At 46.6% G+C, this 71,767-nt stretch overlaps 3 protein-coding genes and 1 pseudogene across 3 annotated transcripts in view; all 4 read right to left on the bottom strand.

Annotated features, from left to right (window-relative positions):
• Positions 1–16,367: 16,367 nt before the first annotated feature.
• Ndufa10 (NADH:ubiquinone oxidoreductase subunit A10) lies at positions 16,368–54,209 on the bottom strand. The gene is made up of 10 exons (XM_075951466.1): positions 54,069–54,209; positions 51,571–51,739; positions 50,615–50,830; positions 47,863–47,949; positions 46,684–46,805; positions 45,103–45,182; positions 44,354–44,408; positions 42,187–42,272; positions 30,303–30,411; positions 16,368–16,788 (listed from the first exon to the last, which is right to left on the bottom strand). The coding sequence occupies exons 1-10, from the start codon at positions 54,141–54,143 to the stop codon at positions 16,720–16,722; spliced, it is 1,068 nt and encodes a 355-aa protein (XP_075807581.1). The 5' UTR covers positions 54,144–54,209; the 3' UTR covers positions 16,368–16,719.
• LOC142837126 (signal peptidase complex subunit 3 pseudogene) lies at positions 48,348–49,046 on the bottom strand (annotated as a pseudogene).
• A 7,507-nt stretch (positions 54,210–61,716) lies between the features above and the next one.
• Or6b2 (olfactory receptor family 6 subfamily B member 2) lies at positions 61,717–62,655 on the bottom strand. Its single transcript, XM_075951606.1, has one exon. The coding sequence runs from the start codon at positions 62,653–62,655 to the stop codon at positions 61,717–61,719; it is 939 nt and encodes a 312-aa protein (XP_075807721.1).
• Positions 62,656–71,276: 8,621 nt separating this feature from the next.
• The window catches only part of LOC142836909 (olfactory receptor 6B2-like), a 936-nt gene continuing 445 nt past the window's right edge, over positions 71,277–71,767 (bottom strand). The window contains exon 1 of the mRNA XM_075951608.1: positions 71,277–71,767. This exon is cut by the window's right edge and continues 445 nt beyond it. Within this exon, the coding sequence (XP_075807723.1) occupies positions 71,277–71,767 (491 nt within the window).

Genomic DNA, 71,767 nt, shown 5'->3' with positions numbered 1-71,767 from the left:
TGGGTCTAGTCCATGTGGCTCTGAAGTTCCTGTCTCCTCCCTGGTCCATGTCCGTATCTTTATCCGTCTGGTTGAGAATTTCATACATGTTCTGATCAAGCTCACCATTCCCTTCCCTCCAGTTCCTTATGTATTCCCATCTCCACTTTCCCTTCCCAACTTCCCATGCTTTTGTTATAAAAAAAAAATCTGCTGAACCCAGTTTGTATTGCTTATCTGTGCAGAGTGTAGGACTGTTCACTGGAGCATGGGCAGCCTCCTGGGGTTTGTAAGGCTTTGTGGGAGCCTAGGCAGTTTGGACTCTCACCTTACTAGACCTGGATGGAGGTGGGTGGTCCTTGGACTTCCCACAGGGCAAGGAACCCTGATTGCTCTTTGGACTGACGAGGGAGGGGGACTTGGTTAGGGGAGGGGGAGGGAATGGGAGGCGGTGGCGGGGAAGAGACAGAAATCTTTAATAAATAAATAAATAAATAAATTAAAAAAAAGCTGACTCTCCCTCACACATTGCATGCTAGCATTCTAACCCACAAAAGGGGGAAGACTGTGGTGCCCCTCCTGGCAACTGGGTCCGAATCAGTGTTAAACATGAGGCACAGGGTCATTGTGTTCACTGGTAGCACTAGGGAACCTGGAATGTGAGACCACAGGGCTATTTTTCCAAAGGAAGGGACGCATTACCTGTTACACACCCAGAAGGCTGGAAGCAGATGTGGTTAATAGCCTGGAGACCTTTACGCTACCCGTGTGGCCAGGATCCTCCCCAGACCCTCATTGTAGGCCTGCTTTTCTTATTCAATCTAAAGAAATCCTCTTTATGGAAGGTGTCACACTCACTGGACAAAGAGTTTTGATGTAGTCAAGTCCAGTCTTTATTTAGCTCACTTTGCTCCTCAAGGAGATTTATGTGTGCTTCATTGTGCACACAGGATTGAGTTCATTATCACCAGAAAAGTTTTAACCAAAGTGTCCTGTGCTTAAATAAACCAAAAATAAGCTGCTTGTGTCGGACTCACACAGTTTGAACCAATATCAGGTACATAGTCATGTTGAATCAAACTGCCTTCTTGCCTTCCAGGATAATTCCTGCTATTGGCCATGGCGGTCTCAGAGACCTCATGCAGAACACCTTGTGAGCAGTGGCCTTCTCAGCTGGTATTGGGAATGTCATACTTGGAAGTCACTGACTTCTCCTTCAGCTCCAGCTTCCCAGGAGCCTCTGGTTCTTACTGCATGTCTTGTCTCAGTCATTCCAGGAGCTTGTACTCTGGGGTTGAGTATGTCTTTGTACTCAACCAATGACTAAATCACCCGAGTCCTAGGGAAAATCATGCCACCCTCATGCTCAGCAAATCTCAGAACCTGGCAGTGGGTCAAGAAAGAGGCCCCTATGCTGACTCTCTTCTCTTTCAAGATGACAAATGAGACTACCAGGCAGGGCCTTGGGCTTCCCTGTGTAGGCCCACTGTGAACTGAATTCAGGTACTGGAGACATCTGGAAAATGTCAGGTATCTTCTTGGTTCCCACGGCATTATTGACAGGGTACCTGGGCTCACAATAAAATCAGAGTGCTGTACTTCATACCTAATGCTATTTATCATATCTCCGCAGAGTCCTAAGAATAAGTTTCAGGCCATTGTCATTGGTGACTTGTGTGGGGCCAGACATCCCACCACCACCATCAGTGACAAAAACCCTCAGCAAGGGTATGGATGGAGCAAGTAGGAAATGTGGATTCTGTCCACACCTGAAGTAATGGGGCAATTAGTCTCTCGAAGAAGTGGGCGACCTGAGGCACGGTATGTGTCCATCCCTAAAGCAGGTGACCTCCAGAGTCTCAAAAGAACAGCACACATCCCCAAGGAAGCATCAGGAATGAAATAAACATAAAGTAAAAACTCCAGAGAAATAAGAAAAAAAAAAGGAAAAAGACCAACTCTGCTGATAACAAATCCCCTAATGCCCAAGTGAGGACAGAGGGCCTGTGGTGCTTTGGTGGATTTGCTCCAGAAGCAGCTGGCACAGAACTAATGGTGAGCACACTGTGCTGGCTCAGTGAGAAGGGCCAGGGGTCCCCACCCTGGGTCAGGGGTCTCCACCTGGGGCCAGGGAGCAGGTGGACTCGAGCATGTGGGTCTTGGATGTCAGCAGCAAAGCCCGCCATGTTTGCTGTCTCGGTAAGATGCTGACTCGTGAGTATCAACGTGATCAGACCGAGACAGTCAGAAGAGCAGGGATGCACACGGCTGGGGTTCCCAGAGAGACTTAGAGAGACCTGCCTGAGTCTGAATGGTGCCGCCCTGCAGGCTGGAGGCCTGGATGGCTTGATGGGAGAGAGGAAGGATTCCCGTGGTGCAGGCCTCTCCCTTCTCTGCAGCCTGGGCGCACAGCGAAAAGGGCTCACTCCGCCATGCCCTCTCAACCACTGTGGCCCGAAGCCTCTGAAGCCTCCTTGAGCGTCACTTCTCTGTGCCCTAATGGTGGGAGACTGACCAGCGGTCAACTTTTCCAATAACGAATGCCAAAGAGTGTGTCCGGGCCTGGGAGAAGGTTCCAGCTAAACCAGAAGATAAGTGTCAGGGCAGCTTCCCCCAAACCCTCCCCGGGCTTCATCACAGAAGATTCTGGGTTACCAGAGGCAGGAAGGCCAGAGTCTCCAGTTGGAAAAGAACAAGATGAACAGGATTTACATTTCCAGGGGCTGCTGCACCACAGGCTAAGCCCGAAGGTCACGGTGCCACTTTTTATTCCTGTGACTTTGCTGCTATCCCAAGATTTCAGTTCCATCCGGGCTCCTCAATCCCCCAACCCCTTCCCTGCTGAGGGAGCTGCCTGGTGCCTGACACTGGTGTGAGAGACTCTGGGTGAAGTGTGCCATTCTGGCCGTGATGTTCTGAGTCAGACTGGACCTGGGGTAAAGTATGATGGAGCAGAGATGTCCAGCTGCCTCAGGATTGGTTACTGTGTAAAATAGGATTTTAGGCACCTACTATGGGTTCTGTGTCCCTGAGGTGAGGTCAGCTTGGCTCATGCCGAGACAAAGAGGCCCTGAGATACCTGCAGTTATTAGGAGCGGAGTTTAATTGGAAACTTCCCTGGCACTAGTTGCCTTCTGGGAAAATCAGCTTCAGAAATGCAAAACCAGGCGGCTGAGGAGGGCCTAGAAAGATCCACCTCGGGGCATAATGTGAGCACTTTCTGCAAGGGAACTGAAGGAGTCAATTCTCGGCATTTAAAACAAATTGTGCTGATGGCTGATATTTCCTGAAAGATCCAGGCTGTTGAGACGCCCAGGATGAATCTAGCAGCTGGCACAGGCTCCCTCGGGGCTCATCTGAGGGACAAGGAACAGCCCCAGGCGCACTGCCAGGACTCTGAGGGAAAATTCCTGTCCTCAGGGGAACCAGGGAGGGGAGCGGAGTGAACGCTCTGAAAAGCAGAGAGAGCATCAGATGCTGATGGAGAGGGGACCTCCCCCGCCCTGGAATCCCAGGGAGGGCAGAGGTGGAGGGGGCTGGTGGTAAGCTTCTGATTCTACAGGGCAAATTCATCCAGCACCTGCAGGGCTCAGAGAATACGGGTTGGTACAAGGTCAGGCAAGTGGGATACCCCCATGTGCCCTCGGGAGAGGAGAGATTCTGCCACTGCAAATGGGAACCAGACCCTTAATGCTCGCAGGAGGAGCCCCAAACTGCAAAGGCTTCATTACATTTAGAAAAGGGAAATGCCACACGTCACTTCTCCAGCCTACATCAAGAAGAAAAGATGCCTACCTAACCACTGATGCAGAGCCTGTGCCCCGCAGAGGCTAAGGATGGCCCCTCAGATCACAGGACAGTGTAGCCCACAGGCCACAAGTGAAGGGATAAGCACCCGTGGGACATGGGCCAAGGTCTCTTCAGTCCTGGTTGTGATAGAGAGCGGCTCCTGATAGCAGGTTGCGGGGGAACACACAGCTTTGGAAAGAGATGATTAGGTCTAGGGGAGATGCCCACTGGGGAGGATTTCGAGTACCCTGCTGTGCCTTATATCCTCATGCAGCATTTGGGACTCTGCTAGAGAACCATCAGGACAGACAGACATCAAACAGCAGGGGCGCACAGGTAGACAGAATAGATGGGCCGCCCCTCCTAGGTTAACACCCAGAGCCCAGAGCCTCAATTGGTCCCCAAATCAAATGTAGTGACTGTACCACAGTTGGTGCCATAAACTCTGCCTTCCTGATGCCCATGGTTCCTGCAATCTTAGAATCCATGACTCGGGTCACCTTAGCCCAACCTCCACATAGAAGACACCACTGGCCATTTCTCCTCATCTCCATATCAGACGTGAGAGGGTCCCATGATGCTGTGGGCAGATTCCAAGTAGAAGATTCTGTCTGTCCTTCTAGTCCTTCTAGGGAGGCAGACACGGCTTATGTGCCTCCCCATTTACGGTGTCCTTAGCTTTAAATCTCCTCTGTGGGGGAACAGAGACATTGCCCCCACCTCGTGTTGTCCACACAGCCTGACCCCAGATGAGGGTCATCTCCAAGTAACGCTCATACAGTGAGCCCCCTCTGAATTCTAGACCTATGGCAAGACACCTCTCCGTCTGCTGAAATGATTTTGATGACTACTTTAGCTTTATTGCTATTAAGTGATTATTCTCTGACTCAAGCAGAAACAGCTTGCTGTAACGCCAGGATAATGCATTATGAGCAGTGTGTTTAATTTAAATAGCTGGTGTGTTTGCCACCTGAGTTTTCCTCCACTTACAGGCAATGTAGCTACAGTATCCTTTTTTTTTATTGCTAATAAATTCACCCAAACCTCCAGAATCACAGCCAGGATTTTGCCTTCTAAAACAAATCTGAGTTTTTTATTTCATTTTTATTGCAGTCGCACACGTGATACACAGTGTCTAGAACGGAGACAGAGAAGCCAGCAGGCAGGACAGGGCTCTATGGACACACATCTTAGGCATGCGGATCGGTTACTAAGGTGGCATGTCTTATTTGATTTCCAGATGTTCTGAGTGTTGTTACTCTGGAGGGTCCCCGCTGGCCTAGGAGTCCCATCTCTGGTCCTCCTGTGAACCAATAATGGGGTACCTCTCTCCCTGCCCCATGGCTGTTGCAGGGACCTAGGATGATCGCACCCATGCAATTTGACGCCAGTTGGAACCGAAACTCCGAGGACAGTGTTCTTAGTGATCCCAACTGCAGCTCCTCTGGAAGGGGGTCCTGAGTGAACCGTGTCTTCTCCTGCCCTCCATAGTGAGGATAGCAAGGCACCTTGTAATGTCCTCTTCTGGTTGTTTGTGCCTCGGCTGGGTAACAAGTTCGGCAGTTCCAACAGTGCTCTTTTGGACAGGATGCTTATCTGGCCACTGGATGTCCTCTCTGTAGGATGGACAAAGGCTGTTGCAAAGGCCAAACGAAGTGAACGTGTGTGCCTTGTCCCGTGGTGAGCCAGGGAGGCTGGCATCTGCACCACCTGCCGTGTTAGTGGCTCCGATTCTAAGTGCTCCTCCCCAAGCCCACTCAGATCTGTCTCTGAAACCCTGCTTGCCGGCATTACCTAGGCGTGACTCTCTGACTGCTTCCCAATATTGAAAGTACGTTATTTGGTGACAAAAGCAACTTAAAAGAGGAGTTTGGTTTGGCCCACAGCAGGAGGCTGCAGCCCAAGGCGGCGGGAAGGCACGTGGCTGGTCACGCGGCATCCACAATCGGGAGCTCAGAGCCCTTTCCCCTGTTCAGTGGAGAATCTCATCCCAAGGGTGGGCGGGACTTAACTCCTTACTTAACCCAACCAGAAAAGTCCTTCACAGGCACCCCCAAAGCCTCACTCCTTAGGGGACTTTGGAGTTTGTCAAGTGTGGATGCTCTGGGGAAGACCCTGTGTCCAGTGTCAGGTCATGACCTTGTTCATCTCCTTGCGTCTGTGGGATGGAGGGACACTGTTTCTCACTAGCCATAAGCTGGGGTTGCTCTTCTCCTGAAGTTTCTGACATATGCCCCTAAAGTAAATGTTAGCAGTTCACAGCATGGCTTAGATTAGGTCAGCAGGAGAGAAACATGCGGCTCTGATATATTATATATTATCTCAAAAGTGCCGTTTCAAACACATACACACAAGCGGAGACAGAGAGACAGAGGCAGAGCTTAAGAAACAGACTTTTAAAATTCAAGCACCAGGGGCTCAGCAGGTTAGAATGCTGCAGCTCTTGCAGAGGATTGAACCTATGTAGGCAGCTGTGAGCAGCCTGTAACTCCAGCTCCAGGGATCGGATGCCTCTGGCCTCCAAAGACACCTGCACTCGTGAGCACACTCTCATACACATATACACATTTAAAAATAAAGACGGACTTATTTTGTGTTTGTATGTGTGTATCTGAGTGGATGTATGTGTGCGCAGGTGCTGGAGGAGGCCAGAAGATCCCCTGGAACTGGAGTTACAGGCTATGGTAAGCCACCCAATGTGAGTGCTGGGTACTGAACCCAGAGCCTCTGTAAGAGCAGCATGTGTTCCTGACCACTGACCTACCTCTCCACAAATAAAATGGATGAACAAATGTCAGGCTTAACAGGGAGACGGCAAAAATAGTCATCATGGATTATAAATATGTCTAAATAACAAAAGGAAACCTTGATTCAATTAGAAATACAGGTTTGAAGATGGTGTCTCATCAAGAAGATTTTTTTTTAAGTTAAGCTGGAGGACTAATTTTAATCACTCAGTTGGGCAAGCGCTCGGCTTGCAGGCGTGAGGAACTGAGTCGGATCCTCAGAAGCCACACGTAAGAATGGACACAGTGGCTAGCATTTCTAACCCCAAGGGTGGCAAGGCAGGAGGATCCCTGAAGTTCACAGGCCCGCTAGCCTGCCTACTTGGTGACTTTCCAGGCTAGCGAGGGGGCCTGTCTCTAAGATCAGTTGACAGTGCCTGAGGAACATCTGACATTGTCCTTTGACTGCCACACACATGTACACAGGTGCGCCCACCCCATCATCCACACGTACCCACCCACCAGGATAGCCTCTGACCTCCACAAACATACATGTCTGTCTACCCATCCACACACAAATACACACACGCGTACACACAATACACTCACAGGAATTCGAGCAATAGGAAGTAAAAGGGCTAAAATCAAAACTTCAATGGGAGCTCAGCTGTCAGTGGGGAAAAAGAATGAACCAGGAGAATGGAAGACTTAGGCCTCTAAACACTGTGGAACTCAAAGAACAAAGTGACAATGAGAAGGTGACAAGGTAAAGGAGCTGGGGGACCATGATGTGCGGGGCGTTCGGATAATGCTGCCTGCGCATGTTTGGAGAACAGGGGGCAGGGCAACAGAAAAATGTTTGAAGAAACAATAATTGGAAGCTTCCCAACTCTATCAGAGATCACCTATCTTCATCCCAGCAGTCACGGGGTACAAACAGGCTGCCGTTGACTGCCTGGGGCTGCCCCGGACAATGACTGTAGCCATAGCGATGTTTCCAGAAGACATTCCTGTAGTAGAGCAAGGAGAGTAGAAGTCACTTGAAGGGGACGTCATCTCAGGCAGCAGCCCAGCCCAGGGGTGCTGAGTGTCAGCCAGAACTCGCCCATGAGATCCTGAATATTCAGAGCAGAGATCACAACTTGCTCACCACAGGACCAAGCTCGTTCCAGCTCTGTAGACCCTGTTTGTAAAGGTAGAGCCAGACCTTTCTCCTGCCATGGAGACCAAGGGGCCAAGTCCTCTCATGGGCCTACACATGTCCTGGGGCTCACAAACAGCGGGACAAAGCTTGACATCTCTCCTGTCTTTTTTTTTTTAACCTGTCAGCTTAGATGCTGGGTCAGGGTCCCGCTCAACTCTGCACACAGATACATTAAACAAGGAGGGAGTGTTCACTACAAGGCAGCAACCCTTCAACTCAAAGCTGAAGACACCAGGCAGTCCTGCTGCACCCTCAGCCTTCGGCCCGCCCACACCACCCAGCACCAGCGGCCCTCAGCTGTCTGCTGCTGTCTCAGACACTTCGCCTGAGGTCTTTCTGGGCTCCAGCACATCACACAGGGGACGTTCGGGATCTGCAGCTGGCCTCACCAGTATGGTTGCCTGTGAGTGAGGCAAGGATGGAGGGAAGTGTGGCTCCTCTCTCCTGTGTCCACTCTGCTGGCCTCCAAAAACCTGGGATGAAAGTCCCAAGATGCAAAGAGAAAAACGGTAAACAAACTAATCCGTGTGAAACTTTGGGGGACCTGCAGCTGCACACCTGTGCCACCACGCTCCTGGGGAGCACAGAGGAGAGTGTTTGTGTTCTAGAAGGGCTTGAGAGTCTGTCGTGGAGCACTTGAGTGGGTGGGACAGCTGCAGAGGAAATCAGGAAGTGGTTGGGTGATGCTGTGAGGGTCCCGGAGGCCTGACACCTGCCGCCCTTCCATAGTCAAGCTTTTCCCTATGAACATCCTCCAGAGCAGCCCGCTGTTCTCACACTGGCTTGCGAAGGGTCTGAGCTGCCCGACTCCGCTCTTCCTTTTGTGAATCCCTGCACCACAGCCTGTGACACTGGCCTCCTGGCTTCTGTGGGCACCAGGCCTGTTACCGCAAGCCCAGCCCCGTCCTCCCGCTCAGAAACAGAGTGCTCATCCAGCTCTGACTGCTGAGTGCTGAGCTCACGGCTGGCCGCCTGTGTCAGGGGCCATCACATCCACATGCCACCACGTTGACTTCCTCTCCCTCTCCATCTAAGCCCTGCCACTGGCTGGCTGGAGAGCCTGGGACACAAGCTGTAGTAGCCCCAATTTTAGTTAGGGGAGCCATTGCCTGTGAACCTTCATCTAGGTGCTGTGTCCTCCAGGAGTTCTGTGACCTTCTTATTCCCCACCACTCCAGGCTTAACCATCTCACATCCATCCTTGCCAAAATTCTCTGCAAAACCAGTTCTTGTCTCTGAAAAAAAAAAACTCAGAAAAAATATGGCTTCTATTACGTTTGCCTACTCAACCATCCATCTTCTATGTATTTATGAGTTATCTATCTAACTGTCATGTATTTATTTATTCTGGAGGCTGGGTCTTGCTATGCATCCCAGGCTGGCCTCAAGGTCTCCATAGTTCTGCTTCAAGTCTCTTGAATGCTTCACTTACAGGCATATGTCAACAGCCACCATAGCCTGCTTGCCTTAGCCTTTTTCATAAACTCGGCAACCATGAGAATGATAGCCTCTTGCTGCACACATCAGGGGCCGGGAGTGGAGGAGATTGGGCCATCTCACCCAAGTCGGGATGTTGGTGCCTTGTGTCGGGGGAGGGGGATCCGTGGCATGTGGATGTAATGGCTCCCGATACAAATATCCATCTGTGGCCACACCACTCAGTAGCTAGAGCTGGATGTGACCTTGCGTTTTGTGTGACGAGGGAAGTTGTTCTGAGGCAGAGAGCAGCGGGTTCCAGGCAATGTGGGGAAAGGCCTCACCACTGAAGGACACAGGCTCATGTGCCCACGGCCAAGGGACAAGCTGTTTGTGTTAGTGTGTTTTAGAACACAGGGATTGTCCACCTCATTCAAGTGGGGCGTACTGCAGACTATATCCTGGGCTCCCCCACAGGCTGGGCTTGAAACAAGAAGGAAAAACAGCCTTTCCTCTTTTTAACAGTGGGGCTAGATCCCAGGGCCTCAAGCGCGCTTGGAAAGAACTCTACCAATGAGCTTCAAAGAACTTGAATCTGGGTGAAAGATTAATCATTTTATTCAATTTTTTCTAGATATTTAAAAAAAGGTTCTATGTTGGAAAGAGGGAAAACAAAATGCGTATTACTTATTTTTACACATATAAATGTATTTATGAGCAGAATTCTGTCGGATCTCTGACAATGTAAAAGAAAATATTTGCTTATAGAATATTCTTTAATTGTGTCTCCGTTTCTTGCCTAACATCAAGTGAGGACTATTCTTTAAACACTTTGTTTTTCTTTTAAATTATAAGGAATTTTTGCTTTCAATACTGACTTATCTTTTGCAACAAATTACAGGGTAATTAACAAAACCTTTGAGTTCTGTGATCCACGAAGAAGACCTGGGCATGAAAACCATTTTTTCTTAGTCATATGCCTCTTCTTTTTCTTGCTCAGAGCAACAGGGAGGTATTTCCAGAATATATGACAGTCTTTAATAATAAGGCCATTGCCTGATAATGTAAACACCACACACATACACACACACACACACACACACACACACACATTTACATGGCTAATTATATGAGTTTCTACCAGTGACAAATTCAAGAGAAATTCAATTTTTATTAAAAATTCTGACAGTAACATTTCTGGGGTTAAGTTGATTTCATGGCTCTATAAAGAAAAAACGAAGTGTTTATGTTATATCTTTTTTTTTCTTAAAATGAAAGGAAAAGCAGAGAGGCCCAGACAATACACGAGTGAGAGACACGTTTCAATGAGAGTGGATTGGATTCAGCCAACTGTGGCTTCGCAGTCACAAAGCTAAGGGATGAAGAGGACGGTGGCTCGTGTTCAGCGCCCACGATGGGATTCTGGAAACCATCCATATTTGATGCAGACATCCAACAGCTTATCCGGCGACCTTTGAAGCTGCTTCACAGTGCTGAGTTAGGGGCATTGAGGCTGAACATCTAAGCCAGGCAGGGACGCGGAGAGGCCATTCCACAGTGGGGAGAGAGTATGTCTTGGCATCACCTGGCTGGCTTGGGTTCCAGAGGGCAGCTCAGCAGATAGACAGGGAGGATGGGGGCTCAGATGACAGCTCACAGTAGCCATGAAGGCAGAGTCCAGGAAAGACAGGCTGGGGCTGGGAGAGGCCAGTGGGCTCTGGGTTCAGTGTGCCAAAATGCTGCTGCTCTACTGTAGGGTGCTGTGCTAGGGGCCAGTTGTTGAAACACTGACCCTGGCTGTAGGGTGTTGTATCAGGGGTCAGTTGTAGCCCTGGCCCCGGCTGTAGGGTGTTGTGCCAGGGGTCAGTTGTTGTAGCCCTGGCTCTGGATATGAGGACACGTGAGAAACACCTTTAGAGAACCCGAATGGCCATTGGATACTTCCATAAGTCCAGCTCATGAGGCTGAGGGGTGGTGGCCCATCAGAGACCAGAACTGGATTACAAGACAGCATTGCAGTGGCTTCCTGGCTGCACCCTCAGTCAAATGCATGTAAGCTATGGCCTAGAGCCCTGTGATGTCACCTTTGCAGGGCACCCTAGACTCTAAAGTCCTGCTCTAGGCCACAGAGGAGACCTGTCACCTGTCCTCCCAGGTTCTGTATAGGACAGAAGGGCAAGAAGGCATGCATCTCACATAAATGACTCTAGCAAGGTCAAGTAGGAACCTGTAATGAGATCTTGCACCTGTGGGGCAAACCCAAGGCCATAGACAGGCTAGGAGTCTGGACCTCAGCCCTGGACCTGAAGACATCTGCTGCCTGGCTTGCTCACACTCTGTCTTGGTACTAGGAGTAAGTGACACACACAAGTGACTTCGGAGGAGGGAAGAGGGTGGGGATCAAGGCTTCTGAGGTTCTAGGCCTCTCGTCTTCTGTGCACAGCCCATCATCCAGCCTCAAGTGAGCACCCCTTGCTGTTGGGAGGGCCTAAGACTTGAAACCTCCTCTTCAAGTTAACTCCAATACCAACACTGCGCAAGTCAGAGCTGTGGTGGGAGGGAGGAGGCCCTAAGGCCTCCAGTCAGGCCCAAACACAGGGTCAGACCCGAGGCAGATTAGTGCACAGGGTCCCTTCCGTGTCCCACCTTTCAGGATAAATGCTGGACGTGCTGTGTTCGTTGCCTTTCTTGTTTTTGTAATAAAACACTCAGCTAAAGTAAGTTTAAAAAGAGGGTTTATTCTGTCTGGGTGGTGGTGGCGCATGCCTTTAATTCCAGCACTCGGGAGGCAGAGCCGGAGTCAGAGGAGACACTTAGGATTCTGGCTCCCTCTCACTCAGACATAGGTACCTAGACACTCAGACTTTTCAGAGGCCTTGGACCTGGAACACCTGGAGGTACATGATCAAGGTGATTACATGGTGCCCTGGGGACAAGTGCCAGGTCTTGCCTGGTGGTGGCAGCTCTGCCGGGCCAGCACACACCAGGGGCATCGGTAGCTGCAGCAGCCCACAGGCTCTATCCTCTTGGCTTCCCACTGGCCCTGTCAATGCTTCTGGGAGCCTATAAGGCCGGAGAGGAGGCCTGAGCACTGCTGACGAGAAGGATGGGATGCTGGCCAGTTTAAAAAGGGAAAAAATGATCTGGAAGTGTTTGGAAGGAAGAGACATAATTATACCTGTTATATGTATATTCAAAAAGCTTGGCAGCTTGGAAAATAGGGCCCGGATCTGCCATTTCTTCCCATTTCCTGCAATTTCCCCTACTATTGTCCAGGGCTCCCTGAGCCAGCTCACCCTTCTCCCAGATGGTTCCCCCTCAACAGCTGCTGGTTCCTAACCAGCCCCACCAAAGACTTGCTTTAGTCCAAGGAGGGGACTAGAGAAAGGGGGTGGCTCCTAGATTTAGGGACCACTGGGCATTGACATGGGGCGGACCAGGGTCACCTTGCTGGCCACAGGGCACCTCAGGGCTGCAGACTTGACAAGAGGCTGCTGTCAGGGGAGCTGCATGGGGAATTCTGAGGGCAAGGGTGTCTGTCACATGAGATCCAGGGCTGTGAGGAAACACAGGTTGTAGCTCATACTGAGCCAGGGCATTGTGTGGGCCTTGAGAGTCCCCTCACCCAGAGCCTGTCTCCAGGCTGAACAACCTGGACACCCAGACCTCCTCAGGCTCCATCCTCAGACTGCACAGCCCACAGGTCTTCGGGACTCTAATCGCTGTGTGAGAGCAAGACTCCCTTGACAGCAGCAAGAGCCGCTGAACCAAGGGCTGAGCTCCAGCAGGGCACCCGTGCTCCAGAGAGACACTTCCTGAAGGACAGTGTGCAGAACACGTGGCACATCCACATTTGGTCTCCACAGACATCACACAGGACCCCTGGGGAGCTGTGTGCCAAGAGGTATCTAAGAACGCTGGAGCTTCCTTCTCTCTGTGATGACAGTGAGCTCAGGGGCTGGAGGTTGGTTGTCAGGCTGATCAGTGAGGTGTCGCTCCCCCTAAGACACCCACTCCAGTTTGGACTTCAGAGTCTTATCTCTTATAATGAAGGAAGAATATCTCCTTACCTGGGTTTGATCAGCAGCAGGGCCTTGGGGAAGCCATTCTTTCCCGATTGGCCACTGAGAAAGTCAGGAAGCAGAATCAGCAATTAAAAGGCTAAGGACACAATGACCCTTGTCCAAACAACTGTTTTGACTGAGGGCTGGTTGAAATGAGAAAATCTCACTAGGCGATTAAGGGCAGGTGCACACATCTGGCTACAACTCCGCACCTACAGGGTACCTACAGGCTGTGACTCCATCGCCTATATAACCACCCCTGTATCCCTGTATCCATTTTCAAACAAAAGGGTCCTTCAAGACAGGGCTTTCCCCCCCCCATTGGCCAGCTCTTATCCACATGGTTCTTTCTCCAGCTCTGCCTAACCTCTTGCCTCTCCAGGGCTCTGTTCTGCCCTGAGCAGCCTGGGCCTCGAAAGGACATCCTGAAGAGCCAACCGTGTGGGCTCTTTACCTCCTACAGGCAAGGAGTGGCCTACGAGCACAGAATGCTGTAATTTGAAGTTCAAAGGGTTGAAGGCAGCGTATGGGGAGTGTTAGGAAAGCCTGGGATGGACGATCCCACATACAAATCTAACCATCACTGGGCTCTGCCCACTGCAGTGGTCCTAGGCTTAGCAGGCAGTGAGTGGATGTGATCACCTAGGACTATGAGGAGGGAAGCCAGTACACCTGTCTTTGTCCTTAGTATTGTGTTTTCATATTGCCCTGGCTCCAGGTTGGTTCCAAGGCGGCATCATTTTGTTTCCTGCCACTGACCTGGCTGAGGCCTCTCTCACATCCCACTGGACTATGCCCTGACCCTGGAATGCCCTAGCTCTGGCCCCTCAGTCTGCTCACTACTACGAGGCTACCGAGTTTGTGAGGAACACAGAGAGCCTCTGCTTCCAATGCACACAGGAGAAATACCCTACTGTTGCTGGCACCACCCCTTCCTAGGAAAATGCAGCTTTAAAGGGTAGATCTGTTGGACTAGCTTTCTGTCAGAATACTAAAAAAGTCATAAAGGTCATCTCATAGGTGCCAACGACACCCTGCCTTAAATATCCCTTGCCATTAATCCTTTGGGGTAAGCCTATATTGGAGATCTCTGGTCCTAGGGGGTCAGATCAGAGTCCTGGCGAAAACGGGATACACCAAAACTCAGAGCTCGGGCCTCCCGACAAGGCCATGCAAGTGAGAAAGGCACTTTCCCTCAAACTCTCTGGTCAAATCCTGGACCTGCTGTCTTCCAGAGGAGCTTACGTCTAAAAACCCCAACAGGACAAAAGGACCTAAGGGCTGCAGGTCCTGGGAACCCCTCAGGGGCTGGCTTTATATTCGATGTAAAGCCCAGGGTAATTCAGGTTCTACCTCCCAGCTGTTTCAAAGGCTACATTACGTGAGGGTGGTAAGTGCAGGACCATCCTGCCCACTGCACAGCAGCCCTAACCTTGCAGATCTGCCACAGAGCAGGCCTGTCTCCTTGGTGCCAGCACACATGGCTTACAAACAGCCAATGCAGAAGGCCTTTCTGATAAGCAGATCACAGGATGTTTCTAAGCAATGAGGAGCCGTCAGAGGGGCCCAATGTAAAGCAAGGAAGAGAGGTCTTCATTTGTACTGCACTGCACAATCCCACACATCACATACAGCCTGACTGCAGGCTCTTAGCCCCTCCTGGCACCTCACACCCACAAGTGGCCATGTAGCTACACTGCCCTCACTGCACTGCTTTGCCTGGTGGGCGGCTATTTGCCATGGCTCCGTGGCTGTACTGTGGATTGCAGTTGGCAGAAGTCTGATGCCTGGGGAGCATGCCAGCTGCCACCAGGCTGAGCCTTGCTCTGCTGAAGACCGGCGGTGGGTGTGGGTGTTGGGGGAGGACAGCCACAAGGGCAGTATGTCGTCGAGGACTTCCTCTTCACAGAAAGCACACAGAACCAGTGTTGAGACAGTGCTGAATTCCTGATCCTCAAAGCGCCGAGGCTGCCAGTGCGGGCTAAGCAAAGCGCATGCTTTTATCTCAGCCCTGATCTATGTTCCAAAGGGCAGTAAGCATTTTGGTGAAACTAATGAGGTAATGCACTGAAACCAGATTAGAGCTTCTACTAGACTCTGCAGGGCTTCACCCTGGAGGAGTCTGGGAAAGTGGACTCATCTTCCTTTGCTCAACGTAGGGCGAACACAGGAAATGGGAAGACGGACTTCTGTAGCAACACAAACACAGGCGACACACACCCAGGGAGAAGAGCCACTGGGAATGAAACAAGCACGTGGACTCTCAGGACGGGGTGTGTGTGTGCGTGCTGTGCTGACATGTGCAGCTGCTCCTCGTAGGCATGGGCCGGAAATACAGCCAAGATAAAGATTCTTTCTCTTTCTTTAAGCCATTCCTAAATGGGTTCCACAACACTCCAGGGCTGGCCCATTTCAGGAGGAGGAAGAGAGGGAGGAATGGCAGGCGGGTAGCAACAGCAGTAAGGCCAAGCAGACTGTTCTGGAAGATGAAAGTCTTCTCTTCTGTTCTGTCTAATACTGACCCCAGCTGCCAGGTGCTGCGTGTACCTGGTGGAGCCCAGTGCTGCTAGGAAACTAAGCGCTAAATTTCATTAAGTTTTAATGAAGCTAAATGTAAATCATATGTACTAGGAACAGTCACAGCAGGGGGCCCAGTACAAACTTACAGCTTAGGACAACTTACAGAGGAACTCCCGAATAGCAACACGGATTGACACTAGCTCATAGACTCCTTCCCCCTAGGTTCCAATACAGGTGAAAACCAAAATGCAATTGCTTTCTTCACTTGGGACTGGCACCCTGATTTTTGGTGACAGTATGAGACCTTGCCTCTGTACCCACATTCCATGCTCATCAAGTGAGCCTGCTCTAGACGACACCATTCTGCTAGTCTCTGTGTGTGTGTGTGTGTGGGGGGGGTCTTCTTTCCCTTTTTGCTCTAATGTGCACTGCTTAAGAAGAAATGCTTCAGAAAACCATTTCAACATTGTGTGTGAGTGCAAACTGCAGGGAAGGCATGGAAAGGCTGCGCATCACCACCGTGTGTGCGTGTGCGTGTGTGTGTGCGTGTGTGCGTGCGTGTACGTGCGTGTGTGTGTGTGTGTGTGTGCGTGTGCGCGTATGCGTGTGTGTGCGTGCGTATGCGTGTGTGTGTGTGTGTGTGTGCGTGTGCGCGAGTGGACACAGGAGGAGGAGCTATAGAGCCAGATTTATTTCTTGAAGCTGAGAGGACTGAAAGACACAGCACAGGGACACGGGGCGTCCGGTGGGAGCTGCTCTTCCAGAGCAGACATGCTTTGTTTTGTTTTCCCCAGATGATTCCAAAATAAAACTGGAAGGTTCCAGAACCTTTTCAATGGAAGTTGAATCTTTCAATCAACTAACTAGGAACAGGAAAGACTGGATTTTTTGACCATTTCTTCAGGCAATCTCTTGATCATTGCTTTTCTTCCTGTTGTCTTGTCTTGTGAAGCTCTGGAGTTCATAGTTGGACAGAGCAGACATCTTCCTGGCTGTGACACAGCCAGGCAGAGGGGTCCATTCACTTCAGCCAGATCCACTTGTCACCCACTTCTTCATTGTATCCAGGGCTGTACTTGCGGCCTGGCAGCTGTGGGGGAAAGGCATTAAAACACTGTTTAGAGCAAAGACCACATGCCCAACCCCCAGCTGGTCAGCTACTGCCCATCTCGTACCCAGGGGAGCACCCGAGAGCAGGGATCCACTGCAATGAAACAGTCGTGCCCAGAGAAGCCCTGTCTAGATGAGACAAACCTGTAGAATTCTCACTGATGTCAATAAGGACAGGAGGGACAACAGACAGCAGAGGCACTCAGCAAGAGCTGGCAGAGGAGACCCAGCCTAGGAAATGTCTTGTTCTCAAGCCCTGACTGCCTGTTTGACTATTGTGAATGGTAACTGGCTTTGAGAACCAGTGATGAGATCACTAGAGGCCATGGTCACCAGGGTCTTGGCTTTGAAGAGTGCATGAGGGGAGAGTGTGAGCTTAACATAGGTCCTGCGGAAGTGCAGGCAGGTAAGGAAGATGGCACAGGCCTTGGGAAGTCACTGAAATGTCCAGGTCTGAAGGAGCACAGGCAAGAAATGGCTGTGGAAGCAAGGAAGCCGTGGGAGAGGCCTCTGGCCTGTCATCAGCTGCCCTCTCAGCTGGAGAGTTGGACGTCACAAACAAGAACCCAGGTGCTAACAGCCTCAGGGCTCAGAAAGAACTCCAGACAAGCAAAGGGCATGGCAGGGACCTGCCCAGTATGACATCAGAATGCTCCACAAAGGCCACATGAGGGCAGGCAGAGGCTGGAGGCACCCCCCCCCCCCCCGCCCACCTTTCCATAGAGTGAACAGCAAGAAGGTTTCCAGCAGAGAGAAGCTGGCTTGACTAGAACGGTCTTAGGCAAGACATAAAGGTACAGAGTGCTGCAGACCAGCCCCACAGCCATTGAAACACTGCCTTCCAGCTGAAGAGAAGGTCGCTTCTTCTCACTTGCTGGACCGATTCGCACATCCTTCAGAGGACTATCTGAGCGGGTCTGCACTACTCCAGCGGCCAGTCAGTCGGCAGGGCCAGGGCTTTCAAGCACCATTGTCCTGAGCTTTAGGTAAAAAATAGCTGAAAACCTCAAAACCTACTGAGCCTCACCAATGTCTACTAATTGCTTCACAAAACCCATTCTTCAGGAGCATTTAATTGGCTTATGAAATCCAGTAAGGGGCGTCCCCAGGTTCTGGGGAGAAGGCACAGCACCCCGAAGTTCCTAGTTGATAACTGTTCATCTGTGGGCTGGAAGCCATGCTGAATCTAAACCAGCAATTCAGATCACTAGAAGGCTCCAGATGAAGCCCAAGACACAACTACCTGTGGACAGGGCCCTGGGCAGCTGGAGACACAAGGAATGTTACAAGATGTGCATGTATTTTTTATTTTTTTTCAAATAGAAATATTTTTTCAAAAAGAGTAAATTGCCGGGCAGTGGCAGCACATGCCTTTAATCCCAGCACTTGGGAGGCAGAGGCAGGTGGATCTCTGAGTTCGAGGCTAGCCCGGCCTATAAGAGCTAAGGCACCAAAGCTACAGAGAGAAATCCTATCTCAAAACAACAACAAAACAAAACAAAAAAAAGAGTAAGTCACTTGCCACAAGCACACGGCACAAGAATCTGCACTCATTCCAACTCTGGAGTGGGTGCTAAGCCCGAGTCCCTAGACACTTCATTCTGCTGGCTCCAGCCTAGAGTGGACCTGTGCTGCCATGTCCTGCTGTTTCCAGCTTCACTCCTCCCTACAATGCTTCTCCTTTGTAGATGCTTCGGATAAACTCCCAGAAACAGAACTGCTTGCTGAAGCAAAACAGCCTGAACAGCAGGTGTAGACAGCACCCCTCTATGGCTCTAACTTGACAGTGTGGAAGTTCTGGTCTGGATTACTGTGCTGAGGCTTAGGCAAGGGAGCTGACTCAGCACCTCTTCTCCTTGCTCTCCAGGGCCTCCCACCAGGACGAGCAAACTGGCTGCTCTTCAGGCTGGCTGTCCTTGCAAACAGGGCACCACCTTACCCGCCTGTGCACAAGCTGACTATGGGGCTTCACCAAGGTTCAGTTGGGAGTCTGAGAGGCAATGACAAGGTGTCTTGTTACCTTGTGTATCCCAAGTGAAGCCACCGAGTTTTGGATTTAAGTAACATGAAGGAGTAGGGCTCTGAAAGTCATAAAAGATACCCCCCCCACATGCCACAGCCAGTGAAGTGGACACTTCAGGTTCAAAGCAGCAAGTGCAGAAAAGCCCTCTCCTGACCATATACTGGACATGGGCCAACTTGTAACATATGGCCTCCGGGCCCCGGGTTCCAGGACCGCAGCCTGACAACTGAGACCTGCCAGATGAAGCGCCATCAAGTAACAGTGGCGTCCCAACAGGGTGTGCTATTGCATCTGGCCTCTCTCTCTAACCAGAAGCATTTAGAAACTGGAAAGCTGAGTCCCATGTCCTACCTGATCCTAAACAGGCCAAAGTGTAGGGACATAGGGTCTAAGCAAAGAAAGAACTCCAGAATTTGTCAGGGCCACTGGCCTTCAGCTGAAAACAATGTCCAGGCAGCAGAGGTGATATCCTGCAAGGCTGGACAAAACCTCCAGGAGCTGTGAGCAGAATGAATCCAAGGCTCACTTTAGGGTCAGATGGGTTCCCACGGGCCCCTCCTCACACACACACACACACACATGAGCATAAGAGAGATCTCAGGTTATACTGTCCCCCCAAAACAGGCTACGCTAGAGCACTGGAAAACTAAAACTCACTGCTTGTAGGATTAATGCTGATGTGCAAGCAACTGCACCGCAGCCAGAAGACTTCTAACACTTGTCTCAGAATAGAACAACATCTAACATTCCAAACCATAAAACTCACAATGCGCTGCAGCAGTGATGCACTTCCAGACATGTGCAAGTGGAAAATGTGACCCTCAGCCAGAGGGAGAATCAGGCTGACTCAGAAATGACGAACATGATGGATTAGTGAATAGGGACGTTAAAGCATCTGTTAGGAAAGTGCTCGATATGTTCTGGGAACAAAATGACAGATGACAGAATAAGGGAGAACTGGAAAACAGAAAGGCAGACGTTCCAAGTTCAAAAATAGGATTCCTGAAGTACAATTTTATTGGGGGGGGGTCACACAAATGTGGGGCTATGAAGGATGGGCCCTTGGGACGCACTGTCCTGCTCATGGCAGGCCACACCCTCCCTGTCAATGGCTAGGACAAAGGAGCAATGCCAGTCCACTTTGTAGCCACAGGCTCTTCCCAGGCTCTCTAGCCTGGCCACACACCTCCTGGATCTGTCTTCCCTACTGCCTTCCAGGCACACCACAGGCTCTCCTGCCCCTTCCAGTTGTCTTCTCTGCTTCCTCCTAATACATTGCTTCAACATTTCCTTGGTCTTCTGTTTCTTTGAAGATCCAAATAATACAACGGAACAACAGCATATTTCTTAACAGCATAGAAAATAGTGAACACAAAGATATAACAGAATTGACTCAAAATAAAACAGAAAGAAAATGGCCAAAGCAGTTTCAGTGAGCCATGAAAACTTCCATCTAATGCACACGATAGATTCCAATGCACACGATAGATTCCCCAAACCCAGAGGAGTCGCGAAACCTTTCCCAAATGCTTTACAGAGAGCACACCCAGAAACTCAACAAAACTCTGCAAGATACAAAGACAACCACACAGAGGCAAGTCACAATGAACCCCTTAAAAATAGCACTAACGGGGCTACAGAAAACCCTGAAAGAATCCTGGGGCAACAAGACCAAAGGAGAAACAATGCAGGCACAAGGCATAGAGAACCTTCCAGGTGTTGTGAGAATGGCCAAGCTAGAATCTTCTATCAATTGAAAACACCTCTCAGAAATAAATATTTTTTAGTTAGCCAGGCAAAGGAATTTGTCACTATCAGATCAGCACTGTAAAAACTATTAAGTCAAGCAAAACCGGGCCCAAACAAAGGTATGGTATACACTCAAAATGACAGTTCAGGAAGAAGTCAAAGCCCTTTCCAAATCTCTTTAAATGGTAATAATTTACTATACAAAGGCTTCTATAAGCAACATTATAGCCATGCTGGAGACCTTCCTTCTCTTCCTTTCTTAAACTTTATTTTCTAATTGACTTAAAAAATCAGAGGTTTTGATATTTCTTTTTCATACACCCATTGTTTCTGCTAACTCTCCCATCCACAACCCACGTCTCCATCCTCCCTACCCTGACTGAAAGCAACCCACACCCGACAATATCGTTTTCTTTCATATCACCTGTGTTCTACCAGACACCCTCACTTAAGGTGTCCCGACGGCTCCTTTCTAATTCCTGGCTTCTACGTATGTTCCAAGTTAAGCACACAAATCTAAAGAGGCGAAGCTGGACCTGCATATGAGAGAGGATGTGTGGTATTTGTCTTTTGGCCCTGGCTCATCTCATTTGGGAGATTTTATATATAATTTTATCCATGTACCTGAACATTTCATTTTTCTTTACAGCTGAGTACAGTTTCATTTTGTATATACCACATTTTTTTAAAGCCATCATCTGTTGACAAAATATATAGGCTGATTAATTTTCTGACTATTGTGTCAAGAACAGCAATGAACGTTATGGACCAGGGTCTTTATAGCAGGATATAATGGGGTCTATACACAGGGTGGTAGAGTTGGGTCATATGGCAGGTCCATGTGTTGTTTTTTGTGGACCCTCCACACTGATTTCCATAGTAATGCACCAATTCACACTCCCAATAACAGTGACTAAGAGTGCTTTGTTCCCAACAGCATCTGCTGACATCTGACTTCTGGATAACAGCCATTCTGGCTGGGGTGAGATGAAATTTCAAAGTTGTTTCAGTTTGTATTCCCCAATGGCTAAATTATGTTGACTACTTTCTACAGTCTTTATTAGCTATTAATATTTCTTATTTTGAGAATTCTCTATTCATTTCCAAGGCCCATTCTTAAATTGAACTGTTTTCTTGAAGTTTTAGATTTGTTCTTAGTTCTTTGCACAACCTAAATTTTAGTCCTCTGGCAGAGGTACACAGTTGCCAGATATTTTCTACTATTCTATAGGCTGCCTAAACAAAAATCCCAGTAGTACCAAATGCAAAATCTCTCCTTCTAAGTTATTGGTCACAGAAGCCCCAATATAGGTTCTCAGTATTCTTCTTGGTTAACTGTAGTCAGTCTTTCTCTGTCCCGCCTGCCAACCCCCAAATAACCACATGGAGACTTTTTATTAATTATGAAAGTTCGGCCTTAGCTTGTACTTGTCCTAACTAGTTCTTGTAACTTCACCCATAATTGAAAATCTTCACTCTTTTTCGTGGCTTGGTTACCTTTCCTCTGTGCCGCCCATCTTGTCTCCTCGGTGTCTGGCTGCTGACTCCGCCTTTCTCCTCCCAGAGCTCTCTCTGCCCAGAAGTTTTGTCTCCTCGGTGTCTGGCTGGTGACTCCGCCTTTCTCCCTCCCAGAGCTCGCTCTGCCCAGAAGTTTTGCTTATACCTCCTGCCTAGCCACTCAGTTCTTTATTAAACCAATCACAGTGACACACACATCTTCACACAACAGATACCCACCAGAACTAAGTGATAAGACACCATGTACCTTGGTTTCAAGATTCAGAGAAATCAAACTGGAACCTAGGCAACTGTCTCTTCCCTGCCAGATGACTCTCCCAGTGCTGGAAGTGCTATGCTAACTAAAGGGTGAGAAAAGGCCTCAGTGGTCTTACCCAGGTGTGAACCCTACAAAATATAAAGCCAACTTGAGAGACAAGATGCACCCACAAATGCAATAGTGGCATCACTTCTATGGGTAACCAACAGCTCTTGGATTAGATTTGAAGCCTGCTCCACAGCAGAGAATACGTGTCTGCTATGATAAACCTTCGCTCTCAAACTCATGGTTGGGAAACCATGGTTCTTAGGGGGAACTTACCACTATCATCTGACCTGACACCCCAAACTGCCTTCTAAATACTTAAGGTTATACTCATAGATAAATGCTACTTGACGCAATCAGAGAATCTTCTCTGTGAGTGAATACCAGTGAATGCAGAGACTCATGACTGCTCAAGGTGCTAAGAATAAGTGACGGCTGGGTGCTCATCCCTTTATAGACCTCTTAGACAACGTCATGGAAGAGGGAACAGAAGGAATATACAAGCGGGAAGGAAAACTGCTGCAGAATGCTATATTCAGGGCACGACACAGCCACTGAACACACGATCTCACAGCAGTTGCGGTTGCCTGCACTGCACCTGTATGAGAGTCAGTGTCAACAGTCAACCACAGATCAGAGAGAGACTTACGGGACCCTCCTGTCCTGTATGAGAGTCAGTGTCAACAGTCAACCACAGATCAGGGAGAGACTTACGGGACCCTCCTGTCCTGTATGAGAGTCAGTGTCAACAGTCAACCACAGATCAGAGAGAGACTTACGGGACCCTCCTGTCCTGTATGAGAGTCAGTGTCAACAGTCAACCACAGATCAGGGAGAGACTTACGGGACCCTCCTGTCCTGTATGAGAGTCAGTGTCAACAGTCAACCACAGATCAGGGAGAGACTTACGGGACCCTCCTGTCCTGTATGAGAGTCAGTGTCAACAGTCAACCACAGATCAGGGAGAGACTTACGGGACCCTCCTGTCCTGTATGAGAGTCAGTGTCAACAGTCAACCACAGATCAGGGAAAGACTTACGGGACCCTCCTGTCCTGTATGAGAGTCAGTGTCAACAGTCAACCACAGATCAGGGAGAGACTTACGGGACCCTCCTGTCCTGTATGAGAGTCAGTGTCAACAGTCAACCACAGATCAGGGAGAGACTTACGGGACCCTCCTGTCCTGTATGAGAGTCAGTGTCAACAGTCAACCACAGATCAGGGAGAGACTTACGGGACCCTCCTGTCCTGTATGAGAGTCAGTGTCAACAGTCAACCACAGATCAGGGAGAGACTTACGGGACCCTCCTGTCCTGTATGAGAGTCAGTGTCAACAGTCAACCACAGATCAGGGAGAGACTTACGGGACCCTCCTGTCCTGTATGAGAGTCAGTGTCAACCACAGATCAGGGAGAGACTTACGGGACCCTCCTGTCCTGTATGAGAGTCAGTGTCAACCACAGATCAGGGAGAGACTTACGGGACCCTCCTGTCCTGTATGAGAGTCAGTGTCAACAGTCAACCACAGATCAGGGAGAGACTTACGGGACCCTCCTGTCCTGTATGAGAGTCAGTGTCAACCACAGATCAGGGAGAGACTTACGGGACCCTCCTGTCCTGTATGAGAGTCAGTGTCAACCACAGATCAGGGAGAGACTTACGGGACCCTCCTGTCCTGTATGAGAGTCAGTGTCAACCACAGATCAGGGAGAGACTTACGGGACCCTCCTGTCCTGTATGAGAGTCAGTGTCAACCACAGATCAGGGAGAGACTTACGGGACCCTCCTGTCCTGTATGAGAGTCAGTGTCAACCACAGATCAGGGAGAGACTTATGGGACCCTCCTGTTCCTGCTGAACCACTGGCTACTGACAGATTCTGGAAGTTGCTGTTTTCAGGTGTCTACCCAATGGTGACAGTTCCAAACCCATGGTCCCACATACCACGTTGTTAAAAATCAGTGAGATCTACACCATCTGACAAGGCCCCTCTGAAGGCAGCTGCTAACAGATGTTGGACTTTTCTAGGGACAAATTGTTTTGTGTGCCAAAGCCATGTATGTAGAGATAACTCCCAACTCTTCATAATGAGTTAAATGGATGAAGGAAGTACTGGTAAACACATGTGCAGGTAGGAGGCCGGGGTATACAGTATGTTTAGAGCTACCTTTGGATGCCAAGACAATGAGCACAGACTTGTGATTAGTCTGAATTGGGAACGACCTAGAAGACAGTAAAGCACACCCCTGGCTGAAAACAAGAGCATGATGGTTCTGATCCACAAGTGGACTGATCCCTGGATAGACAGAGTATGATGAGATGTTTGGGTGGCGGTGGAAAGTAGGAGTTGGGGCCCAGCTGGAAGAAGTGACTACCACGGACAAGTCCCTAGGAATTGTGGCTTCTCCTCAGCTTCTTAACTGCTATATTAGTTGTTGTTCCTTACCTTGTCTTCCTTGCCAGGATAGACTGCCACCCATGAAACTCTCAGAAAAATAAGTAATTCTTCCCTAATGTTGTTTTTATCAAGTGTTTTGCTGCCACTACAAAAAACAAAAACAAACAAACAAAAAACCAACTAAGTCTTCCGAAATGAGCAGGGACAGTCCCAAGCGTGGCCCCAGTGCAACAGCTGGGCCTCTGTGTATCATGGCCTGAGCCCCTGCTCTAGTCCTCATTCTGTCATCTTTTCAACCTCCTCTCACTTACTCTTTGCCAATCAATTCACAAAAACTTTGGTTTTTAATAACAAAAATCAAGTAACAAACTCAGAAAATACTGGCTAGCCAGTTCCCACTCTCCTGGCACTTTTCCTCAAGGTTCACCTGAGACCCCACACAGTCATCAAAGCAAAACCCTGAGCTTCCTTCCTTGTCGTGGATATTTATACACTGTATGAAGGTGTATTGCTGTGACTGTTGTAATAAAAATTTGAATGGCCAATAGCTAGCCAGGAGGAATAAGGGGGATTTCTGGGAAAGAATGGAAGAGGAGGAGGGCTTTAGGCACAGGGGGATGCCAGGGGACATGGAGAGAAAACAGAGGTGCAAGATGGAAGAGAGGTAATGCCACATGATAGAATGTAGATGAATATAGTGGGTTACTTTAAGATATAAGAGCTAGTTAGGAACAAGCCTAAGCTATATGCCCAACGTTCATAATAATAAGTCTCTGTGTGGTTATTTGTGAGCTGGCGGCCCAAAGAAAAGTCTTGACTTTCCTCCCACAGCACCAAGGTGCACAGCCAGCCAGTTTGCTCCTTTTCACTAGCCTCCTTCCTCATGACATGAGGTGTCTTAACACTGCAGTCAAGTGCTTGGCTGGACTCACTATCCTGCTGGTGGCACTCTGTGCTTCCCGGGAGTGGGGTGAGGCAGTGTTGGCTCCCCAACAGCAATGACAGTAGTGCTTGCCAGTGCAGTGTAAGCAAATCACTAAGTCAGAATTGTTTGAGGTTTGAGCGCAGTGGCTGGAAGACAGTTCCGCTGCCAGAGAAAGCCTTTGTGAAAGCTAGTCAATAGCTAGGTGGGAAACAGACAGAGGGCTTTATGCGTTCATCTCTGACTCATCCATAATGCAATTTCCAGAGGGAAATTTTGTGATAATTGTTAATGTCTAATAGCAAAGAAAACTCTGACTCTAAGAAGAAAGTCGTTATTATTACCATGCTTCATTCCTTAGACTGTGACTGAGGACAAGGGGCACATGCATCACTGCTGAGAGGAGCCTGCAGAGAACTGGAGTCTGTGCCATGAAGTCTGGGTGGGGTAGGTGGGGTCCTGGCACAGAAGAACAGAGTGAAGTTCTGAGGAGACCTGGATGACAGTTGACACCCAGTGTCCATGCCTTGTATCTCCTGAAAGCTGGTGACATCACAGCCATCACCCCCCCCAAAGATATATATGTAATATCACATTATATATCTGTTATGTCTTTTAAAAACTAAACTTATTTAAATAGATTTTTCCAATTATTTGTTTAAAATCTTAAACATTTCTAACAGTTAAATTCACATGTTCAATGCTATAGACTCTTTTTGTTATTCAGTATTTGTCTTAGTATATTGTCTTAGGTATATTGCTGTGATAAAACACCATGACCATGAAATAAATTCTTTGCTCCCCAAGTTGCTTTTGGTCATGGTGCATCTCCTTGTGGGTGAGTAGCACTGTCAAAGTCTAAAACTGTCTTTACATTTTTACTTAATCAAATACAAACAACAGGGACAAGGAACAGCCACAGTGAGAGAAGATGTGAGAAAACACCCGCCAGGCTGCAGAGACATGTGGGAGCCTAGGCAGTTTAGATGCTCACCTTACTAGACCTGGATGGAGGTGGGTGGTCCTTGGACTTCCCACAGGGCAGGGAACCCTGATTGCTCTTTGGGCTGACGAGGGAGGGGGACTTGACTGGGGGAGGGGGAGGGAAATGGGAGGCAGTGGCGGGAAGAGACAGAAATCTTTAATAAATAAATAAATTAAAAAAAAAATCACACAACAGCAGTGAGACGGGCAGGAAAGCAGACCCTAAGACAGGCACTGCAGTCATCAGATTATTCTATTTGAGACTGTTTCAAAAATTTGTATAGCAAAACTAATTTTGCAAAGTTGAAAGTGTAAACTCTAGAAACAACAAAAAAGTCAATGATTAAAATTAAAAGCTCAATGATGAGAACAGCAGATAAAGAGTAGGAAAAACGATCGGTCTGGAAGACGGCAGGTGAACATGTGTGGGCTGAAACACACTGAGAAAGGCTGTAAGAAGATTGTGCACGGGGCACAGCGAGACACAGCCTTTGGGAGCCCGAGGGGAGCAGAGAACTGGCACTCACTGTGGAGACCAGCTACAGGGACAAAGGGCTTCACAAACCTCAAGGCGACTGGGGACAAAGGCACATGATCTGGCCCCAGGTACATGCACCCTTGGCAAAGCTCAAGACCACATCAGCAAGCAGACAAAAAACAGACCCCGTGGAGAAACAAGAACCATGCCATAGAAATAGCAAGCTGCTCTTTAGAACACAGAGCCAGAATCCGAAGACGCTCAAGTCTGTACTGGGTGAAAGAAAACAAGCTGGCAATCCAGAATTCTCTGCCCCAAGCATATTATTCCACAAGAATGAAGACAGTCTCCCTTCCAACTTTAACCTAAAGCTGAATATGGCTTGTGACTCCCTGGAAGTGGGGGTGACAGACATTGTTAGGGTTTGAAGCAAACCATGGTAACTGTAATAGGCCAACAGGGGAGTAGGCAAGGCTGCTCACAGTATCGGTCCTATAAGTGCCAACAGGGCGAGCGTGAGAAAGGCTGAGCTGTCTCCATGCTGTAGTAGTGGGACCCTGACAGCATGAACTCACGACTTTCAACACATACAGATAAACACACAAAAGATCGTATACAGGGAGAGCATTTCCTCACAGCAGATACTGAGGATGTGGAAGGGGTGACAGAAAAAGAACTACAATTAGGAAACCAGGCTGGGCCTTTAATCCCAGCACTTGAGAGGCAGAGGCCAGCCTGGTCTACAGAGCAAGTTCCAGGACAGGCTCTAAAGCCACAGCAAAATCCTGTCGCTCTGTACTAGCTCTGTAGACCAGGCTGGCCTTGAACTCACAGAGATCCGTCTGCCTCTGTCTCCCGAGTGCTGGGATTAATGGCCTGTGCCACCACTGCCTGGCTGAGTGTCTCAATCATAATGGTCATTACAGTCGACTAGAAGACTCAAGAGAACACAATCCCACAGCCCAGGCTGGGGTGTGATCTAGCAGGCCTAGCGGTCCGAGAAGTGGTATTCTTAATGCATGAGCATTCACCCTGGAGAAAAGGTGCAGAGACCATGCAATGAGTAAGAACAACGGTGTTCAATGAGTTTGATGACATAGGATAATAATAGTGATCTCAGATAGCAAGACAAGGTTATCTTTTTCTATTATTAGGTACTTTTTTCAGGTTGGCCTTGAATTCACTGCATAGCTAAGGATTACCATGTTCCAGTGGACACATGGAGAAGGCACAGAATACTCTGTAACCAGAGTTCTAGAGTTATGAGTTACTGTCGGGGTTAGTAACTGAAGCTAGGTCCTCTGTTCTAATTGCTGAACTATCTCTTCAGTTCCTCTTACCATTTTTAAACGTTTGAAGTATCCCTCAAACAAATTTAAAAATACAATAATAAAAGATAAATGAAGATCAAATAAATATCATTTTAATTTGCTGCAACAAAGAATTCCTCCAGGAGGAATGATCCTAAGCAGAAGCAGAGCCACGAAAGGATGTGAGCCCCAGCAGAGTTAAGTGGTGGGTGGTGCAGACCTATCTTGAGTCAATAATGTCTTGAGGGACTTAAAATGTACAGAGAATTAAAACACACAATCACAACAGGTCACAGGAGTTGGGCAAACGGGGCTCAATGCAGTCTGTGACTTCCCACGGTCTGCAACTGGAAAACTACTGATATTAGACTCAAATATGTCAATTCTGACCACTTTAATTACCAGTGATTACTAGCTAATTACAGCAAGCAGAGGGAAATAAATGAAGCCAGAAAAAAAGGTAAGATAAAACAGAGAGCAAAAACCTATGACAGGCCAGAAAACACTATGGAACAACTCAGCTAAACCCACCTTCCTTCCACTGTGACTGGATAAATATCCCAAATGTTGAGAATAACAGAGGTTTTTAATACCTTCATGGAACTAGAGAGGCTGACAAGAGAAGCTGTGCTATGCAAACACTTGCTGGAGAATGGAGAAAGGGAGGCGCTGCGGCAGCACTCACCAGACAGCCCATTACTAAAGGCACACAAGGGACAGCACTAATCAATCACCTAGTCATCAGCACATCCACTCCGCCAATGAGGTCAAAGCGGACAGCACAGAGGTGGCAGGGCCAGCAACACTGTAGACCCTCTTGCTACAGTACACAGTGGGCAAGAAGGACCTGAATGAGGCTGCTTCTACACGGCAGAGGGCGGTAAGGAGTCCACTGAGGCTAAATGTCGTCAGTCCAGACCCAGACCATGCACAGCAAGGAGCCACCACAGCCTTGTTTGAGGAAGAGACACACAACTGCTGGCTTTCATCTCACAGCAAGAACAGCAGCAACATGAATGGACGGTGCCTGGTGGGGTCTTTATGGCTGTGCTCCCAAATTTCTACAGTGAATAAAATTATTTTCAAAAAGGCCCACATTACTTGCTTAAAAGAAAACACTGAATACTTCAAGAAAGGGAAACAAAAACAAACAAAACTGGCCACGGTGGAACCCTTGATCAATGCTTCTGGTGTGCAGGAGGCAGGAGCGCACACACCTCTCACAGGGAAGTGGACTAACATGTTCCCCTCGATGCCACTTCAATGCAGTGATCTCACACTTTCCGATAACGAGCAAGCTACAGCAGACCATGACAGAGGATCGCTCTTTCCATTCCACGATGCTGCTTGGTGCAGGCTGCTACTCCTGCTAAGTCTCTGATCCTAGCTTAAGGGCTGGAAATGACCCCACACCAATGGAGGGACAAACGGCTCATTGAGAAGAGTGTAAATTAGAGGAAGACATGACCGGAGTGGTAGCTGCTACCTCCACTGTCTTCTCTGCTATCCTTGCTGTTTTACAGCACTTGGTTGGAGGACACTGTAGAAATGTAAGCCTCATGACTTAGAGACACACTGTGAAGAATACGGTGACATCAGATGGAGCCATGAAGAACTGGACACACCAGCTAAAGAACGGAGGACATGTATGTGTCCATCAAGATAATGCACCTGAACGGTACTGGGTGAGGTGTATGAGGACGCACTGCTTTATGACTGAAATTGAGGGGACAGCAGCAGATCTATTCTTCACAGAGGTGGCTTATTGGCCACAAGCACCCCAGACTCTGCCCCATGGCTAGGGCTCACCTCTCTGAAGCTGTTGTAGATTCGGGTACCCTGGTGAGCTCCAATCGTGATTTCTGGAAGGTAGATAGGAACAGTCGTGTAGTTCAGCACATCCATCTTATCCTGAACCCTAAAAAGACAAACATGAATTACAACAAGCCATCAAAATAAGCACCATTATCTTTGACTCTTAAAGTATCCATATAATAAACAATCAATCAAACAAATAAATAAATAAACCCTAAGATAGGGGCTGGAGAGATGGGTCAGTGGTTAAGAGCACTGTCTACTATTCCAGAGGACCTGGGTTCACTTCCTAGCACCCACAAGGCAGCTCACAACTGTCTGTAACTCCTGTTCCAGGGGAGCTGGTACCCTCGCACAGACATACATACAGGCAAAACACCAATACACATAAAATAAAAAAAATAAATCTTTAAAAGAACAAAACAACAACAAAAAGCCCAAGATAATGGCTGTTCAGCAGCAGGTGTCTCCGAAACACCACCTCCCTCAAATCACCAGGGCTGTGTGGCCACTCTGCTGAAACAGCTCTAGAACTGAGGGAGCTCTGTGAAGCACTGAACCTTCAGAGTTTGGGAAATGAGAAAACATCAATGTGTCCTTCACAGACAAGAGCAGGGAGAAAGGGACCAGCAGATGGTACACACATGCCCTCACTAAAAATAGGCAACATTAATACCACTAGAGGAGGTGGGCCCTAGTTACCCACGGTAAGTCTCACTGGGTACTAGTGATACCAACTGTGGGCTTCTCTCCTTGCTTTACCATTTCACCCTGCTGATACAAGAATGTTTATAATGTTGTTACAGCGCATTCACTTTGAAGCTGGTCTCAAAATAACCATTGTGCTTGAAGAGACAGCTTTTTTTTTTTTTTTTAAAGAAAGAAACATAAAAGCTGGGCCAAGTCATACAGGCTTAAATCCTTGAATGCTTTAAATCTTTGTACTTGGGAAGCCATGACAAGAGAGATGTCACAAGTTGGAGTCCAACCTGGGCTACCTGGTGAGACAACTGAGGGGAGAAGGCACTAAAGCTTTTCTTACAGGCTCAAGAAGCAAAGTAATTATTTTCATCAGATACTCAGCACACCTAAGTTGTAAAGGCAACAGAGGGCATTTCTTCTCTGCAATTTCTAAGTGGAGATTCAATACTCATCTGGCTCCTGGTGGCTGGACTTTGTAAGAAGCATCCAGGCTCACTATGCAAACCTGCAGACAACCAGGACCCCACAGGACTAGAACAACTCTAGAGAAATGCAAGGCACATGGCTCCATGGGTCATGCTTCCCTAAGCAACCACAGGGAAACTAGGGCTGTGCAGACTGAGCTTTGTGGGTAGCAGCAAAAGCCGGAGTCCTAGCACAAAGTAGCTCAAATCCCACCCCATACAGCAGCTGTCCAGTTGCCCTTTCTGCCTATCCTCCCATGCAGTTTGCACTTGTTTAGGTAAATGGCCATATCTGAAACAATCCAAGATTAAGGTTGCTTTTATTAGCTTTCATATCCAGTTGGTTTATCTGTCAGAAAATAAGAAAACATTTTAAAACAATGCAAGCATGCAAACAGTAAAGTCTGCAAAGGATATAAGTAGCTGTGTTCTATAAGCTTGCTTTGTTTAGCCATTAGCTAAAATTCTATAGGACCAAAGCCCATCTTTGGCATCGCCTTCTAGTTGCCCCTCTCCAGAGCCGCAAGCCGACAACTCTGTCACACACTCTTTACACGACACGATTCCAGCAGTGTATGAGCACATAGGCTCACTAGAGAGCTACTGCATCACACAGAATTGCTTTGTACCTGCTACCGTCTGATTTTATTGAAGTGGTAACAAAATATTTCAACTAAAATGAAGTTCACAGTAAATGCTAACAAATATCAAAGTAGTAGGGTGGTACTTGGTTTTCTCTATAGCTGAAAATCCTAAGAAAATGTTGAAATTAAAAAAAGAAAAGAACGCATTGTGAGAGTCTATGAAATAGTCAGAGCAACAGCGCCATCTATGTTTAGTCTGACAAAATTACAATTTACACATGCCCCAGAAAAAGAAGGCTGTAAAAGTAACCTGCTGCTCTATTCTGCACCTTATTTAAACCTAGAAAGGTTCAACTCTTAGCAGAGTCACAGAAATGAGGAGAGGCACACAGCACATCTCCAGGAACTACTTCTCAGGTAGGCTAGAGAGAACACCCTAGATCAGAGATAATTAAAGAAACAAAGGCACTAGGAAGCCTTCTATGGCTGAGAACACAAGGAACAGCTAAGGAGGGTTCTGCTCACAGAACTCTTGGTTCAACTCTGCAGTTGGAAAAACCGAGCTGAGAACAATGTAGCTACCACAGCAGTGTCCAGCTATGATGTGGTGACCATAGTCTGGTGGGAGCACTATGGACAGACAGCTTTGAACAGAGGGTTGAGGCAGGAAGACAGAAAAGAGTAAGGTGGCAACTGAGGTTTTATGAGTGAAGATTTCTCCATCCACAGAATGCACCCTTTTCTCCCACCTTTCACAGCCTGTTTTTGCTTCCTCCTGGACCATAGTTCTGCCTGAAACTACGTGGACAGCCTCCATCTGTCTCAAGACTTCTAGATTGCTGTTTGGAAATGGGCTCCCAGCAGCCACAGTGAGCCTCCTGGGCAGCAGTGGTGCTCTGTGGAAGCCGGGAGGTTGGGCAGGGGTGAGTGAGTGCACCGACAAATATAACTGAAATTAAATGGAAATGCTTTGAAGCAATAATTTGGTCAAGTTCTGGACCAAATTATTATAACTGGCAAGTGGCATGTTTACAGTAATTGTCTTAGAAAATAGATCCTAATTTTCACTCAAGAAATTAAAATCAACTCAATTACCAGTGGAAACTGTTATGAAACTGAGGAGAGGACACAAGACAGGGAAAGGACAAGGCTATAGTAAATGGAATGAAAGCAATCAATTGGACGTTGTACCTCACAAACTCTGGGAAAATTATAGGACACAGCTCTATACCCTGATAACCATATAACTAAGTAATTACCAAAATTATGATTTTTAAGCATGGATCAGATCAACACGTGTTTCAGATCACTTTTAGAAAATGACATGGTATTATCTGTGGGAGGTCAAAAGCCAGACACACACCCCAGTCAACACAAGTCTGCCCGGATCTTAGACAGAGCTCACACACTGCCCAGTGGTGACTGATCCTAACAAGCAAGAATCACAGAAATTTGTGTGACAGACCCACAGCATTATCAGGAGGTGCTGGGAAGGTGTCAAGGTGAAGAGATGAAGAACACTGGGATTCAGATAATCACCGGTACTGGACCAGGACAGAGGCCACAGTTCCCGAGCTAATCCAGGAACAGAATGTCAGTACTTGGGAGCATTCTTCCTAAAGGGGAAACAGGAACAAACAAACAAACCACACTCTGGAGTACAGGAAATGGTTAAGAGCAATTAGTAAGTGATCAGAAGCAGAGATCCAACATGGGGACATGAAACCAGCACGGCAGAGAGGAAGAGGGACAAGCAGGAAAGCACAGGGCAGTGCATCAGCTTCAGAGTGGACATGAGGGAGGAGGGAGCGTTGGCATGAACGACAGAGGCCCAAGTTAGTACTACAGCCTCAGACACAGGCACGGGCAGAGCAGGGCAAGGCAGCCATGGGATCAGAGCACAACAGCAGCTCCACTTCTCAGGGTTTCAAACACCAGACCCTTCCTTTCCCCAGCCCTCATACGTACTGCACTCACATGGCCTTAGCAGGCCAAGCTCCCTGAGCTGGCTCTCCTCACCTGAAAAGCAGGGGTTTCACGAGTAGAGAGAACTTTCCTGCATGCCCTCCTGATAGCTCTGCCACATGGTGGCAAACAGGATTTCAGAACTGAAGGTCAGACAGTAATGAGGACTTGCCAAGCAAGGTTAGAACCATAAAGCAGGTGTCACGAAGGTAACTGACCAACATATATGTACAATGTGCACAACACAAGGAACAGACAACAAAGCCAACAACAACCTTTTTAAAAAGAACTGTGAATAAAAACCACCACCACTAAAAGCAACTTGAGAGTTTATCTTGGTTAGGGTTCCAGAGGGCAAGTCCATACGGTGGGGAAGGCATGGCAGAAGTCAGCTGGAGCAGGGACCCGACATATAACACCTTCAAGCACTAACAGGTATTAGAGAGCAAAGTGGAAGTGGGGTGAGGTTCCGAACTCTCAAAACCCACTCTCAGTGATGTGCCTCCTCCAGCAAGGCTCTGACTCCTAAAGGTTCCACAACCTCACCGAACAGTACCACCAACTGGGTACTAAGTGTTCAAATACATGAGTCTACTGAGACAGTTCTCATTCAAATCACATTCCACCCCCTGGCCCCAACAGGCTCTCCTCATATCATAACACAAAATACATTCACTCTATTTTAAAAGTCCTTCCGTTTTAACAGTTTAAAAATATAGTCTCTTCTAATACTCGTGACAATCTTTTAACTGTGACTCTTGTAAAATCAAAAAGCAAATCATACCCTCCCAATAGCATACAATGGCACAGGATATACATTTCCATTCCAAAAGAGAGGAAAGGGAGCATATGAGAAAATATTTGACCAAAGCAAGACCGAACCTGTCAGGACAAACTCAGGATCCTATAGCTCCATATCAGTTGTCTAGGACTTTAGTTTCCAATGGCTTAGACGGCCTCCAACACACATGTTTCTTGAACTGGTTCTATTCCTTTATATAGCTCTTCCTGGCAGACATCCTATGGCTCTGGCATCTCTAACATTTGGGGTCTCCACTGAAAACCAGATTTTACATTCTCAGCTTGATTCAATAATCTTGCATGGTCTCCTGCCATCTTAGGGTCGGCCTTCTTGCAGGGACTTTGCCTGGACTTGCAGCTCTCTGAACCATGGAAGAAGAATCCCTGACCCCTCAACCTTGCATATTTTATTCCTCTACAGCTCCTGCCTGTAGATAACACTGCCAAGGTCAGCTGTCAGCTTGGGATGGCCCTTCCTTGCCTTCAACCACACTGGTATGTTGAAGCTTTCTAGAGAAGACACCAGGCTTCCTTGTAAGGTGGAAGCTTAGCTGGGTGGAGTCTTGTCTTTTGGGCATCTTATTCCTCCAAAGTAGAAAGATGGATTCTCTTTCACTGTGCTAATCTCTTTAAATAAGTAAAGTCTCTCTTGAAAGAGATGCCTTGTTTATATGCTTTGGCTGTAAAGATTAAACTTCCTAGAGCTTTTTCCCTCCAAACTGTGTATGTTTTATTTCTTTCTGTCCCAATAGCTCTTTTTCAACTATATATGGGTTATCAATACCATACCAAAGACTCAATGTTATACTGTCTTGAAATTTCCTCTGCCAGAGATTAGTACATTACTTAAGTTCAGACAAGTTCTCAGAATGAGGGCAGAAGATAGCCAGATTCTTTGCTGAGATATAACAGCCTAGTTGGTCAAGTCCTTGCTTCCTCTGAATCCCATGAGACCTCTACTATCTGACTACCCCTAGAATGCCACTGACTTCCAAGTTCCTACTAGAACAATCTATTAAGTTCTACTTACAAAATTCAACTGATTTTCTAGTCCACAGCACCAAAGCCTTCCACATTCCTCAAAACAAAATAAACAAACAAGCAAACAAAACACACTGTCAAGTTCTTCACAACAGCTGCCCACTATCTAATACCCAAACTTCTAGGACAGCAGGGCAAAAGTCATAAAATCAGGAAGCAAAATTTTTCCTACCAGATCACTAGGGGTGACATTGAATGGAACCATTGCTACTTCCATCCCAATACCTAGATTCATTAATTCTGGCTATAGGAGAAGCAGTACCATACACTGAATGCTAATACAAAGCATACACTACCTTCTGAAGAACCCCGAAGGGAATCTTCATAGTGGGCAAAACTACGGGCAGTGTATACGTTTCAACATTTTTCTTGCAAGGAGAAGTAGCAGCTGTGTTGATTAATGGGCTTGTAGACAATGGTTTGGCTAGGTGGTCAGGACTACAGAAGGAGGATACTGTTTCCCACCTGCTTGTCCTCACTCCTGTTAGCAAGTTCATCTATCCTGTTGCTGGAGCATTCATGTACCAATATTAGAAGCAACTTCTTTGGGATTCTAATATATACTGAAGACTCTAGGAATCCTCCAGGTCTTCAGCACCAGATTGGGACTACAGAGAAATCCAGCCTCATGGACTGAACACCTACCAGATTCTCAGTCTCTAGTCCATTGCTGGACTATCAGGAGGGTATCCAATAAATCAATCTAATGAATCAATCAGTTCTTTCTCCCTCCCTCCCTCCCCCCCAAACATATATCATTTTAAGCAGTTATAGGCACTCCACAGTATCCACAGGGATGTTTTTAGGGACCCTGTGGACAGCAAACTCCAAGGGCATAAAAAGCACAGTACTGTCACACAGTCTCCATGTTTCCTGCCATCCCCACTCTGGACACAGCTGTCACACCACAATGCTTAAAGAATATGAAACAGAAACGTCTCTGCATACTTAGCACAGTCACAATTAAAAAAAATAACTTGACTGGTGTTGTGGCTAGAGTAGGCTAACTGCACTCTTCTTAGAAGGAGTTACAATATCCTAAGAGGTTATAGCTTGCAGGAGAGTGGAATAATGCCAGCAATGCTGTTAGGGACAGAGGGTGCTTCCTACTGTCAGCCACCTGCCCTCCTGTACAACAGCAGTCGACACGGAAGAGCTGGGAAGGACAGGAAAACACAGGAACTAAAAATGTTGGCTTTTTTCCTAATGTATGAAATACTATATATAAGTAGAATTATTTAAAACGATCAGTTAAATTCAGAGAGGGGGTTAAAAGAAAACAATGTAACAAGTAGAAAACATGGAAAAATGGATTTCAATAGTACTGCTCACTTTAATATAAAAGATCCAAACATAGAAGACACCACTATCAGATGATATGAAAAAACAAGACTCAACCATTTGTTGTGTAAGAAAATGATTTTAAATTGAGGCAATTTAAAGTAAAAGAATGAAGAAAAAGATGCTATGCTTATGCCAAGAGCAAAAGTGTCTTTAATAGAGTATTTCAGACAGAACAGAGTTCAGAATAAAGTAAAATATCAGGCACATACGTTATCTACATTATCTAACTAGAAGATGTAAGATTCTTAGCAACAAGATTCAAATCACAAGGCAAAAATGAACAGGATTCTATGGAGACCCAGGAGAGCTGGCATTGCTTGAGCTCTAAACCCATTTTAGAACTGACAGATCCAACAGAGGACACAGATGACCCGGCCACCACATGCCTCTGCTTCCTCAACAGGCAGACTCAGCACTCCCTGTCCCGCAGCAGAGCCCACAGTGTCTGCTCAATGGAGCATGCACCAAGGCATAAATAAGATATGCCAGCCTAGCAAACACCTGAATGGAGGGAAAAGAAGAGAAACAGGATGTTTGCAGACTACACTAGGGTTAGGATAGGGGAAGAATGACAGGTGGAAAACTCCAGCTACAACAACTCACAAGTGAGCCAAGGAGGTCTCAAAGGAATTCTGAAAATATCTTCCCTAGTGAAATTATCAAATGTGTAGGCTGCAGGAAAAAGAGTACTAGAGGGAACCTGAGTGCACCAGGGCGTGTTAGGACAGAGGGTCTAACAGCTGTCCGAGCATCTTCCTGGGATGCTACAGCGAGTAGCTGAGACCTCAGAAGCAGGAGGAAGAATGAAACAAATAAAAAGCAACAGCTGGAAACAAAGCAGCAAATGAACAGGCCAACACCCGGCTCTCTGAAAAAGTCACCTTCAGGAAAAGGAGGCTCACCTTTTGCACTGATCTACTAAGAGGAACATAAGTAAAGATTTAGAAACTGCACTGCAAGGCAATTCTTTTCTTTGGGTACAAATGTCAGGTGTTGATTTCTATTTAATTATATTTTATCACTGTGTATACATGTGCACACATTAACGTTGCTGTGCTCATGCAAATGCATGTGTGTATGTGTGTCACTATGTGTGCAGAGGCCAGAGAGCAACACTCAGAGTCTTCCTCACTCTTTCCATCTGAATTTTTGGGATGGAGTCTCTTACAGAATGGATTTGGCTAGACTGGCTGATCAGCAAGTCCCAGGGATCCCCTGCCTCCAAACAAGCATGCACAATCACACCCAGCTTGATATGGGGGTGCCTGGAATCTTAACTCAGGTCCCTCACTAACTAGGTCATCTCCTAACCTTAACTGTACTTCTTAACACTTGCAAAAAAATAAATTAATAACTGTAAAATGTATTTACTTGTACAGTCTGACCCAGCAACAATTCTTACAACTTAAGAAAGTAACATGGAACTGAGAAAGTGTGCACAATATGTGCATTATTGTGTTGTAAATATGAAGAAATAGAAATAATTAGAAATATCAGTATCAAATAAGTAGTCAATGGGCTCTGCTTTATCCCAGAGGTTAATAAGCTTTTCCTATTGAGGACCAGAGAGTAAGTGAGTAAGTGAGAGGCTTTAAGCTAAGCGCAGGTTTCACTAACGCATTTCTCATGCACCATTGGTAGGGCTGTACAGTTTTGCAACCTCATATGCAAATCTGAGCAGCTCTGGGCTGGGCTGGCACACAGACCCCAGTGTGCCAATCTGACTAATTTCTCAGTTAACAGATAGACATGGCATATAGAGGCAGCCACTAAAAACAAAAAACTTCAATCTTTAGTAAAATAGGGACATGTTTGTGATATTAAAATAAAATATAAACTATAAGGAAATATTCAAAAATACATAAACACACACTTCATTGACTGAAACCCCCATTAAGCTGCCAATTTTAGGTCCTGTGACAGTAGAGTCGCAGGTGATTTGGCTTTTGATCTTTGTTTCTAACTTCCCAAGACAAGCAGGTGTGCCTTTGCCCTCCAGTTACTTCATCTTGCTATCTGTACGTCTTCTTTCTGGAGCCTAGCCTTGAGCGGCTCAACTAATGCTGCCCCCCGCTGCTAGGGTGAGCCTGCCTACTGCCTCATCTTTCTTCGCCACTGGTGTCCTGAACCCTCTGCCTTCCCAAGAGCCAGGCTGCTTACCCTTCCTTAAAAATGCACTGTTGTACAAAAAGTCACAGCTCACACATATTACTTTCTGAAATAGTAACAAACACTCCTGCACTTCTAAGCATGGCTTAAGGTTGTGTAAACAACGTGAGACACATGGCAGGACCACCACTTAATCCATGCTTGTGAGTAGGAGAGATGAAGAACATGCACAAGGGGCACTGAGTGTAGATCTGATTTTACAAAGAGATGAGATCAGAGGAAAAGTAACACAGACCCCTCTTCGTGCCGATGGACCTCACAGTGAGGGAGGAAGGATGAAGATGACCGCGAGAAGAGGGGCAGGAAACCCTAGGGGAGATGATACAACAGCTCCTCTGAAAAGCTCAAGTGATTACAAACCACTCACACAGCAAACATTTCCAAAGCATCAAGGAGCACACAGCATAACGAGATGAGTGCTTGGAGAACTTGAAGAGCTCACAGTTGAGAAGGGAAATCAGATATCCCTACAGTTGAGCAGGTGCTGAGGTCACTGAGATGCTGAATCAAAGACAGAGAAGAGCGTCCTGTCACCAAGAGAGCCTGTTACACTCTAGGGTGGGAGAGAAGCCCTGTTTGTGGGTAAAAGCAAACAAAACATAAAAAGGAAGAAGGATACAAGCAAAGTACTGAAGAACAATATTAACAGAAGGAACACAGGGTAGCTACAATCTATGGGATACTGCGATGTATAAACTAGCAAGGCTCAGCACTGGGGCCACTCAGCTCTAAGCACTTCACACTACTAACAAATTACAGCAATTCTGTGGCAGATTCTGGGTTTTTTCTCTACCCTATAATGGGGACCCATGAAAGCTGGATTCTTTTGTTAGTTAGTTTTGAGGCAATGTAATAGTAATACTTTTTTGTAATAGTTCTGGCTGTCCTGGAACTCACTCTGTAGACCAGGCTGGCCTCAAACTCAGATTCGCTTGTCTGCCTCCCTAGTGCTGGGACTAAAGACGTGTGTTGCCACCATCCAGTAACAGTTGGATTCTTAATATTCTCCTCCAAAGGTCTATGTGTACAGTCACCAGCCTATGGCTGTATGGTCTTCAGCACCCAGCCCTTTGTTTCCTGGCCACCATGAGCTGAGGGGCCTATTCTACCACATGTGGCCACTGTGTTGTGTTGCTTTGACACAAGCCCAAGCCACACAGACAAATGATCATGGTCCCAAACCTTCAAATCATGAGCTAAGCCTTTCTCCCTTTATGTGTCACCATGATAGAAGTTGACACACTGAGATGCACTAGCCTAGCCCCCACAAGAACACCTCTGACCTAGTCATGACACGATAGTCTGATATCAAGTGTCTTTTCTTTAATGAAGAAAAGTTTCTTTCCTTTTGGAGACTTTTAAACTACATTTCTGCTTATGACCTCTGCTTCTTTTCGTTTTCCAGTGTGCATCCAGCAGTGGAAACTGTTGGGAATACCTTCCTGATATCTTGCCACATTTACAGCAAGGCACAAACTACTACAACAAAAACCTCAGGGAGCTCACAACTGACTACAACCTAGCAGAGAACTTGAGCTTCTGAGGTACGTGAAGTTCCCTATTGTTTCTGCTTCTCATTGTGTCTGTCAGCAGGCTGCAGCCTCTGCTGGACTGTGGTGTGCATCCTAAGCAGGACTGCAGAGCACTCACGCAGGGGCTCTGAAGCAGTCACAGCCATTTACTTCTGATATTGAGCAGAGAGACCTGAGTGCCAAGGCCATTCTGGTGTGGGCAGCCCAGAGAGAGTCAAAGGGACCATAGCTGCTGTGTCAAAGTGCAAGGCCCTGGGCCCAGTATCAGTGCACTGGCAAGACTTCATATAAAGGCATGCCCCAAACGCCATGTTCCCATCACTGTAAGTTAACAGACAGTGAGGCAGCAATGCTGGTGTAGGCTGGTCTTTCCAACCACTGGAGAGGCATCATGAGATGGTCACTTGGACCTAGGGGTTTGAGACCAAGCTAGGAAACACAAGGCAACCCTTTTAAAAAGGGGGACTCTAAATACTGAAATATTTTGCTATATAAGCAAAATCAACAATATTTTCTTTACAAAGTCATTCCTGAATTTGTAGGAATAGCTATAAAACAATAAACAGCATCTCCTCCAGGAGTCTCTGTTGTGTGCACATCTGCATGAAGCCTGTGCAGGACAAGGATGGAATGAGAGGCCTCATGCATACATGTCACCTCTGAGAACCTGCTACTGACATGCCACAGAAGGCTAACTCGGAAAGGAGTGTCTTTCCCCACACCTAATCTGCGTCTACCATGGCTCCTCTGCCTGCTCACACTGGTTTAACTGTGGGACTACAACCCATCCCTAGCATGTCCCTGCCTCAGTCTCTCCATTTGTGGCCTGATAACTGGTAAGCTGAGTCCTACTTCCTTCAGGCCTCTTCATGCAAAGGCCTACACACCCTGGCCACTCACACTCCAGGACTGAGGAGTGGCCTTTATGACTCAATAGTTATACAATAGCCCTGGTTTGCTATCTATCTCCCACTTAAGTGTGTCTCTGCTGAGAGCAGGAATTTTATTTGATGCTAGTCTTTCAAACTAGAACCAGGCCTAGCACAGGGTAGAAGCAAAATAATCGTGGAAAATAACGATAAACAACATACTGAACCCACTAGAGAATTCCAGAGTTGTCGGCAAAGGAAAAGGGTAAATACTGAAGTACTGGCTAGTGCAACTGACAACAAATCGAAGCATTAACTATGCAAATATTGTCTACTTCTACTGCATGTAGCAGATCCCTGCAGTGTACTCTAAGGAGTCGTCTGTTCCTGCTCCCCCAGTGACTCACAGCATCCGCAGGTTGTGAAAGGTACGGTCATCCTGTTCAAGCCACGGCCCTTTGTTGTATTTAAGGTATTCTATGTCCTCTACCACCTAAAACAATAGAAACAGAGAACCCCATTTTAGAACTGTGAATGAGGCAACACTATATATTATAAACTCTTGGCATACAAGTCAAGGAGAATAATATGGCAGGACCTAAGTGCTGCTCAGCATGACCCTGCCTCAACACTGCAAAATACCAAGGGGACAGAGCTGCTCTGAAGACTGGAACAAAAGTAAGACTGGATAGAAAGCCAACATTAAGGTCAGACTACCCTTGTCTTCTCTAGAAGAAAAGAGCCACCAGAGAAACAGAGGAACCTGAACACCAACACATTCCTGGAGAGCCCCGGCCTCCAGTTCTGCCCTTCCAGAGAGGCCATTTTCTCATACTCAAAGCTTTTCTAGCACACGCCCAGCTTGGATCTCACGTAAAGGTGCATTATTCTAAGATACATACCATCTAAATAGATATCTAATCAAAAGGTATAAAATACATTGAATATGAACAAGGCAGCATTGGACCAGGAAGGTAATGACAGCAGCCTTTAGACCAGCTAGGACAAGAATGCTTACAGCAGGAAGCAGCAGAGCCACACTAGGACCCAGGATCTGTCTCAGAGCAGAAGGCCATTCCCGAGTGGGAGAGCTCACCAGGTCCCCTTCCTCCTGCCCTTTGTAGAGAGGAACTGGGCACACAGGATGCTCACAGCCACCAGCTCTACAAGATCCTTCTGCAGGACAGAGGGGCCTGAGCTGGCCCTCAAATCTTGAATTCCTACGCTTATTATTATTTCCTAACTCGTGACCTTCATTTCTTTCTGAGACCAGGTCTTGCTGTATAGCCCTAGCTAATCTGGAATTCATTATGTAGACCAGGCTGCCTCAAACTTGCAGTTATCTTCCTGCTTCCCAAGTGCTGGCATTACAAACATGCCTCACTGAGCCCTGGTAATTGAGGCTGTAGACACAATGAAGAAATTTAAAGCGGAACTCCTGTGGGAGGTTTGGTGTTAGTTTTTGTCATTATCATCAGCGTCTCATTATGCAGTTCAGGCCGGTCTTGAATCCACTATGTAGCTCAGGATGGCCTCAAACTTCTGTTTCTTTACTTTGGCCTTACGTTTTTTCAATGAATGGATATTTACTTAATACCATTTAAGAAATGACCTTTTCCCTCCTATTTCACTTTTTTTTTATTATTATTATCTTAAAGGAACTTGCTTTGCCATACTAAGATCGTCTCTGTGTTGAGTCTGGTGAAACAAAAAGAATTCACACTAACTGGGTGACTTACTACTTCTTGCATTAATGACAGAGTTTTTTGCTATTGTATGTATATATATATATGGTTTTGTACGTGGGAGAGCAAATGTCCTAAATTACTCCTTTCAGAGTTTTTTTGGCTGGTATTCACTGAGTTTCCTGAAAACTGTTTCACAAAACACAGACTTAAGGAAAACAGCTCTCTTTAAACAACTAACTTTTCCTCTGAACTAAGGCAAGATGCAGCTGTCATGCTCTGTGACACATATATGTACCGAAGTGTTTCACATCTTTGCCATCTATGATTTTAAGATTGTATAAACAAAGCTATTTTTTTTAAAAAAAATATCAACAACTTGATGGCTCAGGGAGGGTAATGAGCAGGACAGATACTGCTGTTTATGTGATGTGGGAGTCCCCTCTGTGTGCTGTGGTTACCATTACTGAATAAAGAAACTGCCTTGGCCTGTTGATAGAGCAGAACTTAGGCAAGTGGACTGAATGCTGGGAGAAAAAAAGGACAGAGTCAGAGAGACACTATGGAGCCGCCAGAGTCAGACATGTCGGAACTTTGCTGGTAGGCCACGACCTCGTGGTGATATACAGATTAATAAAAATGGGTTAAATTAAGATGTAAGAATTAGCCAATTAGAAACTAGAGCTAATGGGCCAAGTTAATACAGCTGCTGTGTGATTATTTCAGGTGTAAGCAATCCAGGCGGCCAGGAAGAACAAGCGCCCCTCCCCCTCCAACATTTATGACTCGCCAAAGCTCCTAAAGCCAGTAGTAATCAAACCCATCATGTGGCCCGGCGAACCCTGCACATAAGTCTAAGAACATGTGCCATTGATTAGCACTGCCCCACCTTGGTTGAGTCTTCAGATTCCCAGGTACTGTACACCAAAACCTCACACTGCTCACTGTAAGACAGAATGAGAGATACAAGGTCAGCATTACAGGTGGAAGGTCTGCACAAATGCCCAGAAGCCACTAGAGCCCCTGCTCTGACAAGCATCCCCACAGGCTGGAACCTGGGTATTCTGGTGTTCATGCTACCACAGTACGGCTGTGCAGGAGCTAAAAACCACTTGCTTCATTTTGTTCTTATCCATAACTTTGAGAATTTAAAAAATGCCCTAAAACTTTTCAGTATCAAACAATTTAACTGTAACACATACAGATACACCTAGGACCTGAGAACCCTGTGGAGAGGGGAAGCATTCTTCCCTCATGCTTCAACACATGAACAGGAATGAAAGAAGACAGACGTGGTGATGTTAACCCCAATACTGTTTAGGATGCTGACTAAGGGTGTAAAGGACTGAGTATTGATAGAGTTCCTCCACAGGTATGCTGTGTTTCAAGCAATTTTTCAGAATGTACCTCTAATGCTAAAATTTATTTTTAGCATCAAGAATCTTAAGGATTTAACTGGAAGGGGAAAAAGCATTTTAAAAAACCCAAACAAATTCACAAAACCTAAACTGAAAAGTCTCCTGTTGGCTCTGCAGCCTGAGGCTGTGAATGGGAGAAAAAATGCTCTGAGCTACAAGGCTTCCTGCAGTCTCTGCAAGACAGCCTGAGTCTGGCATGTGAGCACTGTGCTGGGCTCACCTCATCTTGGGGAGGAAGGTGTTCTTGTAGGCATTCTCGATGTCCTGGAGATAGGCAGAGGTGATCTTCATTTCATGTGGCTGAACAGAAGCAGAGACAAAGAGCAGGAGGCCTTCAGATTCTGTTTCTCATGTGAGTGTGTAAGGTGTGAGCACACTGGGGGCACGGCTTTTTCCTAAGGACCGACAAGCTGCAAGAGCTTTAGGGGACAGGTGGTGGGGGCACAACCAGCGAGAACTGTTCCTGACTACAGAGAAATCCATGTCATGACCCTCTTCTCACAGAGCAGGGCCAGGAAGAAGGTCCCTGTGAGAAGCCCCGCCTGTCTCTCTGCTGTACCTCACATCAAGAGCAGGCAACGAGAAACCACAGAGACTGCGAGGCCCAGTCTCTCCCATCGGCCTGCTGTAGACCCCCTCTCTCCCTTTCTGCTCTTCCCCTTCTCTCCCACCTCCACTCTTCCTTCACTCTTTCACTTCTCTTGTCAATTAAGAGTGGACAGTTTAGCCAAAGCTAAGATTCATTCTTCTCCCAAGCTCGTCTTCTGTGGCTTTTGCTCATTTCCTTGCTCAGGACAGGGCTCCTCTACTAGAACACTAGATGCGGGGTGGGAACTCACCTATCCAGTTAACACTCAGTCCCAGCATTCTGTAGTTGGCACAGAGGACTCATGAAACATTTGTGGGAGGGAAGAGGAGAGGGAGGAAAAGAAGACTAGCCTACTGTTCTGAAGTACAGAAATAAAGAAAACATTCCAAAACTGGATTGCGATAGAAGCTGCCACAATTGGCTAAGTTGGCTAAAAATCAGCTGCAAATTTCAACTGGTTCATGTAATCAAGTATAAATCCCACCTCACTAAAGCTGTTCATAAAAATAAAAAAGTCACCCATTTCCTGAGTGCCTGCAGCCCTGGCACCTAGACCAGGCACAGGAAAATGGAACAGTCAGCTGTCTATAAAGGTGGAGAATTCACTCCACCTGGGAACATTACTCCAGAACAGGGGTGCCAGGCACGAACTCGGGCACTTCTGTCTGACAGACACAGGCACTTAGTAGTAACAGATGAGGGGCCACAAAAGCACTGTAGGGGCGACAGGGAATCACATGCAGATGTGCATTCTTCCATACCCATATAAGCCCAAGGAGAAAGCCAGGCTTTGCCCTGCTTGCTAGACTTGCCATGTGCCAGCCAGCCTTGCCCTCTGTTAAGATTATATACTTCCTTGCTTGTAACTTAAACTCAACACAAAACACCCATCAAATTTACATGACGCTTGAAAGGATATCCAAATCACTTTCATCTCTAGGACAATAGGACATGAGACCCCTTAGAGAAGAGAAGAGAAGAGAAGAGAAGAGAAGAGAAGAGAAAGAGAAAGAGAAAGAGAAAGAGAAGAGAAAGAGAAAGAGAAAGAGAAGAGAAAGGACAGAGGATATGTTCACTTTGCCTCCCCACAAGAATGGCTCAGGGGCTAGATATGCTCTCGCTGGGCCCTCCTGCCTTATGGGGTCACTGGGAACTGGCACACGCTGATCACAAAAACATGTAGACACCTGGCTTGCATGGGTACCGACTTACATCTCCTTTCTTCTGGATCCGTTTCTGTATCTCTGATACGGGCACATCGATATAGATGACTACGTGGGGTGGCAGGTACTCTGGGAGAGTGAGCCGTTTTATTTCATTGTAGTGGTCCACACCTACACGAGAGAGCCCATCACTATCAAACTCTAGACAGCTACAGACTTCTGGCATCCCAACTGCTGTGCACAGGACAGACCCTGAGTATGTCTTCCTCACTTCTGGGAGAGTTGGAAGCACACCAGTTCTCCTCGTGTGTTTCTTTAGCTGGGATATATGATACACCTGCTGTGTATCTAGTTCTTTATGAACACACGTAAGTGTCTGGTTACAGGAGTTCAGAAAGCATTTCTTTTCTTTTTTTTTTTTTTTTGGTTTCTCGAGACAGGGTTTCTCTGTGGCTTTGGAACCTGTCCTGGAACTAGCTCTGTAGACCAGGCTGGTCTCGAACTCACAGAGATCCGCCTGCCTCTGCCTCCCAAGTGCTGGGATTAAAGGCGTGCGCCACCAGGATACAGCAGAGTCAGAGTCTCAGATTACAACTATCCTTTTGTTTGCCTCAGTTTCCCTGACCGACTATACTCATGCTGACCATTAGATTTCAATACCCACTGGTACAGCCATCAAGCACGCAGGCAAGAACCTAACACTGAAACTGACTTAGGCCAAGCACAGTATAGCCCAAACTCCTTACAGGCACAGCAACTGCCCCAGGATTCCCAGGCTAACTGGCTTTAACCAACAGACTTTTATCCTTTCTCCTTTGTCATCTGCCAATGTCCCTAAAACAGGCTCACTAATTTGTTAGAGGGGCACCTGTACAGAAACTGACAGGGAAAATAGAATGGCCCAATTTCATAAAAACTACACACTAGACCTGGAGAGTTTAGCAAAATTAGCTATAGAGGCCAAGGAAAACTAGTGGAGCTGTGGGCTGACCTCAGGACCAAGGGTCTCTTGGGGTATAGCGAGGGGAGCTGCAGGATGCAGAGTTTTCCTGAACATCAAGGATGCCTCTAGGGTAAGTGAATGGACAAAGACACCTATTTAGGATGACAAGGACAATGAGAGCTTGCTGAGCTCCCTTTCTCCTGGGGAATGTGGTATGCAACAGCACAAAATACCCTCCCCTCGGCCTCTGTGGAGGTATCCCCATCAGCAGAGGGCACAACTTACACTCCTTTCGGATGAAGCCCTGGTTGTACATTGCCTCCAGGAAGACAAAGTCACTGTAGATGGAGCGCTCCAAGACCACACCTTGTCCTGTTGAAACAGGTAAACAGTTTTAAACCAAATGAATAAAAAGTACTGCTAACTAGAAATTTCATTTTAGAAATGGAAAACAAAAGCCCAGTCACTTACAGTTCTAGTTCTTACAAATACATTCAAAGACTACACTGTTACAAGTGGAAAACACATTTAAAACCACAGTGCTTTTTTAGTTTGGGGTAACACTGTCTCCTCCATCACCTGGAACAGAAGAGGAAGATGGGTTCTAAACCAGCCACTTCTGCCTCACTGTGACCTCTCAGATCCCAGGTCAACTCTTCCTATACTTCACATCTTACTCATCACAACCATCTTCAAATTCTCTCAAACATAAAACTAGTTTTTCTAAATATAAAGAATTAAGTATAAAAATGTCCCAAGTTCAGAGTAATTTAATAACTCTTTGTTATCTCATGTGTCTGGAAATGGGACAAATTCATGTCCTGATCTTGCCACAAGAGGTGGAATTCCAGCATTTGGCAAAGTGCTGTACCATAGGGTCAAAGTAACATTCCTGTTTCTCCTGAGACCGTCTCCATCATTAAAGAAAAGTATCTTGCTCTCTTTCCACAGCAGCTTCAGGTTTCTGCCTCAGAGCAATCACGTCCCAAAGAAGAGCCTGGTTCAGAGCACTATTTTATGTTGACAGAGGCATGCTTAACTCTCCAATCAAATACACTTTCTAGACCAGATATGTAATGACCACTTTTTTCTCTAGGTCCAGGGTCTTCCACGTCTGTTAATATGATCTGAGAGATGGGCAGCCAGACAGGGACACTCCTGTCTTTGAGGTGGTGGTGCTGAAGCAGCCAAAGGTAATCGTTCCAGTCACACTCAATGAGAAGGCAAGGAAGCTCATAGCCTCTGCCAATGATATCTGCACTCTCCCTGCTCAGCAGCAGCAGGCCACTTGCAAACTGGGCTGATAAAGTTGGGCTCATATCTCCTAATGGCTTCCTCTCCTTCAGAGTAACGACCTCCAGTCCAATATTCTAAGCTGGCCACTTCTCACCTTTATTGCCATCACTGCCAGCTTCACTCACGGCAATGTGGTCCTCATGATACTCAGGACAAAATTCCCTGCAATCCATCCCGCTGGGTCTAGGCAGAACCTTCCCCTATGGAAGAATGGGCCCTGGCTCCACTCACCACCCAGAGAAAACTCATCCAGTGTTTGAGAAGTTAGCTGGTTGTTATGTAACTTAATCTAGAAGCAGCTTCCCTAGAGCACTCCCACCAACTCACTTCTGCCACGCATCTTTCCAGTCAGTCTCTATGCTCCAATTAAAACAGAAGCTTCCTTCCTGCAGTATTCCTGGCTTGAGGAATAAACCTAGCACACAGCAGGTACTTACTCACAAAATAGTAACTGAACACAGCATAAAAGGAAGCAAATCACTGTTCATTGAACATGTAAAATGTTTCTTTTTAATTTAAGAAACAAATGGTTAGGAAATAGGGTAGAATATGCTAAAAAACAAAAACAAACAAAAAAAACAACCAAGGACTACCCTGAGGGCCAATATCATTTCCAAGCTACTGCTTGGATTTCCCTGAGGGAGGTCCTGGTACGGAACCCAAGAAGACTCCAGATCACATAAGTTCCTAGGAACAATCAAGCCCAGAGCTTTTCCATCCTTGGAAGAAAACTAATCATTAACAAAATTGGGGAATAAAAACCAGACTCTTCTGGGACAAATGGGAATCTGTGAAGCAGCTTTATCAGCTATCTTGAGGCCGTGCTGAAAACACATCTTTGTTTTTCTAGCTCAGCTCAGAATGAGAATCACTGGTCCAACTTTCAGGGACACCTGAACTTGTCTAAAACCACAATCAACCACAGGGAAGCCACTGACACAGGAAGCAGACACAGCCTTAAACACAAACCACCTGGTTTTTCCCGCACTGTCTATCTATCAAACATGGGGCAGCCACTGCCCTACAAAGTAGACTGAGCCTTAAACACCAGCCACTCCCTCTCCCACACAGTTCACTCATCAACCACATAAGAGCATACACAGCCCTAAATACCAGCCATAGTCCCCCCCCCCCCCCCCAACATACTGTGCCACTGTGAATACAGCTCCTGGCATATGGCACAGTATGCCTGTTGTCAGTTTTCAGGATATTCTGGATTCAGGTCCAAGTTAACAACTTTGCTGCTTCCCAGGGAAGGGGCTATATCCTGACCTCATCTACACACATTCCTGTTCTGTCATGCCCTTGCTTTCGAGTCCTTGCTACCAGTCTCTCACTCTAAACTTTGTTTGTCCAAATACACCCAGCTTGAATAGCATCTTAGGACACACTCTCCCTAACTGTAGGGGCCCCTGAGACCCTGCATATTTTGCCTCCTCCCAACTTCTGCCATCTTTTCAAGGTTTAACTTTTACTCTGTGACAACTTCCAGCCTGGCCACTGTCCCTCCAGAAAACCCACTGGCTGTCATTCATGTCTATACAGGACACACAGTCCATCCTGATGAGTTCGACTTCACATTCTCCCAGTCACCCATGTGCTCCATCCTCCATCATGGTTTATGCTTAAAGCGGTGACATTACTTCTATAAGCTTGCCTAAAGTACCTTTCAGAAAACCTCTATTCAGAACGGGATCAAGAAAGGGAAAGCCCACCACCCCGACCAGGAACAGAGCGGTACCTGTGCTCAACAGGTGTTCCAGGGCGTCTGAGTACTGTAGGAGGCGGCTGGCGTACAGCCAGGACTGCAGGCGGTAGCTGTTGCCATCATTGCTTTTGGGATTATCATAAAATTTCTCTAAGCTACAGCTGCCACTAAATTCCGTGTGGAGGGGCCTTCCATCGCCTGTGGTGCTGCTTGAGTACTGGATGCCTGCTTCTGGAAAGTGCTTCATGCCTAAGATAGAGAACACCCAGAGGAAGCATGGCTGACCACTACCACTCGAAGTGCATGGTTGGACAAAAACACAAAGAAAATGTGAATGCTATGGCCAGGGCTGGGCATCAGAGCCCAAGGGAAGTCACCTTTGTGCCCACACTTCTTCACATGCTCAAGAAGCTCATGAGGTGCTGGGGACAATGGCTAAAGAGCAGGCTTCACCATTTCCTGCCACCCAGCAGCACATGTCAGTCCTTCCAATCCTCACCCCACTGCTGCTGTCCAACACCATCAAAGGCAAGTTGGCAGACTACTGCACCCAGAACTGGAGCAGGTCAGCCTATCTCCCCATCGTCCCATGGGAAAGTAAACACAGTGACAGCTCCTCTGGCAATGCAGTTCAGGTAGGCGCTCTGCTGCACTCCCAGGGAAAAGCCAATCCCAATTTTTAAATTTACTACATTTGAACCCCAACCCCACTCCACAATTCAGTCTTTTTGAGATAGGATCTTTCTATGAAGCTTTGGCTGATCTAGTACTCACTATATAGCCCAAGCTTGCTTCAATTTCATGGCAGTCTTCCTGACTCAGCCTCTCAAGCACTGGAGATTATAGGCATATATTAAATAAGCAACTAAAAAAAAATGTGAATGACCTACCTTAGGCTTAAATTTACCTAGTCAACAGAAAGCAAATTCTAGGTGGGATAAGCAGCCACAGGCCTGAAAAGCTAGGGTCATCCTGCATGATGTCCATACCTAGCTTCTCTGCGATCTCCTTTGCGAGCTTGTTCTTCCCAGAGCATATGTTTCCATCTACCGTTATCACTCGGCTGTACTGATTCAGTTTTTTGGTTGTCTTATCACCAAGAACGAAGGCGAGAGGTCCATACCTCAGCTGGCATTGCACACTGGTATGAATCTGTCCCTGAAAAAAACATCACATCACCTCTGGTTACTGCTGGCATTAGCAATTATTAGGTAAAATAGGAGGAGGCCCCTCTTATCTGATGAGCTGACTCCCTTCTTCCTTAGTGCAAGCTCTCTGAGAGTTGAATGTTTACATCCCTAGGTCTCAGAACAGGGCCTGAAACAAGGATGCTTGCTATGTTAATGAAAACTGGGTGGATGGATGAACAGATGAACAGGTGGATGGACAAACGGCAGAGGGGAGGTGGACCTGACAGAACAAAAATACCTCTCTGATCCAGGCTTCTGTCTTCAGCCTGTTACCTAGTTAGCTCACCACCAAGTACACAGTTTAAGCACGGGAAAGCTAGAAGACTTAAAGCAGAGTTTCCATACTCTAACCCCTAAGAATGATGTCCTTTACAGCGGGAACTATCCACGATCTAACAAACAACAGGGTAAATAAAGCATTATCTTTCCCTTCCTTCAACTCCATAATCATTCACAGAAGCCAAATTCACAGGTTATGAGGAAGAAGCATCACCTCCCTCTCCTACTGCACTGCTGCTGAGATCATTTTTACATCTCTCATCCATAAGGCAAGAGACATCCTCAGCAGTCTCGCAGTCCATTCAGCAAACTGAAGTAATCCCCAAACAAAAAAAAGATCAGCAAGCAGGGAACAGTGGTGGGTACATAGTCAAAAGGCAAACAACTGGAAGCGCAGTAAATTCTAAAGTGGGAAGTAAACCAATCTCAAAGATGATGCAGATGGCAAGTAAGTGCCTAAGATGCCCCCAAGAGAACCCAGACATGCACTGTGTGTGCTCGCATGATGCCCACAAAGGCAAATGACTGCCAGCACCAACACCAGCAAGAGAGCATGCAGCAGGACACTCTGCACTGCTGAGTAGTGCAAATGGGACAGTCAGTGGGCGACAGATGGTTACAAGACTACCATCTCACTAATACCCAGCAACCACATCACAGCTGATAGAAACATTCCCACATGAAATTTGCACGCATACTCCATGCAGCTCGAAGGGGAAACTGTCAAGATGGTCTTCAAATAGGCAAATAGACAAGTGATAATATATCCGAACTATGGAGCATTACCCAGCGATTAAAAGGAATGACACAAACAAGCCATAAAGACATGAACCAATCTTTTTTTTTTTTTGCTGTGTCTGAGGTTTGGTTTTGAGACAAGGGTCTCACTATGTGGACCTGCCCGTTTCATGCTGGAATTAAAGGTGTGCACCATGATATGTGGCTTAAGACTTATTATTTAGAGAGAGAGAGAGAGAGAGTTGGAAGAGCAACCGCTGAGCTATCTGTCCAGCCCCACTGTAAAAGTAATTGTACACATAAACAGTAGTGTGACAGGCAATATAATGTGTGACTGACTAAAGTCCAGAAAAGGCAAAATGACAGAAATCATCAAAAGAGCAGTGGCTGTCAGTTTAGAGGGTGGAAAATAAATGAACATTAAGCACAATGGATTTTTTTAGCGCTGTAAACTAATTTGTGTGGTACTATAAAGAGGCAGCAATATGTCACTGTCCACTGTGCAAAACCACTGGATTTCACGGCGTGAAGAACGAACGCAGTGCTTGCAAAACTTAGGACGGACTGAACTTCCCACATACACACATGAACTGAAGGGAGTGCAGAAGGAACAAGGATTGTAGCCTCTAAGAGTCAAGGTCAAAGCAAAAGTGCACTGGAATATGCCTAGTTGATAAGCGTGGTCCTAACGGGGCATTGGCGGACAGCGCTGATTCCGGCTCACATTTATGCACACCCCATTTCTCTCTCCGGCTCATTCTCACTTCTCACATACACCACTCCTCTGCTCAAAACAAAAATCCTAAATAAGAAGGTCAACCCCTTCACAAATTTAACACCTTTGCAGTTGTAGCTACTAAGAAGCAAAGACGTTATGGTGCTGTCAAAAAACGTGTCCTGTTCCCAGCCACGGCCTCCGCGGAGCCTAGTATGACCCACTATTCTGCATGCATCTTAGGAAGTCCTAATCCTCCCCCAATCTACCCCAAAAGTCTCTGTTGCGGCTCCACATCACGTCACCCCAGCGTCCACGAGGCGCTCAACAAAGCAGCTTTGCCAAACACTGAACGGACGAGCAAGCGGGCCCAGACTCCAGGGCCCTGGCCTCCGGGTTCCCCAGATGCAGCTTGGAGAGAGAGTCCCGCCGCAAAGCTGCACCCGGAGCTGTGGGTGGGGATCTCGGGAGCTCGTGGCTGAAGGGCCTGACCAACAACGCCGGGGAATCGGGGCTCGGAGAGGACAGTCCGAGACCCAGGCAAGACATGCCGCCCGCCGCTCACCACGCGCTGGGCTCCGGCCGCGAGGCCCCGCGCGGACGCTGACGTGGGGAGAAGTCTCAGCAGTCTCAAGGCCATCGCTCCGCTGTCCCCGCCGGCTCAAGGACCAGACGGACGCGAGCGCGACGGGGTCCTAGGCTGTCTGCGGCGCGCTGCCATGACGTCACAGCCGAGGTGTTCGCGGCGCCTGTCGGAAAAAAATAACCTTCTTGGGGTGAATAGAAGATTGGGCCAGGTTATACCGGAGGGACGACGCTTAAGCCTAGACCTACACTATGGGCAAGGCGTTAGCTCCTTTGGGCGAGTAGCGCGGCTGGACCTCCAGACAATAGATCTACGTATGTGGCGAAGGGCGAGAAGACCCTCCTGGGCCTTGCCGATTGCCTGGAGCTGAGATTGCCTGGAGAACTCTGAGCTGGAGTTCTCGTAGATGCCTTGAGGGGTGCGACGAAAGTGTGACTCTACGGGTTCTATTGGGTGGATCCGCTCGCTCCCCAGATCCTGTGGTGAGAACTCGCCTCCCGGGTCCACGCCCGACCTCTGAGGACTGGACCCCACTTCCTGTGTTCTGTGGGCTTCACCTACTCCATGCCTGGGTTCGGAGAGGAGGCTTTGCCACCCGCTTGGGCTCTGTGGGTGAGACCCGCTCGGGACTCGGTTTTGAGCTCTTGTCCGCTGAGAGCTGAGGGGGCCTCAGGTCTAGAACCACCATGGTCTCCAGGGCAGAGCTCCCTGCCTCACTTCCACAGCTGCCTCCTGGAGACTTCTTAAGCTCCAAGACCCTCTGAGGCTAAGGAGGAAGAGTCTGAGGAAGCCAAGAAAGTGCTGTGGGGAGTGTGTGTGTCCCCAAAACAGTGGGAGTCCCGCCCTGGGCGTGGACCACCTTCACCAAAGCTCCCCTGCCTTTCCCATTTCTAGGAAGCCCAGTGCTCCTTCCAGTACTTTGAGAATGGCTCTCCACATAGCTCTTGCATCTCGATCATCCTATTTCGCAACTCCCCTCCAGTGCGCTAGGTGTCAGTACCGGGCAGGCTCACCCTTAAGAAAGACACTGCCTCACCTCCTAAGTTGAGGTATGTCTGACAGCTTTAGCTGGTGGCATAATGGAAAAGGGTGTATGTCATTAACTTGCAAATCTTAATGGTGCTACTTAAGCTGGAGCCAGTCATCTGCCCCAAGTTTGCTCAGAGTTTCTGTTGTGAATCAACCGTGAGATATTTTTAAATATTTACTATTCAATGAGCTTTGGATCTCTGAATTCCAACCCCCCTCATTTTTTAAATATATTGTTCTTATAATAATGAGTTGTATTTGAACTTTTAAAAAGAATTCTTCACTTGTTCACGGAGGAACAAGTGAAGTCTCTGATTTTTAGTATTTCTCTTTTTCTCTCTCGCCTTATTGCCAAAATAATATAAGCGTCAACAAAATGACCTAGGAAGTATTTGCACCCGTTTTATTTTCCCTGGATGCTTGTGAGTAGAGGGTTTCTTGATGGGGGTTAAGGCTCTCCCGAAGCTGTTGGAGGAACTCCACAGCCACTCAGAGGAAGAATAAGCCTACTTGAGTGGCAGCTCTCTCCTCCAGCAAGATTTTTCTTTAGAAGAGTTGAGTGAGGAAGTTTCCCAAATGACAACAGAAGACTGGGAACTCCAGCAAAAAGTCAGAAGAAGAGAATGGAGAATGGAAGCTTTATCGTGCATTCCTTGGTGAATGAGTTTTAAAATCACATTTGGTTGAAACAAAACTTTAATCTCCTTTTTGTAGGGCTTCATGAGTATACAGGAAATGCTCAAAATGTCATACTTAGAAAAGGGAGGTGTCTAGAAGAACCCAAATGAAAGGAATGTTTGACCCAGTGAGCAGAGTAGGGAATAAGCCTCACAGGAGGTTGTTTGAAGTTTGTCTGCATAAGGTAACGCCTTGACTTACCACTTACAGTGCTGCAAAAATGATAATCCCCCAAAGATAAGCAAATAACGATGAAATTCCTTTAAAAGTATGTACAAGGTATCCATTGGAAACGGGAGGAAAAGTAGAGGAATCAAACAGAAAACAGTGACTTCATGAAAATAAAATCTTTCTGCACAGCAAGAGAACAATTAAGAGAAGTGATGGCCTGTAAAACGGGAGAAAATCTTTGCTTGCTACTTATCTGTCATAGGATTGATATGTAGACTATACAAAGAACTCACTAAACACCAACCAGCCCAGTCAATAAATAGGCCCGTGAAATGAGCCAATAGACCTGTGAAATGGGCAGAAAATTCTCAAATGATGAAACACCGGTAGCCAATAAACATGAAAAATTTAAGGACATCATTAGTGATTAAAGAAATACAATTAAAAGTACATTGCTACCCCACTTCACCCAAGTCAAAATGACAGTCAAAAAGAAAATGAATAACCACAAATTCTGGTGAGGATGTGGACAAAAAGGAATATTTATATATACACTGCTAGTGATAATGTATATGCTAAACTAGCCTGTATGGATATCAGTATGGAGATTCTTAAAAAAAAAAAAAACCTGGAAATAGAGCTACCATATGATCATACTATACCACACCTAGGTGCTTACCCCAAACAATTCCAAGTCAACATGCCATGAAAATACACTTGCACCTCAATGTTTATTACAACACTGTTCACAATAGCTAAGTTGTGGGGCCAACCTGTGTTCAGCATGAGAAGAATGAAGAAAATGTGCTAGATATAAAAATATAATTTTGTTCGGCCCTAAAGAATCTTGAAATTTGGAGGAGGAGGAAAGAATACAACTGGAGAGTATCATGTTAAGTAAATTAAGTCAGAAAGGCCAAAATTCTCATCTTTTCTCTTGTTTGGACGTCCTAGAGTTTATAGATAAACTCATGTATGTACTGATGGTGTAAAAGTGGAAGGGAAACTGGGCACCCAAACGAGCGATGTGGGATGTAAAGGGTGAGAAGAGGGTCATGAGGTGTGGGGGAATGTTCAAAGCACATTACATGCATGCGTGGAAGTAGCTTGTGAAACCTATATAATATTTTGAGTCATTAAAATGAAAAAGACATACACAGGCCTTCACAAATCAATTATATGATAACCTTAGTAGTTCTGTGTTGAAGAAATTGGATTTATAATTTTTAAAAAATCACTTAACCAAAAATGAAGTTCTTAAATATGCATACTTTCCTGAAGAATTTTGCTTGATATGTAAACATATAAATTTGTATAATCCCCTTCAAAAACCAGAAGAGAGAATGCTTACCACCACATGTTATGATGTCATAACTGTTAAAGACAGTACAAAAATTTAAGAACTCCATAGATCAATATCTCTTATGAACATATACAGGAAAATCCTCAAGAAAACATTAGCAAATTGAATCCAACAACATATAAAATGAGAAGAGAACACCAGATGCAAATGCGATCTAGTCAAAGGATACAAAGCCAGCTGACGTTTGAAAACTTACTAATATAAACAAAACAGGAAATATATGTGATCAGAGTGCCTGATACAGGAAAAGCATCGGACACACTAAATCCTCATTTATAATAAAAGAACACATCTGCTCCAATAAAGGCTTTAGGACAACTGCCTCATCTTCAGAAAGCCCTGCCCACAAAACCATAATGCTAACATCAAGTAGAGAAAGAATGAGATTTGCCTTCTGAATAAAAAGCAATCCCCACACTTACAAAGCAATGAAACCCCTAAGTCATGTCATAAGTACAAAAGATATAAACAGAATGCATGTGGGAAAGAAAGAAAACTATCTGTAGATGATAATTATTTTTACTCAGAAAACCCAAAGGAGATAGTAGAAAAGCTCCTTGAATGATGAGTAAGTTCAGCCAGGTTGTGCAATGCAAAAAAGGCACACAGAATTACAGTATTCTGTATACTAAAAGCATATAAGTCAAAGCTGAGTAGCAGATAGAATTCAATTTATGCTTGGTCTGAGTAAACAGTAATACTTGAGTTTAAGTGTAGCACATCTGTAGGCTACAACATATAAAATAACGCAAGAAATCAAAAAACCCTCAAAAATGGAGAGGCTTCCATATCACAGATCAGAAGAAATACACCAGGTTGGTTTTTCCCAAGCCGATCTATAGGTTTAATGGAGTTCCCACTAAAACCTTCACAAGGATGTTTTAATAGGTAGAGACAAACTTTATAAAATGACAGAAATGTAAAGATGCTAGATTGCCCACGATGGATTTAAAAAGGAGAATAAAGTCAGAGGAACTACGCTCCCGTTGTTGAGCTTTACTAATGCTGCTATCAATCAAGAGCGTGCAGTGGTTCTGGAGGCTATGGTATGCAAAAAACAAGAGCCAGTGAAGCAGAGAGAGCTGCCACAACGGAGCCCGCACAGATCTCAGCTGTTTCTACAGTGGTGCAAACATAGTTCCGTGGCCTAGTGGGAGAGCGATTGGCTAGCCATGGGGAAAGCAAATGAATTGTCAATAACCTTAACACCTGGAAAAAAGGTCCTAAAATCATGTGTTTGGATGGATCATGTATTTGAATGTAATATGTAAAATCACAAAGCTTTTAGGAAAAAAATAGGAGAAGCATTTTAGGCCTAGGACTAGGGAAGTAATTTTTAAAATATTATTTTAAAAAATTGAGCTATATATTTTCTCTGCTTCCCTCTCTTTCTCTCCCCTCCCCCCTTCAACCCTCTCCCATGATCCCCATGCTCCCAATTTACTCAGGAGTTCTCATCTTTTTCTACTTCCCATATAGATTACAACCATGTATGTCTCTCTTAGGGTCCTCTTTGTTGTCTAGGTTCTCTGGGATTGTGAATTGTAAGCTGGATTTTCTTGGGAAGTTTTTTTTTAAAACTTGATATCAGAAGCATAATCCAGAATAGGAAACAGGTTAACTAGACTTTACCAAATCCAGAAATGCCTGCTGCATGAAACCTTAAGAGGATGAGAAGACAAACTACAGGTAGAGAAAATATGTACAAGCCACATATTTGACAACAGACTTGTGTCTGGGATATATAAGTAGCTTCCTTAAACTTGAAATAATCCAAGATCGGGCATGGTGGCACACTCCGAAGGTCAAGAGGTGTGGTTCCGTTTATAGTATATTATGTGTTGAAATAAAAGGACAGGGAGAACAACTTGGGGGCATCCAGAGGCTCCAGTGTAGGGATGTGGCTGTGTGTCAGCAGCGGCAGATGTCTTCTGAGGATGGGAATGCTCTGTCCCCCAACTACACTGCGTCCAGTCATCACAAACGTGCATGCTCTGTGACAGATGAATCTGTATAAATGATGGGATTTGAACAAGTGCCGTAGGGTGTGCCATAGTCGATGTCCTGTCACCAAACCGTGCCTTAGTCACACAAGAAGACACTGGTGGGAAGACCAGGCAAAGGACACATGGGACTACCTAGTATATGTCTTTGCAACTTTATGTAAACCTACCATGATCTCTAAAAGAAAGCTCAAAATTACATTGTGCCAGTATAATAAAGTAACAGAATTTTACAATTTACACTTAAGAGATGGGTTTTTGTGTCATAATTTTTCGAAACCCAAGCACTGGAAAGAAGAACTGCTAACCAAAGCTACAAAGTGGGGTCAAGAAATTGAAATTGTGACAGAAGACAGGTGCTCATTATTTTCTTATTAAAATCTCAAAATTGTGATGATAACAGTATCTTCTAATTAATCTGTAGATTCAGCACATTTTCATGAATGAAAACCGGTGACCGTTTCTTCTGTTGACACTGACAAGCAGATTCTAAGATGTGTAACTCCTTTCAGGAAGACTCAAAAGAAACCAGGATGACATAGACTCGAAGCACATGAATGGGGGACACGCTAGTGGATCTCACAGCATGGGAAAGACCACATGGAAAAGCCCTGTAGGACTGGTGCAGGAAGAGACAGACAGGCAGGTTGACCTGGACCAGGTCCTTCTTCAATGATTGGGTCTTGAGGGAGAAGTGCCAGAAGATGGGGGTGTGGGGTAGAAAATAGATAAAATAAAAGCTGGGGTCTTGCATAAGCTGATGACTTATGCCCAAGCAAGTTTATTAAGAAATCCAGCAGCTTATATACTATTTTTAGGGGGAGATATGGCTAAATCAAACTGTGCTCTCAAGATAACACATGATCCTTTTGACACAGCTGCTTTAGAACTGATAAGCACAGCCCAGGGAGAAAATTAGGGTCCCAAGAAACCACAAACTTGACTCCAAGGTACGGACATGAGCCCCAGATTATCCTTGTGATATCTACACCTGTACAAGGACACAGAGATAATATGCCTTTTGACCTTTCATCAGAGCCTCTGAGAAAGTCTTGAGTGGGTCTGGCTCCCAAAACCAGGTAGATAAAAGAAAAAGGCTGGAGTTCAAAGCACAAGGATCCACATGTTCTTGCTGATTTGTTTTATTAAAGGTAACACTACCTAGGGAAGGATGTGACCTTTCAAACAATGGGTAAGGACTAGACTAATTTCAGGTCCTTGTGAAAATGGTTTCAGTTTCAGATGGCTTACAGATTTAAACATTTAAAAAGCAAAGGTAGAATGTCACAGGAGAACATTTTCATGAACGTAGGGGAAGTAAGCATTTCTAAAATGTAAAATCTCTATAAGGGAATTGTACACATTAGACATGAAAATGAAAAACTTTTCTCCGTTGTAAGACCTATGAGGTCAGAGCATATAATGAACTGGAAGGTTTTTTCTTCCAAGGGCTCAGATCTGACAAGGAGCTCGGATCCAGACGATGTAAGAAGCCCTGTAAGGAAAGAGACCAGTGTGAAAACGGGCAGAAGATGTGGGCGGCTCACCAGAGAGGCCACAGCCAATGAACAGTGAGACGCTCAGTGTCAGTACCTGCAGAACACCGCTTGCATTTGGGAAATGCAGATATAAGTCACAGTGAGAAGCCTTTGGAGCCCGAAGAAAGGCTGGATGGAAACAGATGAACAGCACTGTGTGTTGGCCAGGATTTAGAACCTCTAGGATTCTTCTCCTACACTGGTAATGGGAGTAAAACTGGTACATAAAGTTTGGAAATCAGTTTCTTCTAAACCTGACCATACACATATCTTGTGTTTCAGCAGATATAGAAACATACAGCCTTCGTGTACCTATGTCTAGCCTAGATCCAGCTCTGTATAGCTCACTAAACTGCATAGATTATCAATAAAATACTACCTGGATTGTATATAGCAGCATCACACATCCTAGACAGTACCTGTAATACTGTCCACCAAGAGCAAAATACAGGACTACATGCTGATACATATGTGAATATCGCTGAGCAACAATGCATGAATCATTGCTACATGCAAAGACACCCAAACACAAACTGCTGAGCCAAGGCAGAACATGGAAGTGTATGTACTTCATGATTACAATAATGAAGCTCAAAACATCCAGATTACTCTCTGGAAATAGCAGCCAGCATAGTGGTTATCTTGACACAGAGAAGGTGCCTAGAGTTAGATTCTAATGCTTGATCTACCTGGGAGATAGTTTCCTGAGTCCACACGCAGTAAATATGTTTGGATAACGGCTTATTACTGTAGGTAATTTTATAGGTTTGTTAAATTTCATTAAAAATATTAAATAGAATATGATATGAGATTTTATTTGAATTCTGCTTGAGAATACTTAATGTCTACTGAGGAGTATTACCCAGGCCCAGGGTCCTTCTCAGAGCATCCTTAAATTCAGTGTTCCTCAGACAGTAGATCAAAGGATTCATCATGGGTGTGAGGACAGTGTACACAGCAGAGATGAGCTTGTTGGAGCTCCGGGAATCGATAGCCTGGGGCCTCACATACATGAAGATCATGGCCATGTAGAAGAAGGTGACCACAGTGAGGTGGGAGGCACAGGTGGAGAAGGCCCTCCACCGTCCTGTGGCCGAAGGGATACGCAGCACAGCCAGGGTGATGTGTCCATAGGAGAGGATGGTGGCTATGAGAGGGAACACCAGAATGATGAAGGCCAGAATGAAGTCCACCAGCTCTGCTGTAGAGAAGTCGGTGCAGGCCAGCTTGAGGATGGGGGAGATGTCACAGAAGAAGTGGTTCAAGACGTTGGAGCCACAGAAGGTGGCGCTGGAGATAAAGTAGACCTTGATCATCGAGATGGTGAAGCCACTAGCAAAAGAGAAGGCCACGAGCTGGACACACAGCCCCGTGGTCACAATGACTTGGTAGCGCAGGGGATGGCAGATGGCCACATAGCGGTCGTAGGCCATGGAAGCCAGGAGTACACACTCCGTGCACACCAGGGAGCTGAAGAAGTAAAGCTGAGTCATGCAACCAGCAAAAGAGATGCGTTTCCTCTGCAGGAGGAAACCGTCCAGCATCTTGGGGATGATGTCTGACACATACCAGATCTCTAGGAAAGACAAGGAACCCAGGAAGTAGTACATGGGTCTGTGGAGAGAGGCGCTGCTCCAGACAGTGAGGATGATGGCCAGGTTCTCCACCAGCACGAAGAGGTAGGCAAGCAGGAAGAGGAGGAAGAGCAGGTACTGCAGCCTGGGGGCTGTGGGGAAGCCCAGCAGGATGAACATGCTGACCTTGGTGATGTTCTCTCCCCTCATCCTTCTGCAGCTGCAAAAGATCCACAGGTCAATAGGAAGGGCGAAGTGTCAACTGAGGGGAGAACAGGGAGCAGCCAGTAGCTTCAGGTGGAAAACAGTGGTCCTGGTTCCTCTGAGCAGCAGGGAAAGGAATTAATTTTCCTGTCAGGTCTTAAACTGGGAAGACCTGTGCACTTGTGTTTGGGGGCATAATGAAGAGGGGATGGGCAAGAGGGGAACTACTGAGGATAGATATTTAAGATGTAGGAAGCCTGCATGGCCCACCAGGAAACTAGCTGGAGTCATAAATGGGTTTCTGAGAGGTTGTGGGGAAAAGGGAACGCTCTTACATTGCTGGTGGGAGTGCAAGCTGGTACAGCCCCTTTGGATGTCAGTGTGGCAAATTCTCAGAAAGTTAGGAAACAACCTTTTTTAAGACCCACTAATACCACATTTGGGTATATATCCAAAGGATGCTCAATCGTGCCACAAGGACATGTGCTCAGCTATGTTCATAGCAACATTGTTTGTCATAGCCAGAACCTGGAAACAACCTCGAGTGAAGGATAGATAAGGAAAATATGGTACATTTACACAATGGAGTACTACACAGCAGAAAAAAATAACAGCATCTTGAATTTTGCAGGCAAATGGATAGGGCTAGAAAACATCATTTTGAGTGAGGTAATCCAGACCCAGAAAGATAATTATCACATGTACTCACTCATAGGTGGTTTTTAAACATAAAGCAAAGAAAACCAGCCTACAAACCACAATCCCAGAAAACCTAGATAACAATGAGGACCCTAAGAGAGACTTACATAGATCTAATATACATGGGAAGTAGAAAAAGACAAGATCTCCTGAGTAATTTGGGAGCATGGGGACCTTGGGAGAGGGTTGAAGGAAAGGAGAGAGGCAGGGAGGGCAGCAGAGAAAATGTAGAGCTCAATAAAAATCAATAAAATTAAAAAAGAATGGGTTTCTTTGCTGTGCTGCTGGATTTGAGTTCAGTATTCAGGAAGGGCTTGTATTGGCTTCTCCAGCCACCATTAGAATCCACCCCTTGTTCAATCATGGCAAGCATGATAATGCTTGTGATACACACACACACACACACACACACACACACACACACACACACACACACACGTATGTATGTATTCCCCTTGAATCAGAGGTGCCAAAGCTGGTGTTTTCTCTGCTCTGCTTTTATCATAAACATTTATCATGGAGAAAGCTGGGATAGTCAGGGCTGTGTGCGCTACCCTGTAGGGGTGAATATAGCCAAGGCTTTGCTCCTTAGTCTTGACGCAAGAGGACAGAAAGGACTGTGGTCCTGCCATGCTGGAGATGTGAGTGTAATGGTCTATGCTGCTGCTGTGACTCAGTGAGGCCTCCATAGTGTGGCCAGCTTCCCCCCGCAGCCAGCACACACCAGAAGGAACTCACATCTGCTCACACACCCTGACACTCCATATGTAATAACCGCATCACCGCCTTTCCTGACTATATACAAAAGTGGTGTCTAGGAAGCTGGCTTAATTTGAATGCAGTGTTGGGAAGTCAACTTAATTTGAAAATAGAAAATCCACGGCCAGAGGAGGTCTAGGAAAGTTCCTGGAAGCCCTTTGGGGGAAGAGTTTGTCTCAGCAGATAAAGAACAATGCCCTCTGGGGCCACCGCTGCAGTTCTGAGAACACTGGTTAGAAAGTTGCAGAGGAAGACGAGGTACTGCAGTCCATGCATACTGAGGCAGGAAGGCCTCATGGTGTGGCCGGAAACATTGCATGAAGTGAGGACACGGCAGGATGGAGCTGTGGCCACAGAAAGCTGAGGTGCAGCCGGGGATCCCTGAGGCAAATGCTGACCTATTGCAGTTCCAACAGTGAAGGAAATCAAAGAAGACTAGGGCTGAGTATTACAACTTACAGAAGCTAGTCCACTCATGGGAACAGGGACTAGGCCCAGGTCTCAGAAGCACTGACAGAGTCGGACAAGAGTTCCAGAGCAGCCTTACTCAAGGTGGACAGGGAGCAGACACAGAGGTGGCCACATGAATGCATATGGTGTAAGCCTCCAATATTCCTGCAGCTCAGACAAAAAGATTTGGGACAAGATCTGGACATCAGACAACCAAGCTGACCCTGAACTAAATAGGGAGTGTGTGCGTGTCCGGGGGGGGGGACGTTCCAGAGGCTGATCAGGATCCTGGGAAACTGGTGGGCAAAGGGGATGTCAGGAGCCTTAGCCCCTCCAACTAGGGATCCTGGGCATGGAGTTATAAAGGAGGCAACACCCACCAGCTCACCAAGCCCACTGTTCATTCAGGAGGCTAGGTCTGGGCCTAGGAGAGGCCCCACATCCACAGATAGTTCTTGAAGGTAGCAGAGTGTCACCAAATAGGCGCAGACTATTTTCTACAAACACTGAGACATGTGCCAGCTCTAGGATAGAAGACTGTCTTGTGGGGCTGATCGTACAACTCGACAGCACTGGACTTGCATTCCCTTAGCTGCAGGTTGGGAGCTATCCTATCCCATTGTGTCTGCAGGCCTCTGGGCCAGTGACTGTGTCTGCTCTCCTGCTTTCTCCTCCACTACCCATTGATAGCTATTTGCTCAGCTCCTGCCTCTCCTGTTTAGCTGTCCATGAATGACCTCTGGCCTCTCACGGTAAGGCTTGTGTATCTGCCAGCTATGCTGCAGCGCTTAAGATGAGTTGGACACCAAATCTGAAGGCAGACTAGAGCAGTGGACAGTTGCTTGCTCAGGCTGCTGAAACTATGCCAGTGCTGATGGTCGGCCAGTTACAGGCTTACAGGCTATGGGTCAAGTTAGTCTGGGGAAGCAGTTTTCAGGGTGCTCCCCACAGCCCTGGAATTCTAGCCCTAGAATTTGGAATTCTAGCTCTAGAATTCTGGTTTGCAAAAGAAAACAAAATGCAAATAAATTCCTAGGTGTCCAACTGACATCAGTGGTTACATGTTTGCTGGGAAGGGATAGTATATCCTGGGAAGGTTGTGTCACTGGATCCCCAGGAAGGAGGTTTGGACCTTCAGTATAAAAGGAGTCCTCTACTTCCGTTTGGCTATCATGGTATGCACATGATGGCCGCAAGGCAGACTCATATTTCACTAATTTCTGACCTCCTTTTTGGTGGTTCATAAATCCAATGGCAATGACTTTCAGAAAGACAGCAAAGAATAGACATCTAGGAAAGGATGACATGTGAAAACCCAGGCAGATGTTGAAACCATGCTGCCAGAGACCTGAGGATCCCTCAAGCCACTGGACACAGGAAGAGGCAGGGAGGGTTCTCCCCAGAGGTCAGATGGGAGAACAACCTTGCCACACTTTGATTTTTGAATGTCTGGGTCCCCCAAACTTTGAAAAAATAAATGTCTGCCGTTTTAAGCCACAGGCTCTGGTCCTATGGCAGTCCCTTGGATCCTGGCAGCAAAGAGAGAGGAAGTGAAGACCTAGGACATTGCAATGATGGGGAGTGGAGAGAGAGCACTGTGGCTGCCCCGGGTCTAGGAGCATCTCTGCTCGGGGAGATGTGCTGTGAGTGCTTGTTGGATAGCTGTTGGGTGCTGTCTGTAAGGTCAGATCAGCAAGCCTGGAATCCACAGAAAGGTTCTGGGATGAAAAAGAAACAGCTAGGAAAGCCATGGCACCAGGGAAGGGTTGCACTTGGGATGGGGATTCCTGGCACCAAGCATAGGTGTCCTGTCAGAACCCAAACTTACCACAGCTATGGGTTATCTCACGGTAACATAGCCCTTTCATGGCATCACAATGCTAGTGTGTGGTTCAATGCGGAGAATTGATTTGAGCAGCATTAGCAGTGTCATCCGGCACAAAGCACTTGAAGCTAACTCAGTAATGGCCTAGTCATTGCAAACTCAACATCTGGTGCTGAGCACCATCCAGAGCGAGGCTGGGTCTTTTCCTACCTGAGTGGCCACAAATGGCTTTGAAATTCCTAGGGGAGCCATTGGCATAGTGGGCTTTGCCTGAGATTTCACTGGATTTGCCTGGGATGGCTGTGTCTCCAGGACAAGCCCCACAGATTGTGCTTATCATTGGGATATGGCCACTGTTCACTGTGAATGAGCTAATTAATGATGGATGATGGGTTAGACAAAATCTTGATCTGCAGATTGAGCCCCTTAGAGCAGCACAGCCCTTTTCACCTGTACCTTGGCCATGGCTATGCGTTCTTTCAAACGGACTTCCTATTTTGGAATCCCTTTAGACTGGCAGACTGTGGACCTCGCGCTCAGCTCCCTCAAGGCTGATGGTCTGTCTAATAGAACATGCTATCGGAATGGGAGGGGTGGACCCAGGCACCTGCTCACAGCTGCACCCACTTAGTGTGACTATCACCTGTTGGCTCCCTTGTCCCCACTTGTCTGAGAATGCATTTCCATGTTGGATTTAATAGTTCTTGTGGAGACTGAGGGACTACCTCAGTTCTGATGAGGAGCCAGGGTTCTCTCCTCCCGAGCCAAGTCTGTCAGGTGCCTCAGACTGAATGTCTTTGCAAGGACAGAGTTCAAACTCAAGTCCATGCAAGAAACCAAGAGAGGACAGGAAGATTTCTGCAGCCTGGAGGTGCCATGGGAATCTGTGGGAGGCTCCTGCCCCATGTCAGCCTGTAGTTGTGAGATCAGAGGATACCCTCCTATCTGAACCAGTGCACAGGACCTCTCCATGGTGGGGAGCAGATGTGCTCTGATGTGCTCAGTGCAGCGAGGACACTGACTCAGACTGTGTGCTGCTAGATGGGAGGACATAGCACAGCAGCCCAGACTATGCCTTCAGCATGGACCTCCAAATATGCACTCAGCACAATTCTCACAGATCCATACTCAACATACCATTGATTGATTCTTAGCCAACCAACATCTATTAATGCTTGCTCAACACAGGACTCATCAACAAACAGCACAGAAATCCTGGACAGGGACACATCAGACTAAGCGCACTACTAATCTATACACAATGGGCACAGCGCTCACAGATGCGAACTCACATGGTGTTCATCAATACACACTCACTGAAGTGTCCAAAGATGACCACTCAGCATAGCACTTACAGACGCCACACACTTTGATGCAGTACTGTGAGCCCTCAGGCTGGGTGCTGTGACCGCGCAGGTAAATCCTGCCCCAGCCTCAGTGTGGACATGCAGGTGAGGTCTCTGTCTCACTGCACACATAGATCCTCTATGACACACATTATACAACACACTCTAAAATCACAGCACGGGTCCATCTAGTCCTGAGAAGCACTCATCCTACCTGGGAGTGTGGAGCCTCACTTGGACAGACTTTGGGAACACGGAGGAGCCCCTCTTCCTGGCTTGTGACTCCCAGGCAGGCCACAGTGGCTGGATGAGCTTAAGACAGATTCTTAGGGCATGGGCTCCTCAAGTATAGGGAGGAACTGCTATGGCTTTTTAGCTGGAGCCCAGTGTCTCCTGGGCCCAATTACCCCCTGCAGCTGACGCAGCTGCCCACACTGGTAATGAGCTGGATTAGGGCCTGTGGAACAGGCTGTCCTTGCCCTTTAGCCTCTGGAGCCTGTGGCCTTGCTTTGCTGTCTCCCCACATGCCTGGGCATCTGACTACTGCACTCTCCAACTCCAGCCTGGGTGTCTGTCTCAGAAGCTAGACTGCTATCTTACGGAATTCTTCATTCTCTCCTAAGTTCTCTATGAGACAAACTTCTACAACCAAGCATGGAGATCATGAAAGAGCAAAGTTACTGAACATGTATGACAAAGAACTAAGCACAAATTAAAGGGACAGTGAACGCAGAGTGGCTGACAGCTCTGGCCTGGGTTGAATCACGTGGCCTCCCTGCATCCTTCCTTCTGAACACAACACGAATACCATGTACTGTGTATGTCCTCATGCCACGCATCAAAGAAACACCAGGCTCAAATTCCAGACCCCCATGTGTTATGAACTTCAGTGTTTTTCCTGCCAGAGCACACTTTCCTGCCCTCTTAGACATGCAATGTTTTAATTATGGAACACAAAGTCTTTTAATGTATTCCTACTGTTATTCCTCAGCTTGTAAGAATCAAATTAGTGTTATCTTCCTATTGTATTGAGTTAGAACGTTTATTTATAAAATTGCTGTTCGAGTCACTGATTTGAGTTTCACGAGAAGTGTTGAGTTGATTTTGTCTTGAAACTGAGAATTTCCTCCAACAGTTTATGGAAAGGTGCTAAGTGTGACTTCTGCCATTTTGTCCCTACTTATTTATGTGAAGCTGCATTCTCAGAAATTGAAAATTGTAAATAAAGATATCAATCAACTGAATCAGTTGAAGAATCTTTATGTCCTTCAGTACTAAATACTCAATCAAGATTTCATTCCTTGTGTAAAAATAAATAAGTTCACCTTTGTGATTAAATATACAAGTCTGTTCCTTTCTTTAATAAATGGGGGGATTCTTTTATACCAAGATTCAAAAAATAAATTTATTTATGCTTTATATCACCAAATACTTGGTTTGTGTACCTATTATGTAACTATGTTCCGGAGGTTGTGTAAATTTCTCACGCATAAAGAAATCATGAGTGGAATGTATCTAAGGAGTCTTTGTCTAAGGCACCGCAGCCAACAGGACCCTGCCTGATGATGGAGAAGCCATCGATTGAGCAAGTGTAGAATCAGAAGCAGAGGCCCATGGTGTAGCTGTGTGACGTATTCTGCTAGACAGTCCGCAGCCATATATTCCCATGTTGCATCCTGTGCTAAAGACTCAGAAGGAGGCTGTCAGGCCGACTGGACCCTCAGTCCCCAGGTAAGTTAATAGCAAAGGCAAACCTTTCAGGACCCTAGGCAGCCCAGCCATGAAGCTTCCTGCATTCATTTGTCATAATCCTTAGGGACAAATCAGCAAATGTCCACACACTTACAGCTGTGGAGGAACTGCAATACCGACCTGTAGGGGGGACAGTACTTCCCAGGCACGGTGGGACTGTCATCGGAACAACCCCAGGAGGACAAACTCCTCTCCTTTGCCTCAGTGTCACCTTGCCACCATTAAAAGGAGGCTTACTTGCGTCAATCAACATCAAGGCAGGGTTTTGTGCTGCATCTGCCATGGCTGACATTGAGAAATAAAGCTGTGCTTTCCACCTCTCTGTTCCAAGCCTCCTCGGTGAGAATGGTCTACTTAATAAGCAGAATTTGTGCTCCCGATTTGGACAAAACAACAAACTTGATATCTGCAAGGATGCATATACTTGGCCCCACAGAGGGCTCAGTGACTGAGATCTTAAATCTTTCTTCCTAAAACCCCAAGTCTGTGAAGTTGGGGAACACGACAGTCATTGAGATTACAGACAAACGGTGAGGTGACTGTTCCCAGTGTCCTGGTATAGCTCCTAAGTAGCATTAAGTTTGTGAGACCTGTCACCATGGAAGACAGTCAGCATTTCACGTGTGGTGTTCTGCACACTAATGGATGTAAGTTATTAAAATGCCATCCTTTATGTAGGTAATGGTTAGTTTCAACTGCTAACTTCACACAAGGTTGAATCACCTTGGATGGGAGTCTTGAGAAGGGGTCTCTACATCAGGCTGAGTTGTGGTCGTGTCTTAGGTTTGTATCCTAAACTATAGAAAGGAGGAAATGAGATGAATACAAACATACATGCATTTCTTCTCTGTCTGCTCTGTACAGTGGCAGTGTCTAGCTGCCTCTTGTCCCTGCTGCCTTGACGTCTTTGCAATGATGGGCTGTAACCTGGAATTATGAGTCACGTAAACCTCCTTTCCTCAAAGCGTTTTATCATAGTAAGGGGAAAGAAAGCAGGAAAATGGGATATTTGGAGGATGCGGATTGAAGCCACATTGAGATAACTTTGGAGCCCAGAAGAAAGGCTGAACTGAAACATATAAGCAACACGAACTATTGGACCAGGTTTGTAACCGTTGGGATTGTCGTATACTGCTATTGGGAGGAAAACTGGCACATAGAGGTTAGAAAACTGTTTTTCAGTTTCTACTCAAGCTGGCTACACACATATCTTGAGTTTCTTCAGGTTCCTATATGTAACTAGGTTTGGCTTAGATACAGTTCTGTGTAGCTCACCAAGTTGCATGGATATCAGTACAAAAGACTGCCTGGATTGCATATAGCAACATTACCATCCTGATAGCATCCACAATACCGTCAGCCAATAACAAAACATAGAACTTCATGCTGACATATATTTGGATACTATTGAGCAACAACTAGTGACTCATTGCTACCATCAAAGACAGGAAGACCCAAACATATGATGCTGAACCAAAGTAGAACGTGAAAGTGTTAAGTGCTGCGTGATTACATTCATAAAACCTTCAAAACATCCAGGCTACTCTCTGGCCCTAGAAACCACCATAGTGGTTCTTCTAAGGTAGAGAGGCTCAATAGGGGTGGACTCTAACACCTGATCTATGTAGTAGCAAGTTACCTGAGCTACACTGAGGAAACATATTTGGATGAAGACTCAATAATGTAGCTAGCCCAATGTTTGTACCAAATTTTATAAAAAAAATTGAAAGAACATTAGGTGCTACACAAGAAACTTTTTCCACAACAAATTAGTTTCTAGAGCATGTGATGTTCTACTATAGAGTGTGACCCAATCTCAGCGTCCTTCTCAGGACATCCTTAAACTCCTTGTTCCTTAGGCAATAAATCAATGGGTTTAATATGGGTGTGAGGACTGTGTACACAGCAGAGATGAGCTTATTGGAGCTTCGGGTATCGATGGCCTGTGGCCTCACATATATAAAAAGCATGGCCACATAGAAGAAGGTGACCACAGTGAGGTGGGAGGCACAGGTGGAGAAGGCCCTCCACCGTCCTGTGGCCGAAGGGATACGCAGCACAGCCAGGGTGATGTGCCCATAGGAGAGGATGGTGGCTATGAGAGGGAACACCAGAATGATGAAGGCCAGAATGAAGTCCGCCAGCTCTGCTGTAGAGAAGTCGGTGCAGGCCAGCTTGAGGATGGGGGAGATGTCACAGAAGAAGTGGTTCAAGACGTTGGAGCCACAGAAGGTGGCGCTGGAGATAAAGTAGACCTTGATCATCGAGACTGTGAAAGCACTTGCAA

Source organism: Microtus pennsylvanicus, chromosome 17 (genome assembly GCF_037038515.1).
Source record: "Microtus pennsylvanicus isolate mMicPen1 chromosome 17, mMicPen1.hap1, whole genome shotgun sequence".
Classification (NCBI taxonomy): domain Eukaryota; kingdom Metazoa; phylum Chordata; class Mammalia; order Rodentia; family Cricetidae; genus Microtus; species Microtus pennsylvanicus.
The sequence above is the reverse complement of the archived record's forward strand: the minus strand, read 5'-3'. Positions and strand labels throughout refer to the sequence as shown.

Bases quoted from the DNA above. Each gene is read 5' to 3' on its own strand.
- Ndufa10 (XM_075951466.1), bottom strand. From the start codon at position 54,143: ATGGCCTTGAGACTGCTGAGACTTCTCCCCACGTCAGCGTCCGCGCGG. The intron at 44,409-45,102 runs GTGAGCCCAGCA...TCTGTCTTACAG, and splicing joins ACCTTCCTCCCCAAGATGAG to TGAGCAGTGTGAGGTTTTGG. The intron at 16,789-30,302 runs GTGAGCCCTAGC...TTTCCCCCACAG, and splicing joins TCTACAACAGCTTCAGAGAG to CTGCCAGGCCGCAAGTACAG.
- Or6b2 (XM_075951606.1), bottom strand. From the start codon at position 62,655: ATGAGGGGAGAGAACATCACCAAGGTCAGCATGTTCATCCTGCTGGGC.